The following is a 72,089-nucleotide window of genomic DNA, read 5'->3' as shown; positions in this document are numbered from 1 at the left end:
CTTTTCTTTTCTTCTTTTTGACCCTTCTTTCTCTCTTCCCTTCCTCCCTCCCCGCCGCCGACACCCTCCCAGGCCCCAGACCCCATCCCCGTTGGGCCGGTCTCACATACCGCCGGCCCGGCACGACCCAGCCCCATCCCCGTCGGTCCCTCGGTAGCCCAAGAAAACACCAAAAAAAAAATTACCGCCCTGTTGGTCCCAGTCGCTGCCGTCTCGGCCCCATCCCCGCAAGCCCAGCTCGGCCCCACGGTGGCCCGAGAAAACACCACCAAAAAAAAAAACTTACCGCCAGCCTGGTCACAGTCTCCGCCGGCTTGGCCCAGCCCGACCCCATCCCCGCCGGCCCCCCGGTGGCCTGAGAAAACACCAAAAAAAAAACTTACTGTCAGGCCGGTCACAGTCGCCGTTGGCCTGGCCCCATCCCCTCTGGCCCCCCAGTGGCCCTAGAAAACACCAAAAAAAAAAAAGTACCGTCGGGCCGGTCATAGTCGCCGCCAGCCCAGCCCGGCCAAGCCCTATCCCCGCAGGCCCCCCGGTGGCCCGAGAAAACACCAAAAAAAAACAAAAAAAAATTACCATCGGGCCGGTCACAATTGCCGTCGGCCCGGCCCGGCCAGGCCCCATCCTCGTCGGCCCGGCCCCATCCCTGCCAGACCCCCGGTGGCCCGAGAAAACACCAAAAAAAAAAAAAACTTACCGACGGCGGACGGCAACGACGGCAATGGACGGCGACGGTGGATGGATGCAGTCGCAGACGGCGGCGGACGCGGTGGCGGGATGCATCGGCGGGGAGAGGGGGGGTGGGGGGATCGATTTCGCACGAAACGACGGGGGGGCGAGGGGAAGAAAATGGATTTCGGAATGGGACTTGATGGGACGCGAACTATTAGCGATGAAAATTTTCGTCACTAATAATTAATTTTCATCGCTAATAATTGTATAAAAAATATTATTTACGGTGAAATAAAAAATTTCATCGCTAATAAGCTTATTAACGACGGAAAAAATTTTCGTCGCTAATAGTTTCCACAAAAAAAAAATATTTCCCTCTAAAATATTTTTCCCACAAAAAAGAAATTTATTTGCGACAAAAAATTTTGCGTTGTTAATTAGATTATTTGCGACCAAAAAATATTTTCGTTGCGAATAATTTTTAAAAAAAGAAATTATCTTAATTTTTCAAAAAATTTGGATGAAAATAAAATATTTCATCATTAATTATCTTATTAGCAATAAAAATTAATTTTTGTCGTTAATTTTTTTCATGAAAAAAATTGAAATAGATATTATTTTACTATATATATATATATATATATATATATATATATATATATATATATATATATATATATATATATATATTCTAAAATTTTTCTTCAGCAACTTGATGGTCTTTAAGGCTTCAATATTATTTTTTGAAGATAGGTTAAGGATAGGGATCTTAGTCTAAAGATAAATAGGATTCTTATGAGGGACGATTTGGGTGTTTCAAGCTTTGCTTCTCATGACTCCTAATTTTTTATATTTCAAACACCACCAGCACGTCCCTCGTCAATGGTGCACCCTTCGGGCATAAGCAACAGCAGGGTGGTGGTATGTATTATTTTCATGTAACAGCTTTAAGAAATATGAGCCATGTGATGCAACTTAACCCAAACGTATGGGTATCTTCCCATGGCTTGCGTTTAGGCCACGTTTTTCATCAAATGCCAGCGGAAATTTCTTGTGCACATTATAAAAGTTTCACGTATTGTGGAGACCAAAAGGAAGGTGCCGGTCATTCACAAAGAAGTAATTGGTTACTACATATTGATGCAGATGAGTGCACCATTAGTGGATCAAAATCACTCCATGAATGGGAATGGTGCCTCCGGGTTGGTGCTATTTTGTAACTTATAGGTTGTTTACTCTGTGGAAGTCAGCTTAGGACAATATGAAAGTATCGCACAAAGAGATTAGATATACAAACAAAGGGAACAGAGAGAAACAAAAATATAAAGATTCACGTAACTCGATCTGCAACGAGAGAAGATAGACCCAATATAGAAGCTCCCAAATTTCATTAGTGCTCGAATACCCAAAAGATATAAGTGCGGTCTCTAGGCAAATCATATCCGTGTATAGACACATTAAAAATCCAAGGCCAGGTCTTCCCCAAATTAAGGATAGCAATCAGGTTGGGTCAGTTTCGATCAGATGTATGATAGATAAAAAATCTGACGTATTGAATCCAACTTATTTATTAAATAAAAAAAAATTTAAATTCAAAGTTGACCATTGTATTAAATAGATAATCTAGATTCATCTACAATTGATTGAAATAAGTTATTAAATAGGTTAATTGGTCAAGCACTGCCATCCTTACCCCAATTTGGCCAATTAAGGCACAACATCAAATGTAGCGTACGTGGAGCCTCTTCTCCGGCCTCGACCAATGGGAACTTTCGATAATTCCTGCTGCGAGTCTCATCCCCCGGGTGAGGGTCCAAGTGCTGAGACTCTACCAACAGCCTATTCTATAAATACAAAACACATAACACAAAGAAAGATTTTTATTTTAAAAAAAAATATTGATTAAACATCCCTTTTATTTATGCTGCTTCTAGTCATGAGTATAATTCCAACCCATACTTCGATTCATTCTCTTGCTTGGCTGTCATTAAAGAAACAAGAAAAATATATATTATTTACGACATAATATTTTTGTCACAACTAATTTATTATTTTTAAATTTTTAAAAAAATTTTAAATATTAGCGACGCAAAATTTTCGTCGTAAAAATAGAGTATTAACGTCGGAATTCCTATTTTTCGTAGCAAATACATTACTTATTTACGACGAAAAATTTTTCATCTCAAACAGTCGAGTTTTTAAAATTTTAAAATTTTTTATTTTTTCATATATTAGCGACGAAAAGTATTCGTCGTAAATCATCAAGGATTTTGTGATGGAAAACAGAAATTCCATCGCAAATACAGGATTATTTACAACATAAATTTTTTATCGTAAATAATCTGTAATTTTTTAATTTTTATTTTTTTAATTTTTTTTAATTATTCATGATGAAAATTTTTCATCATAAAAATTTGAGTATTAGCGACGTAATACTATTTTTCATCATAAATACGTTAATTATTTATGATAAAAAAATTTTCATCGCTAATAGTCGAGTTTTTGAATTTTTAAATTTTCTTTTAATATATTAGTGATGAAAAGTATTCATCGTAAATCATCAAAGATTTTACGATGAAAAATAGAAATTCCATCACAAATATGTGATTATTTATGATGTAAATTTTTTATCATAAATAATCTATAATTTTTAAATTTTTAATTTTTTTAATTATTCACGATGAAAATTTTTTGCTTTAAATATTGAGTATTAGCGACGTAATACTATGTTTCATTGCAAATATGTTAATTATTTATGATAAAAAAAATTTCATCACTAATAGTCGAGTTTTTAAATTTTTAAAATTTTTTATTTTTTAAAATATTAGCGATGAAAAATATTCATCATAAATCATCAAGGATTTTATGATGGAAAACATAAATTATGTCGCAAATATGGGATTATTTACGATGTAAATTTTTCATCGCAAAAATTTGTAATTTTTAAATTTTTAGTTTTTTTAATTTTTTTAGTTATTTACGATGAAAACTTTTCATCGTAAAAATTTGAGTATTAGTGACGTAATACTATTTTTCGTCGTAAATATGTTAATTATTTACGATGAAAAATTTTTTGTTGTTAATAGTCGAGTTTTTGAATTTTTAATTTTTTTATTTTTTCACATATTAGAGATGAAAAATATTCACTGTAAATCATTAGTATTTTATGATAAAAAATATAAATTCCATCACAAATATTGAGTTATCTACGATGTAATTTTTTTCATCACCAATAATCTTTAATTTTTAAATTTTTAATTTTTTTAGTTTTTTTAAATATTATTGATGAAATTTTCATCATCAATAATTTTTATTTGCGACATAATATTCGATTTCGTCACAAATACAATAATTATTTACGATGAAAACTTACGTCGTAAATAATCTGTAATATTTAAAATTTTAAAATTTTTTATTTTTCTTCAAATATTAGTGATGAAAATTTTTAATCATAAATAACAAATATTTGTGATGGAAATGTTGTTTTCGTCGCAAAAACTTGTATTATTTACGATAAAAAGATTTTTATCGTGAATATTTAAAAATTTAAAATTAAAATAATATTTTATTATTTACGATGAAAATAATCATCGTAAATAATTTATATTTATGATGAAATTTTTTTTTCATCTTTAATATTTTTTATTTATGATAAAAAAATAATATCATTGTAAATATTTTTTTATTAGCGATGAAAAATGTGATACATCGTAAATAGTATTATTGGTGATGAAAAAATTTCCGTCGCAAAAAAATTCATCGCAAAAATTCTCTTTTCTTGCAGTGGACATTTATAAGTTGGTTTCATCCCATCAAGCACTTAAGCTTTTTGCTTGTTTCATTTTTCTTGTAATTTTAAGCATTAATTCTATCAAATGCTCTAGTAAGTTCACATCATGTGTAGCCATATATTTAGTCAATCATATAGAATCAGCGAATGAAGCATATAAAATTTAAATGGATATTGTTCTATTATAACTTTTAAATGTTACTGCCCTTGAATGCTAGTAACTTTAACCTTTTTTTAATTTTATTTTTGTATTTCATTTATAGTATTTATTTAGCATGCATGGTTGACCTGAGGTACCAAGTTGACTCATCGAAGTCAAAACAAGTACGGGTAGATAAGTACCGGGTCGCAAGTTTTCTAATTGCGTTCATATAACGGAGTAAAAAGTTTTTTTTAATTTTTTAATTTTCTTCCTTTGTTTTTTGCGGTTCTCATTAGACTACGGAACCTACGTGCATTGGATCTCTCGTATAACCAACTCAAAGGAAGTCTTCCTTTATCTCTAAAGAAACTAGTGTCTCTTAAATCTTTAGATCTTTCTTACAACCTATTTGATGGGCATTTCTCATTTTCCTCCTTTGCTAATCTTTCAAGGCTTGAATATGTGGACTTGTCAGACAATGAGGAATTATTTATACATCTCGACGGTGGAAAGTTTGTTCCGCCCTTTCCGCTGAGGTCCCTCATCTTGTCACAATGTATCCGAACCGCCTTCCAACACCAGCTTTTCTTGCTTCTCAATACAAGTTAGAAGCTCTCGATCTTTCTCACAATAACTTGATAGGAAATTTTCCCAATTGTTGTTTGAAAATCTGACTGCACTAACATTTCCCAACTTGAGAAATAGCTCAATAAAGGTGCATTTCAATTCCCGAATCATCTAAATTTAACGATGTTCTTTGTTGATCTCTCTATGAATTTCCTCAGTGGTTCCATTCCTACAGACATCGGCACAATATTTCCAAATATGATGGCATTGAATTTATCCTTAAATCATCTAACCGGAAATATCCCTTCATCATTGGGTAATATGAGTAATTTGCAATATATACTTGGATTTGTCAATAATCATTTATCTGGTGAAGTACCAAAACGCCTGATAATTGATTGCTTTAGACTGCAGGTCTTGAAGCTTTCCAACAACAAATTGCACGGCAATCTGCTTTGGTACAAATCATGGTCATCCTTCTCTTTCGGTTATTTTTCTGGATGGAAACAATTTTACTGGAACATTGTAGAGCTTTCTATCAGAACGACAGCAATTATGAATATTGGATGTCCGTAATAACCAATTATCGGGCATAATTCCAGAGAGTATAGGAGTTTTTTCCTCTCTGATAAGACTTAACCTCATAGGAAATCAATTTTATGGTCAAATACCACAACATATATGTAATTTAACACTCGCCATGTTAGACTTATCAGGTAATATCCTCTCCGGTTCATTACCTAATTGCTTCCAATCATCCGGACCTCAGCTTCTCAACCTTGCTGAGAATGTCATAACAGGCACAATTCCAACTAGTTATTTCAATACTTCATACTTTGCAACATTGGATGTCAGCAATAACCAGCTTTCAAGTAAACTGCCAAAACTGATAGGAGATCATGTGTCTTTGGAAATTCTTGTTCTCAGTGGAAATTCATTTGAAGGTCCAACACCAATTGAGTTATGTAAGCTACAGTCTTTACATATTCTGGACCTTTCGCAAAGCAATCTTTCAGGATCAATACCCTCTTGCCTTGGCAAAATGCACTTCAGGAAAGCTGATTCATCACATTTAGATCCCCTTTACTATATTTATTGGATGGATCCTCATCACCATGTGAGAGTGGAGGTTGACTTATATGCGATAACATTGGTAGACCTCATCACCAAGGGCAACTTATATACTTACGCAACAGATCATTTGCTTCTGATGTCTGCAATTGATTTTTCAGCAAATAAGGTGATAGGAAACATCCCGTTAGAAATTGGAAATCTGCATGAGTTTGTACAATTGAATCTATCACGCAATCAGCTAACAGGTCCAATTCCTTAAACTATCTCAAAACTCAATCAGATTGAGAGCTTGGACATATCACACAATCAGCTGAGTGGTGTGATACCCGGGCAATTGACTCAGCTAACGTCCTTGGAGTCCTTCTCTGTTGCTTACAATAACTTATCTGGATGCACACCAGAATTCAAAAACCAATTCGCTACATTTAATGTGAGTAGCTACGAGGGTAATATTGGATTACATGGGCCACCACTGGAGAAGACTTGCACCTCTGACTCTAGTCCAACAATTGAAGTCAAAGAACACCAAGATGATAGCAGTGTGGATGATGCCATCTTCTTTGCAATAGTTGCCGCTACATTCGTGGCTGGCTTATGGGGTTGTATTGCTTTCTTGTCATTTCATCACATTGGACAACACATTCGCATTATATTGGATGGTTATGTGGACTCCTTGACTTGAAAAGATCTTAATGGCAGCACATAAGTGGACTTGCATGCAACAGAATCGCAAGATAAATAGTACCTTGTGCATTTCAGAGAAGCCTTTTTCAGCACTCTGTAATAAAGCAAAACAAGCTTTTGTTCAATGCAGTATTTTGAAATCTTCGATGAAATCAAGCTGGATATAGTTTTTCATTTCTCCTTCCCTAATTGTTCAATGCAGCATTTTTTTTTTTTGTAATGATTATATCACTTATATGCTCTTCAGCAGTCAATTGTAGGTTGTGATGAAGTTGTTTATATCCAATTCTGTTCTATTGTCTCCGATAATTCCAGATCTATGACACTGTATGGCTGTGTAGCTTTTAGAAACTTTCTATCAGACTCTTGTGATCAATGATTATGAACCTCGAGTTTCTGTGATAAACCTATCACCCAAAATGCCTATGTCATCTCCATGGTGGGAGCAATTAAAATTGACCCTTGACCATGAGAGTACCACATTGTTGTGTCTTGTGTAAATTTTGTGCTCGCACAACTACAAGTTGGGAAGGAATTGAAAATAAACCTGAATTTAAAAAATTTCTTCAAAATGGGAATTACTATACTACCATTGACAAATTTTTGGGTTCGAGGTATAATTCATCACCGAAGGAAATTTAATTTTTACCTATAAAGGTGATGTATTGCATTTGATGATTTTCTTCAGTGTTTTTCTTTTTTCCTTCCTTTTTTCTGTCCAAAAAAATATTGAGCTATTAGCAAACCACTCATAATCAGCTTGCTTGATCAACTGACCAAACTATTATACATTTGGATCAGTTAAGAAACCTCAACATGCAATTGATTGAACATAAGCTATTGTTCTTTAAAACAGTATATTTGGATAGATCAGATTTTAGGGATTTATCTTTCGCTCGTCTTGTTAGGAACAGTACTTGATACTAATTACTATCTGTTATCTGCTGTTATCTCCTGTTTCATAGTCTAAAACCACCTCTATCCCTAATATATCTATGAGAAAAATAATTAAAAATATCTATTGAACTAAATTTTGGTTATTGGTACTAATTCTTGTTTGGTACATTTCATGTCTTTGTTGGGTCCAAAATATAGGTTTGCTAACGACCAACTTCAAGGACACATGACCAACTGATGCCAGGCAAGTCAAAAGGGATTGGAGCATTCCATGTGAATAAAGTCAAAAGGGACTAGAACATTAAAGAAGAGGGGATAAATAGGCCGACTGATGTAGGGCTAGAGCTATCAAAATGGGCCGGTCTGGCCCGTGGAGGGCCGGCCCTTCACAAACCGGGCTCATTAGGACCGGGCCAAAAAAGCCCTTTTGATAAATGGGCCATCGAATAGGCGGCCCAGCCCTAGCCCTTATAAGTGAAGGGCCTAAATGGGCCGGTCCTTATAGCTCACCAAAAAAATAAAAATAATTATAAAAATTATAAAAATTAAAAAATTATAATAAATTAAAAAACTCTCAAAAATAATACTTCATCAAATAAATAAATAAAATCAATCCCTATATCAAATTTTAAAACACCAAAAATAAACATGAAAAAACTCCAAAATTTTTGTAATAATATCATAATCTCCATTCTCCATAAGAAAAAACACCGCAGACTAATTAAATTTTACAAAATCAAACAAACCAAGAAGTAATAAATATTGTTCCAATAACATTGAGTCCAACTATTGAAATTCAGTCCCTGTTCTTAAGATTTTTGCCAACATTTCATTAATCAATAATCATCCTCATCTTCGTCAATTATAACATTAGAAACTTGACAATCTTGTTTTGGTAAATTTGCATCAACTTTTGTAGTTGAATCATCATCTTCATCTGCAATCCATAAGTAACAAATAATGAGGCATAGAAATGAGAAAAAGGATATTTCAGAAATAATTGGTTATTTACTGATTACTTTAAGTGGTTAAATTATTTTAAAATAATTTTTTTTAAAAAAACGGACTGGCCCGCGGGCTAGACGGGCCAGCCCTTCATGGGCCGGGCCATAAACGGGTTGGGCTAAAAAGTCCTTTTGTTAAACGGGCTGCTAAAACACTGACCCAACCCTACTATTTTAAGGGCCTAAACGGGCCGGCCCGCGGGCCAAGGCCCGTTTTGACGGCTCTATGCAGGGCAAGTCAACTTTAAGGGCAGGACGTCGGCCGGATGGCTGCCTAACTCTAGAGATTTTGAGCCTCTAATAATTGATTTAAGTGCTTTGTACAACATTATTAATATACTATATTAGTATATTGTCCTTTGCAAATAAATCTTTGCCATCTAATGACATCAAACAAGCCACCTCTTAGATCACAGCTGGTCCTCTGTCAGGGTCCTACACCTAAAAGAGTATGTTTTAAAGTCGGTCATGTGTCCTTGAAGTTAGTCGTCGGCAAATCTATATTTTGGACCCAACATAGACATGAAATATACCAAAACAAGAATTAGTACCAATAACCAAAATTTAGTTCAACAAATATTTTTAATTATTTTTATCATAGATATATTAGGGATACAGATAGGTTTTAGACAATGAAACAGGAGATAAAACAAGCCTGCTAAATGGAACAAACAATCAGATCATTCTCCATGGACGATAATGGCAAAGTCTAAGGGAATACAATCAGACGAAGTCATCACACTACCTGGCACCTAACCAGCATCAAAATTGGCAAGCCAATCTGCAACCTAATCATGAATTCCCTTCCTATGGGTATAATAATTCTCACTTGCAGCGCACCTTGCAACACCTGTCACCAGCCAGCCACCCAGTAATTAACAGTTAATGAGTCTCCTTCATCTAAGGTGGTCTTGGTCTGTCAAAATGATTTTCCATTGCAAATTGCTCATAGTTCTGCTGAGGGAACAGTAATTTCATAAAAGGTTATTGCTTATAGTCCCCCAGATTAGATCACCTATACTCTATGATCACTTATTAAGAAACCAGATCCTGCTTTGTCATTTTCCTCTTTTAAGATTGAGGTATTAATTGAGGACTGTTGGCAATGCAATTTCCCATGCATTTACGAAACAAGGTTGAGCCATGAGAGAGGATTTATTGCTTCGCCTCCTAGACCGGCTGCTCTTCTTCTTCTTCTTGTTTTTTTGATAGGAAAAGTATAAACAAAGAGAATGACGCTCAATCTATGGTCATGGTACCTCTCATGTTTTATTGCTTTACCTTGTAGACTAGTTCTTCCTTCTTTTTTTTTTTTTTTTTCTAGTAGAAAAGTGAAAAAGGGAAATGGCACTTTGTGGTCGTGGTCCAGCATTGGAGCGTCATGTTTTATTGCTTTATCTTTTAGACTAGTTCTTCCTCTCTTTTTTTTCCCTAGTAAACTAGGTAAAAAAAAGTGAATGGCACTTTGTGGTCAAGGTCCAGCACTCGAGCGTCATATATTTTATTGCTTTACCTTTTAGACTAGTTCTTCCTTCTTTTTTTTTTTTTCTAGTAGAAAAGCGAAAAAGGGAAATGGCACTTTGTGGTCGTGGTCCAGCACTGGAGCGTCATGTTTTATTGCTTTATCTTTTAGACTAGTTCTTCCTCTCTTTTTTTTCCCTAGTAAACTAGGTAAAAAAAAGTGAATGGCACTTTGTGGTCAAGGTCCAGCACTCGAGCATCATGTTTTATTGCTTTACCTTTTAGACTAGTTCTTCTCTTTTTTTTTTTTTCCCAGTAAACTAGGTTAAAAAAAAAAAAAGTGAATGGCACTTTGTGGTCAAGGTCCAGCACTGGAGCGTCATGTTTTATTGCTTTACCTTTTAGACTACTTCTTCCTTTTTATTTTTTATTTTCCTAGTAAACTAGGTAAAAAAAAAAAAGTGAATGGCACTTTGTGGAGCGTCATGTTTTATTGCTTTACCTTTTAGACCAGTTCTTTCTTTTTTTTTTTTTTTTTTCCTAGTAAACTGGGTAAAAAAAAAAAGTGAATGGCACTTTGTGGTCATGGTCCAGCATTGGAGCGAAATGGTTGATGTCACGTCTATCTCTAAAGATTTATTGCTTCACCTTCTAGACCAGCTCTTTCTTTTTTTTCAAAAAAAAAAAAAAGAATGATGCTCAATGTGGGTCATGGTCTAGCTCTATTTTTATTTTTTTAAAAAAGATGAAAAAGAATGGCACTTAATGTGTGGTCATGGTCTAGCAGCTAAATGATTAAATGTGAAATCCTACCTCTCATAATTTATTGTTTTATGTTTTACACTAGCTCTTTTTTTTTCTAAAAAAAAAAGAACAAAGAATGGCACTCAATGTGTAGTCATGGTCTAGCACCAGAGCTAAACGGTAGATGGTTATTACTTCACCTTTTTGGCTGCTCTATTTTTTCAGAAAAAAGAGAATGGCATTCAATGTTTGGTCATGGTTTAGCACTAGAGCTAAATGATAGATGTCACATAATACGTCGTATAATTTGTTGCTTCACTTTTTAGACCAGCTTTTCTTTTTTTATTAAAAATATAAAAAATAAAAAAATAACGCTCAATGTGTGGTCATGGTCCACGGCTAAAAGCTAAATGGTAGGTGCCACTCCCACCTCTCATGATTAAGACTAGAATTGAACTGAGTTAGGTTAGATCATATCTCTATTTGAGCCTAATCTGAAATAATTTTTCAGACTTTAGGCCAAACTTATCCTAGTTTTTTTTTTTTTTTTTTAAAGAAAGCTTGGCCCAAGCTCAGTCTATGCCTGATTGGGCCAGCTCTATTGGGCTATGCTCATTTAAATGCCTTTGCATGTACTAACTATAGTTCATCATATAAAACTCACTAATCCCTAATGACTACATGATTATGGAAAAAGGAAAAAGGAAAAAGGAAATCCTATATAGGAAATGGAACTAAGGAATCTCTATAGCAGAAGGCAAAGCAACAGAAGGGGAATTTAGAGGGAGGTGTGCACCAATTAAATATCAAGAGAGAATCTGCATTACTAGATAGCTGCTCTCCCTTTCTATATTTCAGACATCTTTGGCAGTTCAAATTTTCATCCAGAGTTCGCTTCTTTAATCAACACACATTATTGCCTTCTTTTGCATCAATTTAGACCAAAAAAAATGGCAAAAGCAAAAAGATATAGTGATCAAATAACATTTGGACATCGATGAATTATATTTTTAGTTAACTAAACAATGAAGCAACTCAGCAATAAATTCTTTGGGAGAGAATCAAGTCCAATCTAATGTATTAGATGATTTAGATCACGCCTAACAGCTAAAACTGAATCACATCGAGGAAACAAAATTGTGGAAGCGAAAAACATAAGCTAGGGCTAAACTGTGAAAGAGAGAGGCCATGATACCTTTAGGAAACTATTAATGGAGGTGACTGACGAATGGCAATGATGATTGATGACCCTGGAGTACCAATTGGTGAATGGGGATGAGGGACCACTAGATTGGACCTTAGAGTGGCCGAATAGCGGTGGAGGTAGAGAGAACTTTAAAACCCTAGAGAGAACGAGAGGAATAGGAAACTAGGAATTCTATGGTTCTATTGGACTCTTAAGTCCATCCAAAATCGATTAAGCCCCAAATACTTAAGTCTCTAACTAGCTAGGTTATGATCCTAATCGAATCTTATATCTGATATTTTCGAGCTATTAAACAGGCTTGAATATAGGCTTGAGCTGGGGCTTGACCAGTACCAGGCCAAATGTAAACTCGAGCCTGACCTAAAAGACAATCATGCCCCTATAATTGAACCCAAATTTAATTTGAACTGTGTCAGATCTAGTTTGAAATCGGTCTAATCTGAGCTCAATTCTATCTCTGCTCATAATTTATTGCTTTATCTTTTAGACTAACTCTTTTTTTTTTTTTTTTAAAAATGGCACATAGTCTAGCCGTAGAGCCAAATAGTAGATGTCACATCTATGTCGCATGATTTATTGCTTCACCTTTCAGACTAGCTATTTTCTTTTATAAAAAAAAAACTAAAAAGGGAATGGCACCGAATGACTCATCATGGTCTAGCATTAGAGAAATGGTAGATGTCACATCCTACCTCTAATTATTTATTGCTTCACTTTTTAGACTAGCCCTTTTTTTTTAAGAATAAATAAAAGAATTTTGCTAACCAGTGCCCTGGTCAAGGAACATTTGGTGGGTATCTTGAATATATTGTGTTCATGTTGATTTTACCCAGAAACTTTTGAATTGGTTTTTTTTTTTTTTTTGCAAAATAGGTTTGGTGGTATTTATGAAGAAAATTATGCATTAATGATATTTAGAAAGATAATGTAATGAGTATTTTTGTCTTTTAAAAAAAATAAAGCTCACATTAATGAGAAATGAGATGTTGACTCATGTGATGGATATAATCCTCGTTTCTGATGTCTTGAATAAAGATTTTACTGGTTTTTAAGAAATATTAAATATTTCTTAATCAGTGTCCTTAGAGCACTGGTTAAGAAACATTAGTGGATATCTTGAATATATTGTGTTTATGTTCATTTTGCTTAGAAACTTTTGAACTGGTATTTTTTTTTTGAAAAGCAGATTTGATGGTACTTATGAAGAAGAATGTGTATTAATGCTAGTCGGAAAGATAATGTACCTATGATGGTTAATGTTCCTTGACCAGTGTCGTAAGGGCATTGGTTAGCAAAATCCTATAAGCTAAGGGCACTCCTTAGCAAAACCCCATAAACATTGGAGTGGGGGTTATTAAAAAATTATAAGAATGAGGGTTATTAAAAAATTATAAGAATGACTATTTAAGAGTTATAACATCGTAATTAATAATCTATTAGAATTTGACGTCTCAAGATTCGATCCACACTGAGCTCACAACGAGATCTACAACGATGAACGGAGTCCAATGAGCTCAAGATCAGTCCAAATGGAGTTCAGATGGAGAAGATACGCTCGAAAAAAATCTGGAGTAGGTGGTATGGCCCACAAGGTGGCAGGGGTTGGCGGCAGGCTGGTGGAGGCCACGACAGAGCAAGCACGTGCGGCAGAAGGTGGCCCAGGCCATATTTTCCTCTTTCGATTCATGGTGGACAGGCTCCTATTATCATGGACCATGGCAGGCCTATGGACCCTTAAGGGTCCATAAGGAAAAATCGTGGCTCACAGAGAACATTGTTCATATGACTAGTGTTCCAATGCTGAGGCTATAGTGGCGGGTGCATGGATGCGGGTTTGGGCAACATGCGGATCCAGTAAAGAGGTTCCTAAGGGTGTTGGGAGTTGGATTTTTATCAGGATTCAGATACTATTTTTCACCCGAATTGAGCTCCATTTTTAATGCTATATTCACGCAGTTTTGGACCCTTTAAATATGGACCCTGGGTACTGTTGAATAGAGCTGCAAAAAAATAAGAATGGCTTGGTGAGTTCGGGGGAACCTGAGCAGCAACTACGAGCAAAGGTAGTAGCAGACCCTAGAAAGGTGCTGATAGAAAGTAGAAGTAGGGGCTTCAGACAGATTGTCAAATAGCAGGTAGTGGTCGCTTCAGGATTCAGGGGGGTCTTCTTAGAAAGAGAGTTTTTATGAGGGAGAGCTTCTTATGCAGGAGAGATTGGATGTACGTAGGTTAAGGGTATGATCTCCTCTTGTAATTTTTTTTTCTCACAGTGAAGCTTGCATGCCTCGTGGAGGTAAGCCTTTTTTGGCTGATCCATGTATTTGATTATTTCTATTTTATTTTTTATTTTTTTTATTGCGATGTGCGGTATCAAAAAGATCCTGTAGAGGTGATGTCCTGATCAGACATCTCCATCAAGTGGTATCAGAGTGAGGCGGTACCAAAATACAGATCGCGATAGTGGTGAGCAAGATTGAAGATGGAGAAGATAGGATCAATCAAGATGGAGATCAATAGGTTTGATAGAAAGAGCAATTTCTCCTTGTGGCCGGCAAGGGTGAAGAACGTGCTCATCCAGCAAGGATTGATCAATGCTCTCTTTACGAGGAGGAGCTGACTACTATGGAGGTACAGGATTGGAGGTGGCTCCAAATTCAGGCAGTGAGTACGATCTACTTGTATCTAGTGGATAAGGTGGTGATTCATGTGCTTAGTGAAATTTCTCCGACGATGCTGTGGTTGAAGCTCGAAGAGTTGTATATGGTGAAGTCTCTCACCAACACTCTCTTCTTTAGAGGCAGTTCTACCAGCTATGGATGATTGAGGGACAGAGCATGCAGGAGCATCTCAGTCACTTTCAGAAATCCTTACCAATCTCCTCAATGTTGGTGAGAAAGTTGAGGAGAAGATCAGAGCACTGATCCTACTAGTGTCACTTCTCTCTTCGTATGAGTCCTTGGTGATTGCTCTTCTAGTAGAAAAGAGTACCATCAAGATGGATGAGGTCACCATGGTGATTCTTCAAAATGAGGTTCTGAGGAGAGAGAATCCAGCTTCGAGCTTAGGTGACAGCTCAGCTTTGGTGGTTTCTAAAGGAGTAGAAGGCAGTAGATGGAGGGACAGAAGATCATGATAAGGACGATTCAAGTCCAGGATGAGAGATTTGAGCAAGATCAAATGTTATCGATGTCACGAGTTGGAGCATCTAGCTAGAGATTGCTCTCAACTCAGAGATCTGATGAGGGCTACTGCAGTGACGGCTAGTAGCAAGTCAGAGGGTGATGTCCTGGAGATATTTGATGATGTATCTATTTTTTTCAGTAGTAAATTTTAGATTCTGTATGCACCTATCATGTATGTTGCAGAGAGGAGCAGTTTGACTCCCTAAAGAGTAGTGAGGGCACTGTTTATCTGTCAGATGGATCGGACTATGCGATCAGAGGCATCAGGATGATCAACTAGAGGATACATGATGGTGCAATGAGGAGATTGAGGGAGATCCAATACATATCCAATTTCAGACAGAATATTATCTCACTGAGCAGATTGGTTTTGAGAGGCTACAGAATGGTAGCTGATGGAGGAATCCTGAAGGTGTTACATGGCGATAGAATTATTCTGGAGGAGAAGAAGAGAATGAGAAGATATTACTACCTGACGGAAAGTCCAGTGCAAGATGGAGCTTCAGGAGCCAGGAGGAACTCAAAGCGAGGTGGAGCTCTAGGTGGAGGTGGATCGAGCATGAGATGCGAGACTTGGGAGGATGAGAGGTGATATCGTAGGATGAGATTCTTATTGCCATAGGATGATACCCCGAGCTGGTCTCAGGTCAGGAGAAGCACAGTATATGATGGAGATGAAATCGAGCGATCTAGCTTGACTCCAATGTCTGTCCATCCATGATCAACAGGCGATTGCCCCAGAGCATGGGGGCAAGGAGATCTAGAAGCTCTTAGAGTTAGAAGCAGGTCGAATGTCGAGTTGAGATGAAGATTGTTAGATTTTGATGTCTCGAGATTTAATCTATACTGAGCCCATAGCGAGGTCCGTGACAACAAACGGAGTCCAACGAGCCCAAGATCAACTCAAATGGAGTTCAGATGGAGAAGATACTCTCGAGAAAAGTCTGAAGCAGATGGCACGACCCACGAGGTGGTGGGGGCCGGCAGAGGCCATGATGGAGCAAGCGCGTGCGGTAGAAGGTGGCCCAGGCCATTTTTTCCTTTTTTGGTCCATGGTGGACCGGCTCCTATTATCATGGACCATGGCAGGCCTATGGACCCTTAAGGGTCCATAAGGAAAAATTGCGGCTCACAGAGAACACTATTTATATGAATAGTATTCCAATGCTGAGGCTACAGTGGTGAGCACGTGGATGAGGGTTTGGGCAGCATGTGGATCCAGTAAAGAGGTTTACTAAGGGTGTTGGGAGTTGGACTTTTATCAAGATTCAGACATCATTTTTCACCCGAATTGAGCCCCATTTTCAATGCTGTATTCACGTAGTTTTGGGCCCTTTAAATATGGATACTGGGTGCTGTTGAATAGAGCTGTAGAAAAATGAGAGTGGCTTGGTGAGTTTGGTGGAACCTGAACAACAACCGCAAGCAGAGGCAGCATAGACCCTAGAAAGGTGCTGACAAAGAGCAGGAGCAGGAGCTTCAGACAGATTATCAGGCAGCGGACAGTGGTCGCTTCAAGGGGTTCAGAGAGGTCTTCTTAGAAAGAGAGCTTTTGTGAGGGAGAGTTTCTTGTAAGGGAGAGATTGAGTGTATGAAGGTTGAGGGTGTGATCTGTTCTTATAATTTTTCTCTTCTTATAGTAAAGCTTGCATGCCCCGTGGAAGCGAGTCTTTTTTGGCTAATCTATGTATTTGATTGTTTATGTTTTATTTCTTCTTTTTTTGTGCTGCGACATACGGTATCAAAAAGATCCTGTGAAGGTGGTGTCCTGGCCAGACATCCCCAACATAACCTTGGTTATTATCTTTCATATGGACCGTACTTTGCCATGTGAATACTTTCACCCAACTAGTGTATGTAATCCTACTAGGGCAAAACTAACGGGACCCATGTATTCTCCTGACTACTTATCGAGCTGGCTGTCCATTATATTTACCAGTCTCATGGATTCAAAATAAAAATCTTATTGGAACATTCTATGTTATATATACAATAATATATGAAAAAATAGCTACCATTATAGTGCATATATGATTTATATTTATAATAATTTATTTATATAAATAAAACTCATTACTATTTACTTGTACCTTTCATAAATAAAATATTAATTTTTAAAGTTCAATTTTTATATTAAATTTTTTTCTGAAAGTTATTGTGTGCTTTAGAAATAATATTTTGTATTTGATAGCAAGTGAAGGAAAAGATAAAGTGTTTTTTCCCATTATCCCATTCTCCCTTTTTCTTTTGTTGACGTGCCCCTTGTCAGCCATTATCCTTGCTTGTTAGATCATTTTTATTTCTCCTTCTTTATTTTGAGATAGAGGAAGGGAGTCTTGTTGTAGGAAAAGAAAAGGAATCTAGAAATCTAGATTTTTTTTTTTGCTTATAAAATTTCTGAAAGGCTGGATATCTTAAAAAATAATACTACTCAAGACCGAGTTTTGGTCATCAGTCAGTTTTGGAATCCTGAAAAACCAAAAGACCGAGACACGTGTAAGGGCTGAAAACTTTATTAAAAATTTGAAGAGGTCAAATTCGAAGTATGCATAGAGAGTAAAAACTTTCATCACAACCATCAATGCTTAACGTAGAAAATCTTCCATCATTCTAGATGAAGGTCCAATTTACAATGGTGTATGATCATAGATGAATGCTTACATGGTGGCCATCCAAACAATCTCTCATGATAATTTTTTCCCTGTGGTTTTTGTAGGGTTTAAGAGATTTCGAACCTAACATAGTATTAAAAAAAAAAAAATAGAGAGAGGCAAAGTTCTTTGATGAAACAATTCATGAATATCAAGTGAAATATTAGATTGAATGACCATTCCTTTCAGCTAACTTAGAGCCTCTAGAGTTTGTCTGAGAGCCATTAATCATGATTAAGTAGTCCTACTTAAAATCCAATTTTGGTCACCTAATATTTTTTCCCTACCTATGGATATAAAAGAAGAACATAATTAATAAATAAAATGCCTAACTACACTATTATATCGGGTAATGCGACAATTTACTTTAGGGTCACATTAGTATCTTCCATAACTTAGCATACAAAGCTAGTAATTAGACAACAATTTTGGTTTAAGCTCTAGAGTAACTACCTTTCACATTGGTCTTCAGCGCAGCATGAGAAATATTTTTAAAAATAGGGATGGCTGTTATCTTCATGGCATAATGAACCCTCATGATACTGAATATCATGTTGTAATAATTATTTGCTCTATTATTATATATATATAACATAACCCCAGCTTGAGAAATATGGTTATTTACTAAATATCAAATAGGCACCATAGACTTCACGGTAGCTTGGGAGGGAGACCAGCAATGTGTTGGGGCCTAAGTACTTGGGTTCCTAGCCATGTTTAGGGTGTAGCTTCTTTAGCCCAAAGATGAGCTGCAAGTTTGAGATTCAACAGCCCCTATCCAAACTCACTCGGATGATCCCGAAGCAAAGCGCCTCCATGAAGCTTCCCCTAGTTTGTAGGTCCATTGGGAGGGAGGTAGAGGAGCAACCTGGTCTTCCTCGGATGTCCATCTTGGAGAGGCTAAGCGAAAAGGGTAAGATCTCCAATATTGATGCTAAAACTAACTAATAGACCTTTAAAAGAGTTAAGCGTAACTTGAAGAGGTTTTGAGCTGAGGAAGAGTATATGCTTGATTCATGCCTAATTAATATCCATGAAATCAAGTGCAATAAATAATAGATTTGCCAACAGATTTCTAGCTATCTCTTCATTGATCCTCACATGGTACATTCAAATATTACTCCTCTTGAATAGTAGTTAAAGATAGACTATATGGTGGTCTACAGAAGTCAATTGCTCTGTGGAAAGGCTTTTGGTCAAGAGTTAGTGGAAAAGCTCTCGATAGCTTTCCTATAAAAGAGAAGTCCCATACAAATCATGACGATTTACTTTTCTTCCATATAGACTTGGACTTGCTAGTCTATACATTTTTTTGGTACATGTGGAAAGATTAAAATTTTTATTTAGAAGTCCTATATTTGGGTGATGTGACAATTTACTTTAGAGTCACATTAGTATCTTCAATAACTTAGCATAGAAGACTAGTTATTAGATAGCATTTTCGGTTTATGGTCCAGAGGTACCACCTTGAGTTGGTCCTCAATGCTGCATGAGAATTACTTTTAAAAATAGGGATGGCTGTTATCTTCATGGTATAATGAACCCTCATAATACTAAAAAGTGAAGGAAAAAGATAATTTTGTTAGTTTCTTATTATATTTCACTATAACACTGTTATAGTGACTATAATTATTATTTAAATATTAAAAATATGAAATGTTACTATTTGAGGTAAATAACCATTATGACGATCTTACACTAGTCGATAAGTATTAAGATGAGGGTCCTTTCTAATGCTATAATGCGTAGTTTTTGGGGTTAATATTGGCCATGCTATAATGAGGGTCCTTTCTTATTGAGTCAGTGCACGTGGAACAATTGAAGACTTTATCGAGAAGTCTTAGTTTGTAGGAAAAGTTTCTACCACTAAATCTTCTTAAGTTCTTAATGAGTGGATTCTAGATCTTACAAGAAATTATTCCCTATATCTTCCTATGACTCTTTTTTACCTTTTGTGAGCTGCACGCTTGTCTTTAATTTTTTTTATTTTTTTTTACTAATTTCTTCCATTTGGTGAATTACACTTCACTCACTTTCAATTCTAATAATTATTCTCAGGCTGGGTCCACCCCCAATCTTTTTTTCCAAAAAAAATCTTACCATTGAGGGATTGAACATGACGTTATTGGAAGCCATGCAGTCAACCTAGCAATATGTTGACTTGGCTATAGACTCAAATCTCCAAACCTCCATGCTTTTATATGACTAGTACAAGGATGAGATGAGAAGCAAATACGTATCAGATAATTATCTTACAACAGTTACCCCATTATGAGGAATTGCTACTACTTTGTCACCTACTCAAGGCTAGCAATTTTGTTATGGACTTCATTGATTGTAGTCCTATGCAACTGCAGCTCTAGCTTCGGATGTCCTTCAGAGGAGTACGAAGCTCTATTAGAGCTTAGATCTTCTCTCCTTCACAACGACTATACTTCACCACCCACATGGGGAAGAGGGAGAGACTGCTGCCTTTGGAAGAGAGTAATCTGCAGCAATAGCACAAAACAAGTTTCAAAGCTCATGCTTTCATGGCTCGTGGAATATGATCAATTTAAGCAATGGCGATTGGATTTCAATATTTTTTCTTCCTTTCACGAGCTCCGACAACTTAACTTATCTGGCAATCAAATAGTAGGATCGTTATCACAGATGGGTCAGCTAGCCTTTCTCTCATCCAACTTATTTCTCTAATTTCATTCTATTCTATTCTTTTATTGTAAATAGTACTTTTGATTTAGATTCTTTTTTTTGGGAAATTGTATATTTGACATATATATCAGGATTGAGAAAGTTGGAAATTCTTGATCTAAGCATTAACATGCTCACCGAAACTATTCCGTTATCTCTCAAAAATTTATCTTCACTTAATGTCCTGAATCTAAGAGCCAACCAGCTGAATGGCACACTTAACGGGGAAGGTAATTACTTACAGAGTCATTTGCAGCTTTTTTCACTATTAACACATGGAGTATAATAGTTTATATTGTCTTATTGCATTATGTTAGCCTTTTTTTCACTATTAACACATGGAGTATAATGGTTTATATTGTCTTATTGCATTATGTTAGCCTTTTCTTCAAATTTGTATGTGCAATTTCGTTCTATTCATATTTTCTGGTCTCTTGTTATAACTATTTTTAATTTTAATTCTTTTTTTTGGGAACTTTGTATTTTTTTTTTGATAGAAATTTACAATGGGGTTCGATCACAGATGAATGCTTATTGGGTGGCCTTCCAAACATTCTCATGATGACTTTTTCTAGGTGGTTTTTTAAAGAGTTTAAGAGATTTCTAACCTAACATGGTATTAAAAAAAAAAAAAAAGAGAGCAGGTGTCCCTTTCTACTAACCTGGGCCCTATATAGGCTGTCTCAGAGCCATTAATGATAATCAAGTATTCCTTCTTAGAAGTTAATTTTGGTCTCTTAATTTTTTCCCTACCTGTGGACATAAAAGAAAAACATAATTAATAAATATAATTTGTCTAACTCCTCTAGCTATCATGATTGGCTAATGTAACTATTTACTTTAGGGGTCAGGTTATTTAGTCTTCCACAACTTAGCATGGAAGGCTAGTAATTAGATAGCTTTTTTGTTTGGCTTAAGATCTAGAGGTACTACTTTGAGTCGGACTTCAAGCAGCATGAGAAATATCTGAAAAAATAGGGATGATTTGTATAATGAATGCTTATAATACTAAATATCATGTTATAATGATTATTTTCTCTGTTATTATATATATAACAAAACCCTAGGGAGGGGGCTATTAAAAAAACTGTTAGAATGACTATTTAATAGTTATAACACCTTATTTTTTATCCTTGGTTATTATCTCTCATATGGACCGTAATTTGCCATTTGAATATTTTACCCAACCGCTTGGTGTAGTCCTTTTAGAATACAACTAACCGGACCCATATGTTCTCCGGAAGTCTTGCCGAGCTGACCGTCCATTGTATTGACCGGTCTTATGGATTCAAGATAAAAGTCTTGTTGGAACACTTAATGTAATATACATAACAATATGTAGAAAAATAACTATCATTATAGTGCATATGTGATTTATATTTATAATCATCTATTTATATAAATAATGCTCATTACTATTTACTTGTACCTTCCATAAATAAAATATTAATTTTTAAAGTTAAATTTCTAATATTAAGATTTTCTCTAAATGCTACCGTATGCTTTAGAAATATTTTGTGTTTAATAAAAAGTGAAGAGAAAAGTAATGTTATTATTTTCCCATTATTTTTCATTATAACATTGTTTCAAAAACTACAGTTGTTATTCAAATATAAAAAATATGAAATGTTATTATTTGAGGTAAATAACTATCCTAATGACCTTATAATACTAGTTAATAACGATTTTGATGTGGGCCCATTCTGATGCTATGAAAGCCAATGACGGAGGAGCGTCTTGTGAGAGAGCACTTTATTAGGCATAGATATAGAAATTAGAAAAAAATTATTTTATTTAGAAAATGAATAATTTTATTTTTATTTAGACTATAGGAATAAAGTTTTACAAGTATTTAAATATTTTATTTTAATATAAATTCCTATTAATTTTTTGAGTATATATATATATATCTGTATATCCACTATTATGTAATTGAGAACACAAGTCTGTATTATTGAGATTCAAATATTGAGTTCGTATTATCATGGATTTAAATCTATTGAAATCCAATAAGTATTATAAATTCAATTACAAGCACTATGATTAGCATATAGTCAGTCCAAATGTGTCTGTACTGCAGTGCCCCCTAATTTATATGAGCTATAGGTTACTTCCATTTTAATACCATTTGCAATAATTTAAAATCTTACTCAAAAAAAATAGTTAGATGGTATTATTTGAATTTTTTGACCCTCTAGGTATCTAATTAAAATTTATATAATGCATAGTTGCTACGGGACTATATACATGCATGTATAGATCCTTCCATAGCTATACATATGTCAGCTTGAGTGGAAGTTTTGTACGTGTACTCAAAGCAAGTCAATTGGTTTTTCCAGCAACCAACAATTTAGCTAAGTACAAAATGTCCATCATGGGCTTCAACTGACCCAACTACTAAATTTAACATTACTCTCAAAGTCATTAGTAACTCCAAGTTGGTCATCAGTCAGTTTTGGAATCCTGAAAAACCAAGGGCACCTTATTCTTTGGCTGAAAACCTTATTAAAAGTTTGAAGAGGTCAAATTCAAAGCATGCGCGGACAGTAAAAAACAAGTTAGCATAAACTTGGGCTATGTCATTGAAAAGTCTCAACCATAATTTCTTGAAAGACGTCATAACACCACACGGGGCCAAGAAGAAGCTGCATGGTGGTGACCACTTTGGCTCAACAAAATTCCAATGGGAAGCTTCTGGTTGCATGTGAATTGTTGCCATGCGACCATGTTTATTCAATCACAACCACCATACTTATCGTAGAAAAACTTCCATCATTCTAGATAAAGGTCAAATTTATGCTGGTGTAAAGGTCAAATTTATGCTGGTGTATGATCACAGATGAATGCTTACATGGTGGCCATCCAAACAATCTTGTGATAATTTTTTTTATATGGTTTTTTCTTAGGATTTAAGAGATTTCAAACCTAAAATAGTATTAAAGAAAAAAAAAAGAGAGAGAGAGAGAGATAGAGGTAGAATTCAATGATGAAATAATTCATGAATATCAAATGAAATTAGATTCAAATGGTCATTGCTTTCAGCTAACCGAGAGCCTCTAGAGTTTGTCTCAAAGCCATAAATCATGATTAAGTATTCCTTCTTAGAATCCAATTTTGGTCACCTAAGTTTCCCTTTACCTATGGATTTAGAAAAAAGAAGATAATTAATAAATAAAGTGTCTAACTAACACTACTATATTTGGGTGATGTGACAATTTACTTTAGGGTCACATTAGTATCTTCAATAACTTAGTATAGAAGACTAGTAATTAGATAGCATTTTTGGTTTATGGTCCAGAGGTACCACCTTGAGTTGGTCCTCAATGCAGCATGAGAATTACTTTTAAAAATAGGGATGGCTGTTATCTTCATGGTATAATGAACCCTCATGATACTAAAAAGTGAAGGGAAAGATAATTTTGTTTGTTTCTTATTATATTTCACTATAACGCTGTTATAGTGACTATAATTATTATTTAAATATTAAAAAATTTAAATGTTACTATTTGAGGTAAATAACCATTATGATGATCTTACACTAGTTGATAAGTATTAAGATGAGGGTTTTTCTAATGCTATAATGCGCTGTTTTTGGGGTTAATATTGGCCATGCATCATTGCTTGCTAGATTTTTTTTTTCTTTTGTCCATTTTTGAGATAGGGGAGAGAAATCTTACTATCGGAGAAGAGAAGGTACCTAGAATTCCAGGATTTTTTACTTAAAGATTTCTAAAGTAATGTCCTAAAAAATAATACTACACAAGTCCAAATCATTTTGACCCCTCCCTTCCAAACAAGAAGGTACAACCACTGAGCTCAAGCTCAAATCACTTGCTAGATGTTTTAAAATGATTAGATTAATTGCCACAATTCATGCATGACATTCTGATATGATAGTGTCATAGGTTATGGCAACCGATATTAAGCTCATGCACACTCATTCTCATGTGAGTTAGGTAATTGGTTAATGTTGGATGGGTCAAATCAAAAAGCCATCAATTTTAGGTCATTTGTTAATTTGGGGTTGGGTTGGGTCAAAACATGGAAGATGCCCATGTGATCTTCATTGATCATCATACCTATAATTTGACCCAAGCTGGACTAATGTTTCATAAAAATCAGGTGTTAATCAATGTTGAGATTTGTCAGGTCGGACAGGTTGGAGAGCAATGCAACCAAGGTTAGGCCATATAATAATTAGATTCCATTGAATTAAAATAAGAAAGATCCGAGTGAAATTCCAAACAATCATGAAGCCTAGAAATTGGCCCATCCTGACCCAATACTTCATACAAGTTGTTCAAGGCTCAATCCATTTACAGCAGCAATGTTGATTTCCAGTCAAAATAATCCATTGTCATTTTGGCATCATGCTTTGTAGTTTACTTATGTTTATTTCGCCAACATTCTTAACTATAACTCTTATGTGCGTTACGTGGAGATCTTTAATCTACTCCGAGAATTCCTAGTGACTATCCATCCATGAGCCTTGTCTAAATTTGTGTTAATAAAAAAGATTATGTATATTGAGATGAGAAAGCTGTGAATCAGCTAAGACTCAAATAAACCTTATCGCAAGGCTTACTATCGACCAAGTATTGTCGCTTCTCTAATTAACAACAAATGTATGTTTCACCGGCACACAAGAAAACTCTTTCAAGGTTTATTAATGGAAGCAACAAACATGTTAATTACATGCAACATAGAGTCTGAAAGATGAAGATTTATCAAAGGTCCAAGGCCATGTCAAAGGCATCTTATGTTTTGGCTGAACACTTGATTAAAAAAATAAAAAGTCTGAAGAGGTCGTCGAGGCACCCTAGCTGGAAATGGAAGAGGCAAAGCCTCTGTCTTTGGAATGGGGTTGGAAACTCGGAGCAAAGAAAGTGTTTGGAATAGGAAAAATGAAATCCAGTGAATTCTTGTAAAATTTCAGGCTAGTACATACATATGTCGGTAACTGCTGCAGCTAGTACATACATACTCAGCTATGTCGGTAACTGCTGTAGCTCCGATTTCGTGGCCTTCGGTAGTAGCCAACTCTATTCCAACCGACTCTGGTGCAGCTTTCTTTGTAGCTGAGGCCGACTCTATTGTCGTCGGTGCAACTTCTTCAGTCGGGGCTGTTGTATCATCGGTTGGATTCTCTCCCAACACACCGATGGGGACGATTATGTTACTTAGATCTAAGTCAGGATAAAGTTTTCTGATCGTGTCTCTCCCATCCTCGTAACCGACCCAGTAAGATATGTTAACACCCTCGAGGATTTTAGTCTTGAAATCCTCAGATACTTTATAATCATCAATGGCCTGCTCCTGTGCCCGACTAAGTGCTCCTGAGCTGACTTCACTTCCTCTTTGATGGAAGCCGATTCTATATCGGCCAGTGCCAACATCTCCTCGGTGGCCCCAACACCATCCCTGTTCATTCTCCAGCTCCTCAATATAGCCATCACGTTCCCTCCAGAGCCAGTTGATCGTGTGCTTCTTGCTCTTAATCCAAAATTCTAGGGACTTGATGTTTTGTTGAGCCGACCCCAATTCGGCTCTGGTCGACTCCAACTCAACCTTAGTATAGGAAATTTCTTCTTGAAGCTCTTTCTCTCACTCAACTGCTACCCTCTCCCATTCAATCACCACCTGGAGCTGTTCAATGGTAGCAGCTTTCTCGGCATTCATAGCCGAAATCATATCGCTCTACATTTGGTGGAAGTTTGCAATCTTCTGATAGCCACTCTCCAGTGCCAACATGTCATGCGCCAACTGAAAAGAAGAGGAAACAATTAGGAAAACAAGTTAAAAGACAATTGAAAAGTAAAATATCAACTTACACTGAGGATCGTCGGGTAGAAGGATGAGAACATCTCGAACACCGTCTAATTCTTTCTGCTCTCTCTATCGGTTGGAAGAAGTGCAGCCTCAATGAGTCGCTTGGACAACTTTTGGTTTGCCAAAGTCGACTAATCGATGAAAATTCGGATGTTGAAAAGCTCTGTGAAGTCCGTTGACGATCCATCGTCGATCGAAGTTCCCAACGCTTTCTCTTGCTCTCCATTAGGCATCCGATCACTTGATCGTGCCATCCATTTGGCTATTGAAGGTGTCCGAGATAGTGTCAGTCCCATCTCAATCGGTCTTGGTTTAGGAACAACCATCAGCTTTGTATTGGCCGATGTAGTTCTGGTCAATGGTTCTTCGACGACTATAGCATCGTCAGGATCATCCAGCTCCTCAGACATCGAAGGTGGTTCAACCGACAGAAGCACCGTCAGAGTTGACAGTGCAATAACTAGCTCAGTATTGAGAACCGCTACCGACAGAATGTCGATCTCTCTCATTGGTACCAACTCCAAACCGATCCGACTCTTCTTCATTATCGTTCGAGATGGTCCAACGTCAGTCACTACTCTCTTCTTAGTAACATGCTAGTGAACATCGATCATCGAGATTTGCACCATCGAATGCATAACTTTAATCAAAAAGCAAAAGGATTCAGTTATAGAGTTCCAAGATAAATGAAGAACAAAATGAGTGATTGACTAAGCTATATCTAAGGAGGTCATCGAACTAAGTCCAACGTCATAGAGAGCTTGCTCTGTCAGTAGCTCTCACTGTGCGGGGACTTTCATATCTTTCAATCGGAGAAAGTCCTCCCGATCGATAACATCGATCTGACTATTTTCGTTGGGACTTATTTTTGGATCTCTCTAAGATGAAAAAAAGTCCCAGGATGAAGAAGAAGAAGAAACAAAGAAAAATTAATTTTTCTACCCATGAATGGACGAAGGAGGACCAGAAATGAAAGATAGACTCCTCCTCAAGTTGAAGAACTACCAATCCTTAGCTTTTGGATGGGGATGAAGACAAAAAAAGCATGAAAAAGTGAAGGCCGAGGGTTGGTCAGGATCAAACGACACAACAAAGCAAAACTAATGATCGATCGAATGAAATTCAGAGCCAATTGAGTAGGATAGAGACAATAATAATAAAAGAGATTCTGGATAAATTTTGAAATCGAAAAATGAAAACCAGCCTGAAGGTCCTCTATATAAATTGCTACCTAATTTGGAGGAGAAAAACTCATCCGACCATCTGAATCAGGTGCAACGAGCTGAAATTGCTCTGAAATATGATATTGTTCTCGGAGCTAATCGACATTGGATTTGGACAAGGAAAAAACTTCTATGTCTAGACCCGAAAGAAAATCATCAACTGGATTTTTTGATCGACTATCTCGAGAAGTTTCATCTATTCTAACCTTCCCCTTATCTTTCCTACTCCTACTAGCCATTGAAAAGGATGGGAAAAGAAACCTAGAGGAAGAAGAAAAGAGGAAGGAAAACTTGACCTAGAATTAGGGGACGATGTGGAGACCATGGAAATACAAAAAGGAGGACTTCAAGAACCTTGAAGCTCTCGACACCCAAGACGAAATCCTTAGTTGCAGGGGAAGATAACAAATACAGAAATAGAAAATCCAAATAAAAAATGACATCGTATATATAGGGCCCATCAATGGTCAGGATAAAATTGTTTAAATCAAAACTGCTCTAGATTTCGACACGTGACTATATCAAAACCGACCATCGATCGGACAGTTCGATGCATCTACCACCAGATCATGCCATCTTATCTCTATCCGCATGAACGGCTTAGAACCAATGACACCCGAACATATGGTCGAAATCGACTAGTCAGAATCAAATCGATCAAAATCTCCGAACACCAAATCATCTTCTAGAATTGACATCTTAACGATGATCTCATGGTTATTGAAGCGACAAAATGGTTGGAGACTCTTCATTTTTTGAAGAAATCATTAATGTCTGTAGTCGAATCAGAGCTCGAGATAACACGTGACAACTCCCTTCGTCTAGCATGTCAAGCCACGTGCCAATCTACATGTCAGACCACTTTAGACTTGGGAGTGGGGGGCAACTGTTGAGATAATTCAATCTACTTTTCCAATTCACAGTCAGTCAATCGGATATCTATCGGTTATGGATGACAAACCATCTAAACTACATCACAGAACAAGTTCCGCCTCAATTATAATACATCATCCGACTTTCAATTGGTCTGATTGGCACAGACCATCAACTATCAATCAGTAGGCCGACCAACAGTCGGCTATTCTCAACTTACTTCTCTGGCAAATAGATTCAACCATGGAAACTTAATCAACTTCATGATCGATGACCATCGACATAATAGAATTGTTGAACGATAGTCATTCAGATTTCTACAATTGCCGACATACAGTCGATACACTCAAACTACTGACGTATAGTCGATATATCGAAAATCACCAGTACAGAAAGTACATAATGGCCACATACCATGATCAATAGTGGATATAACCATCCATCCCACGACCATATAGTACTGAAATAAGTGGAATCCACATGCCTAACCATTACAAATGGTTACCAATAACTCATTTATAAAAGGAGGTAAATGAACGGTATTGGGTATAAAATACCCCCCAGCCGAAGTTCGTGATAGGAGTGACCCTCCGGGGATCCTACCGACTTTCGACCTCCGACGACATCTCTCCGAGCCTCTCTGGCGGTCGAGCCTCCACAACGCTCCCAAGTTTTGCCGACGGACAAGCCCCCGCCAGCATCGACGGGATTCTTCACGACGTCCGGACTTCATCCTCAACTCCGGCTGCAGGAAGACTTCGTCCGGACTCCTACGGGAGCCGGACCCCGCCCACGACTTCACTTACAGGTAGACTTCGTCTGGACAACTACGGGAGCCAGACTTCGCCCCCAACTTCAATTGCAGGTAGACTTCGCCCGGACTCCTACAGGAGCCGGATCTCGTCCCTGACTTCGGCCGCAAGAAGACTTCGTCCGGACTCTTACGGGAGCTGGACTTCACCCCCGACTTCAATTGCAGGTGGACTTCGTCTGGACTCCTGTGGGAGTCAGACTTCGCCCCCGACTCCGGCCGCAGGTAGACCTCGTCCGGACTCCTACGGGAGCCGGACTTCACCCCCAACTTCAATTGTAGGTAGACTTCGCCCGGACTCCTACGGGAGCCGGATCTCATCCCCGACTCCGACCGCAGGTAGACCTCGTCCGGACTCCTACGGGAGCCGGACTTCGCCCCTGACTTTAATTGCAGGTAGACTTCGCCCGGACTCCCATGGGAGCCAGACCTCACCCCCGACTCCGGCCGCAGGAGGACCTCGTCCGGACTCCTACGGGAGCCAGACTTCATCCTCGACTTCAACTGCTGGTAGACGATGCCCGGACTCCTACGGGAGCCAGACTTCATCCCCGACTTCAACTGCTGGAAGACTTCGCCCGGACTCCCACGGGAGTCGGACCTCATCCCCAACTCCAGCTGCAGGAAGACTTCGTCCGGACTCCTACGGGAGCCGGACCCCGCCCATGACTTCACCTGCAGGCAGACTTCGTTCAGACTTCTACGGGAGCCAGACCTCGCCCCGACTTCACTTACAGGTAGACTTCGTCCGGACTCCTACGGGAGCTAGACTTCACCCCCAACTTCAATTGCAGGTAGACTTTGCCCAGACTCCTACGGGAGCCAGATCTCGTCCCCGACTCCGGCCGCAGGTAGACCTCATCCGGACTCCTACGGGAGCCGGACTTCGCCCCTGACTTCAACTGCTGGAAGACTTCGCCCGAACTCCCACAGGAGCCAGACCTCATCCCCGACTCCAGCCGCAGGAAGACTTCGTCCGGACTCTTACGGGAGCCAGACTTCGCCCCTGACTTCAATTGCAGGTGGACTTCGTCCGGACTCCTACGGGAGCCGAACTTCGCCCCCGACTCCGATCGTAGGTAGACCTCGTCAGGACTCCTTTGGGAGCCGGACTTCGCCCCTGACTTCAATTGCATGGTAAACTTCGTCCGGACTCCTACGGGAGCCAGACTTCGTCCCTGACTTTAATTACAGGAAGACTTCGCCTGGACTCCCACGGGAGTCAGACCTCATCCCTGACTCCGACCGCAGGAGGACTTCGTCCGGACTCCTACGAGAGCCGGACTTCACCTCCGACTTCAATTGTAGGTAGACTTCACCCGAACTCCCAAGGAAGCCGGACTTCATCCCTGACTTCGACCACAGGAAGACTTCGTCTAGACTCCCACGGGAGCCGAACTCTGAGCTCCTACTGCAAGCGACCCACTCTGAGTTTTCGCTGCAAACGACCTACTTCAAATTTCTACCATGAGCGATCCATGCCGAATTCCCATCGTAAGCCTTCGCTTAAGCTTCCATTATGGATGAATTCCTTTCGGATTTCTGTTGCAGATAGGCCTTGGCCGAGCCTCCTCAACAAATGATCCCCGTCCGGGCTTCTACGGAGATCGGACTCCAATCGAGACCTGGACCCCCTGGCAGGCCGCAGTAACGGCCATGACTCTGCTCCACTTCCTTCAACAGATTCCATGCGGCTCCATCACTCCCTGGCAGACTGCAGTAACGGCCACGACTCTGCTCCACTTCCTGCGATGGATTCTGTACGGCTCCATCACTCCCTGACAGGCCACAGTAATGGCCACGATCCTGCTCCACTTCCTACGACGGATACCGCGCGGTTCCTCCACCCTCTGGCAAGTCACGACAACGAACGCCGCTCCACTCCCCGCAACAGACTCCACGTGGCATGTCCCGGTGATGGCCACGATTCCACTCCATTACTCTTCGCAACAAACTCCTCCTGACCCTGGGCAGCCCACTGCCAGACGGTTACAAACATCGCTATCAGTCTGTTGCCCCCTCCTCCTATAAAAGGTGGACCCCAGATACGTTATTCTCTAAGCTCTATTTTCTATCCCAAAACTCTGCTAAAATTTTCGTTCGAGCACTCCATTCTTGTTGAGGCAGAGAACTGACTTGAGCGTTGGAGGGTCTTGCCGGAGCAACCCCAACTCCGGTTTAGACTTCTTTTGTAGGTCCCGATGGCGACCGTGACTCCCTCAACTCCAGCTTCTCCGGTGCAGGCGGATTTTTGCACCAACATGATTGGCGCTAGAGGAAGGGCCTGTGTCTTCACCATACCCTTGTTCTTAAAGGAGCGCTCAACGGGACCGCCTCCGGTCATCTTCTCTGACATCCACTCCTCCTTCCTCCACTAGGTCTTCGCCAAATGCCTTCCCGCAAAGCATCCACATGGCGATCCACGGCCCCCGCGGCCAGATCTCAGGCTCCGACCTCACCTCCAGTCTCCCAGCCTCTACACCCTCCTCAGGCAACGACGGTTGGCGCAGAGCAATTCAACCTACTGGTGCAGCAGGTCAGAGGCCTCACTGAAGCTGTGCAGGCCATGCAACAGCAGCAGCAGCCGCAGGCATCAGTGCGACCAGAAAGAGCGTCGCCAGAACTCCAAAATTCGGCGGTGGGATGGGTCACTTGGGCCAGCCGCCCAGTCTTTCCCGAAAAAATGAATCCAAGGGTGGAAAGCCTCCAATCAGACCACGATTCCACCCTTGGAAGATCTCTACCTCCATCCTGCCAGAAGACCCTCGAGACTCGTAGTCGAGAGGATTTTCTGGACCGGAGGCTTCAGGAGATGAATCGGCAGATCGAGGAACTCTGCCATGCTCCCCCCGCTTATGGTGAGGATATTTGTATGGACCCTCCCTTTTCTCAAATGATCATGCAGGAACCGATCCTGCCAAACTTCAAGCTCTCTCAATTTGAAAGCTACGAAGGGACTTCGGATCCAGTGGACCACCTGGAGGCCTTCCGGACAATGATGCTGCTTCATGGCACGCCCGATACCATTCTATGCCGAGCCTTCCCATCCACCTTGAAGGGAGTGGCGAGAAATTGATACTCGATGCTGAAGCCAGGTACCATCTTTTCCTTCGATCAGATGAGCCACCAGTTTGTGGCTCATTTTGTTAGCAGCCAGCATCCCCGAAAGGGTTTGGAGTCCCTCATCAACATCAAGCAGAGGGAAGGGGAGTCCATTCGGGCCTACATCAACCGTTTCAATGTCACCGCATTGGAGGTCCGAAACTTGGACCAATAGATAGCGATGGCCGCTCTGAAAGGCGGCCTTCAAAAGAACGACCTTTTATTCTCCCTGGAAAAGAAGTACCCCAGGGATTTTGCTGACCTGTTGGCTCAGACCGAAGGGTACACCCGAGCGGAAGAAGCCTTCAAAATGAAGGACGAGGAGACCGCGAGAGAGTGGCAGGCGGGAGACTCGAGTAAGCCCGCAGTCGAAAAAGAGCCGAGAGAAACTCGGCCATGTTCTCGAACTCCTCTCGGGTACAAGCACATCCAGACCCCTCCTCGAGCATGCAGGCAGGGAAGCCTGGATCGCCAGGCTCGGTGGAGCTCTCCCCCAGGAAGATTCTGCAACTATGCCCCCCTCAACGCATCGAAAACCCAGGTGCTGATAGAGGTCAGGGAGCAGCTCCCTAGGCCAGAGAGGATGCGCACGCACCCCGGAAAGCATAATCCTAACAAGTTCTGCCTCTACCATCGTGATCACGGTCACGACACGGAGGAATGCATCCAGCTCCGAGATGAGATTGAGGAGCTCATCCGACGAGGTCGACTTGATAGGTTCATTCGGCGCCGGCCTAAGGGTAGAGAAGATCGACCAAGGGCCCTGCCGCAGCCTGAGCCGCCAAGGAGGGAAGAGCAGCCCGGAGATCGGCCCCCGATCGGGATCATCAACTCCGTCTCTAGAGGACCTCGATAGGAAGCAGACCTTCCACGGCACTAGGGTTTGAAAACTTGTAAATGTATAACGAACGACTCTACTTTAAATCAAGATTTCTTTCAGATCTGCACATCTTTTCTTTTTTGGCATGGACTTGTGACGACAGGGGATGACCCCTTCGGACAACAAAAACAAACCCTAATGTGGACAAAGTCAAAGGCCCGGTTCCTCTTAGACCGGATGGGGGGAGAGGCCCTGCAACGCCCACATGCGCCCCCACAGCCATGTTAGGGACAGGAGGAGAACCTCGTCCTAATATGAGCAAAGTCGAAGGCCCGATTCCTCTTAGACCGAATGGGGGGAGAGGCCCCGCAACATTTACATGTGCCCCCACAGTCATGTTAGGGACAGGAGGAGAACCTCGCCCTAACATGAGCAAAGTCGAAGGCCCGGTTCCTCTTAGACCGGATGGGGGGAGAGGCTAAACAGCGCCCACATGCGCCCCCACAGCCATGTTAAGGATAGGAGGAGAACCTCGCCCTAATATGAGCAAAGTTGAAGGCCCGGTTCTCCTTAGACCGGATGGGGGGAGAGGCCCTGCAATGCCCACATATGCCCCGGCAGCCATGTTAGGGATAGGAGGAGAACCTCGCCCTAACATGAGCAAAGTCGAAGGTCCGGTTACACTCAGACCGGATGGGGGGAGAGGCCCCGTAGTGCCCATATGCGCCCCCATAGCCCTGTTAGCGACAAGAGGGGGACCTCATCCTAACCTGAGCTGAAATTGACTATGTCGGAAATAGGGGAAGAATCCTGTCCTAACGCCAGTCGAGATCTGATCGTTTAAGACCAGATAGGAAAAAGGAAACCTTCCCAGCGACCCCTTCACGCTCCCGCAACCCCACCAAGAGCAGAGGGAAAACCCTCACTCGAAAAAAGAAAAGAAAAAAGGGGAGGGGAGTTAAGAAGGAAAGCGACGGACTGCATCAACGATGAATGAGAAATAAATTGCATCAAAGATGCAAGGAACCTCGTCTCAGCAAGGATTGGGGTTCTTATCGAAATTTCTGACCTTCAAGAAAGCTCCCAACATGAGCCAGAGATAAGGCGGCTTCCTCAGGGCGACGATAAGCCCAGACCTCCCAGCTTGAACTCTAAAAGGAGGTGTCAAACCCGAGTGGTCCCGGACAAATTAGTGGCCATAAACAGAAGGATGGGTCAATGCGACGGCGGTCGGGTACTCCCGAATGGCATCGATGTCGGACAATGAAAAAATCGAAGGAAGCTCGGCAAATAACAATTCGACACATGAGTAAAAGAGGTAATAAAAACCTTTTCATTTTATTGGCAAAATGTGCATTACAGAGCCTTTGAGGCTAAAGAAGAAAGATGACAAGAAAAGCAAGCCGATGCGGTGACGCCCAAGAACCCCCAGACGACATCGGCGTCAAAAAGAAAAAGAAAAGCTACAACACCAACAAACAAACAAGCGGCAAAAGGAGACATAAAAGAGCCCTAAGGGGGCCCGACTTCCTCCGACCTCGAACTTTCGGCTTCGACCCTCATCAGGGAACGCCTTAAACTTTCGACTTTTGCTTCCAATTCCCTCTCTCTCATTGAAATCACTGGCTTTCATTCTCTGCCTCTCGACACCTTTTTCTCATGACCTCGAATTCTGCCTCCGCATCCTTGACGGCCTGCTGCTCGCATACCAACTGGATCTTCAATTGCTGTAGCTCGACCTTCCCCTCCCCAAGGATGACAGATAGCTCTTCTACGGTTCTTCTCAGGGATTGGAGTTCGCCGGAATCCAGAGCGGGAGCAAACTGAGCTCCTTCAACTAGCTGCCTTTGAAGGCGGGCAACCTCGTCGGTCGCCATCCTAAGCCTCCCCTTGTATTCGTCCACCTGCTTGCGTCAGCCGGCCCGGTACGCGTCATAGCTCGCCTTGGCATCCTAGAGCTGTTGCTGAAGGTCGGAGACCTTCTTCGACCATTCTCGGTCGCTGTCAGCCCGAGTCAAAAGCCGGGATGAGTTTCCTTCCAACTGGCTAATCCTCTCCTGCGCAGCTGATAGCTCCATTCTGAGAGAACTGATTTTGGCAGCTTGAGCTCAAGATCGATCACTGGCGCGCTTCTTGTATTCCTCGAGCTCCTTCTCGAAGTTCACCTTTCTCTGACTGTACTCCATGATCCCCTTCACGTGGAGGTTCCGAAAGTGGGTGGCCTCCACGGTGGCTTCAGAGTGGCTCTCCCTCAACCTGCGAAGCTCACCATCCATCTTCTTCGATCTTTTTGTTAGATGAAGAACTTCCTTCTTCAGATGCTGGATCATGGACTTTAGCGAAATCTCCTGTGGCAAGGGAAGCGCTTCGGCAGGACACTGCCATCGGGAGACAAAAACGTCAAGGCGCGTCCCATTGCAGAAAGAAAAACAAAAAGAAGGAAGGAAGAGTGGAGAAGCCCTCCATAAGGGGAAATTTAACTTTATTGATTGAATATCTCTTAAAGACAAGAAGGAAAAGAAAAAAAATTATAATAAAGGAAAAATACAAGGTCAGAGGTCTCAGACCTCTGAGGTCGGGGTTGGAGAGCTCGAAGTTCCTGAAAGGGGGGCTGCGGTGGCGGTAGCAGTGGGAGAGGGACCGGCCTCATCTCCAGACTCCTCACCCAAGAAGTTGAGATCGAGCTCGAGAAATTTTCTGACCACCTTCTCCTGGCAGAGCTCGAATCCTTTGATGAATGCTTCTTGGCCGAACTTGATGTTCAAGTCCCTCATCTCCGCAGAGGCATTGAACTCCTCCATCGCAAGAACCCTGGCTTCCGAGACCAGGATCGGGATCTGCTCCACCAAATTTACAACCTCGGCCTCCGCCTTCCTCACCATCTCCTCCAAGGTTTGCTTTTCTTTCTCCAGAGCCTGCTTTTCTCTCTCTAGGGCCTCTTGGAGGGTGACTACCTTGGCTGCCTTCTCTTTGAGGTGGACAGCTTCGGCCCGACGACTCTCCTTTGCTTGGATGGCATCCCTCCTCGCTCGATTCGTCGTCTCGATATTGGCAAGGAGCTGGTGCCCGATCTGCAAGGGCGGCTAGGAGATCAGAACGAAGGTCGAGAAGCTAATTAAACGAAGGAGCGAGGAGAAGGGAGAAGGTGAATCTGCTTACCTCGAGAAAGGACCCAAGGGAGTCCCAAACCCGCTGTTCGGGATCGGCGCGATCAATCCTCTGGACGACCTCGGGCAGGATGCAGCCATCAATCTGCCACTTTATTAAGTCCCTGTCGTTGAAAGGATTCTCCCCTGGCTCTTCTTTGGAACCGTGGGACTCTTCGATGGCGGCCGAGTGGCTACTCACCCTGCGAGCCACCGACTTCCTTCTCCTCCCCCTCTCGGCCCCAGACACCACCTCGATGCGGTCCCCTGAGGTGGGAACCTCAGCGGGAGAGCTCCTTGAAGAAGCCCGGGGAGCCGGAGGTTCGACGTCCGAAGGAACGTCGATCGTGGGGGCCGCCTGGACAGGCACGACCGAGCTCGTCTCCTCCACTCTGGCCTTCTTTGCTAATCCGGAGGATGTGGTGCCTTTTCTTTTGTGGGCTTTGAGGCCCCTGACGAGCATCCGTGCTGCTTCGACGTCCATTCCTAAAAAGAAAAAAAAAAAAGAGAGAAAAAAAAAATCAGTGATGGGGTGAAAAAGGAAGAAGCGACACGCAAAAAAAAAAAAAGGAGGAGAAAAAGAGAGAAAGAAGAAGAGCGGGAGAAAAGAAAAGGAAAGAAAAGATGGGATACTCGCGGGATCCTGGGGACTCAAGCCGATGTTGAACAAAAACTGCTCCTTCAGAAGGTTGGGAAGGGAAGGAGCCGAATAACCAAGAAGCTTCCGGGCGGCCTGAAGGTCGTCCTCCCCCAGGCTAGGAGCCCAGCGGACAGAGTCTCTTAGGGAGCCCCAAGGGGGCAATCCCAACCTCAAGGTCGGGCAATGAACAAAGAGGTACTTCCCCTTTCAGTTATGGATTGAAGAAGGAGCACCTTTCAGCAACCCCTTCTTGCCAAACTGGGGGGAGAAATACCACCAGTCCTTTGCGAGGGGTGACGCTTGAAGGTGTAGAAGTGCCTAAACAAATAAAGAGATGGCTGAACTTCGACTACATGACAAAGAGAGAGGAACCCTATCAAAAACCTAAAGAAATTCGGCGCTACTGAAGCTAAAGAAATATCCAAGAAACGAAAAAGGGCGACGACGAAGGGCGGAAGCGGAAGCCGGAGTCCGGCACGGAAGGCCTCCTGATACAAGTAGAAACGATCGGGTGGGGGGGTGCTAGCCAGGTCGGAGGGATCAGGAAGCTCCAGATCATACTCCGACGGAACTCCATACTGAACCCTTATCAGTAGGAGTTCGTCCGGAGTCAGAGAACAAGGAATGACATCCGGTGCAAAAATCGGACAAGGACTAGCCCCAGATGTGGGTTCGTCTACAGTGTGGAGATTCTGGGGGGCTGAGGTGGATGAACTCCTGAAACCACTAGAGGCGGAGGTGCCGGAAGATATTTCAAATAAGGGCCCAAAAGATCCTGGAGAAATCAGGTGGGACAAGGGGCAAAAGGTTTGCGGGGGACCAAACCGGAAGAATGTGACAGAAGAAAAATAGAGGAGAAATGGCCTCTAAATGCCAAAAAGAGGAACGAAAGTTCCGAGACTAACCTAGATCGCTCCGAAGGATACAGAGAGACGAGGACAGGGATGACTTGAAGAACGCTTAGGGCCAAGGTGGACGCCAAAGAGGGTCAGTGCTCTCAGAGGGAAGGCAGATATGGAACTCTCAGGCAGAATGAAACTCCTGAAGGTGGAAAGGTGGGTTTAAATAGACCCTGGGATCCGGTGCTATAATGATTGCGGATCTTCCCAGGCCGACCCACACTCGCCACGTGTCCCACTTGCCACTGTGGGCGGCTAAAAGTGGCTGACAGCTGACAGAGCCATTACTGCACCATGCCTGGGCCAACGTACCAGCGAGAATTCTGAAAGGTCTCTTCGGATCGTCCCGATTTGAAAAGACTCCAGCACGTGTGCATTTAATGCCAGAATATCTCAGGACGATCGTGCACAGGATTCAAGGGGACAACTTCGGCTGTGAAAACTTCTCTGTACTTCCTTTATTCGAAACTCGAATTCGAAAGTAAGGGGACTAGTGTTGGGTATAAAATACCCTCCAACCGAAGTTCGTGACAGGAGTGACCCTCCGGGGATCCTACCGACTTCCGACCTCCGACAACATCTCTCCGAGCCTTTCTGACAGTCGAGCCTCCGCAACGCTCCCAAGTTTTGCCGACGGATAAGCTCCCACCAGCGTCGATCGGATTCTTCACGACGTTCGGACTCCTACGGGAGTCGGACTTCATCCTCAACTCTGGCTGCAGGAAGACTTCGTCCGAACTCCTACGGGAGCCGGACCCCGCCCACGACTTCACTTACAGGTAGACTTCGTCCGGACTCCTACGGAAGCCAGACTTCGCCCCCAACTTCAATTGCAGGTAGACTTCGCCTGGACTCCTACGGGAGCCAGACCTCATCCCTGACTCCGACAGCAGGAAGACTTCGTCCGGACTCTTACGGGAGCCGGACTTCGCCCCCGACTTCAATTGCAGGTGGACTTCGTCCAGACTCCTACTGGAGCCGGACTTCACCCCTGACTCCGACCATAGGTAGACCTCATCCGGACTCCTACGGGAGTCGGACTTCACCCCCAACTTCAATTGCAGGTAGACTTCGCCCGAACTCCTACGGGAGCCGGATCTCATCCCCGACTCCGGCCGCAGGTAGACCTCGTCCGGACTCCTACGGGAGCCGGACTTCGCCCCTGACTTTAATTGCAGGTAGACTTCGCCCAGACTCCCACGGGAGCCAGACCTCGTCCCCGACTCCAGCCGCAAGAGGACCTCGTCCGGACTCCTACGGGAGCTGGACTTCATCCCCGACTTCAACTGCTGGTAGACTACGCCCGGACTCTTATGGGAGCCGGACTTTATCCCCGACTTCAACTGCTGGAAGACTTCGCTCGGACTCCCACGGGAGCCGGACCTCGTCCCCAACTCTGGCTGTAGGAAGACTTCGTCCGGACTCCTACGGGAGCCGGACCCTGCCCACGACTTCACCTGCAGGTAGACTTCGTCCGGACTCCTACGGGAGCCGGACCTCGCCCCGACTTCACTTATAGGTAGACTTCATCTGAACTCCTACGGGAGCCGGACTTCGCCCCCAACTTCAATTGCAGGTAGACTTCGCCCGGACTCCTACGAGAGCCGGATCTCGTCCCCGACTCCGGCCGCAGGTAGACCTCATCCGGACTCCTACGGGAGCCAGACTTCGCCCCTGACTTCAACTGCTGGAAGACTTTGCCCGGACTCCCACGGGAGCCGGACCTCGTCCCCGACTCCGGCCGCAGGAAGACTTCGTCCGGACTCTTACGGGAGCCGGACTTCGCCCCCGACTTCAATTGCAGGTGGACTTCGTCCGAACTCCTACGGGAGCCGGACTTCACCCCCGACTCCGACCGCAGGTAGACCTCGTCCGGACTCCTACGGGAGCTGGACTTCGCCCCTGACTTCAATTGCATGGTAAACTTCGTCCAGACTCCTACGGGAGCCGGACTTCGCCCCTGACTTTAATTACAAGAAGACTTCGCCCGGACTCCCACGGGAGCCGGATCTCATCCCCGACTCCGACCGCAGGAGGACTTCGTCCGAACTCCTACGAGAGCCAGACTTCGTCCCCGACTTCAATTGCAGGTAGACTTCGCCCGGACTCCCAAGGAAGCCGGACTTCATCCCTGACTTCGACCACAGGAAGACTTCATCCGGACTCCCACGGGAGCCGAACTCCGAGCTCCTACTGCAAGCGACCCACTCTGAGTTTCCTCTGCAAATGACCTACTTCAAATTTCTACCACGAGCGATCCATGCCGAATTCCCACCGTAAGCCTTCGCTCAAGCTTCCATTATGGATGAATTCCTTTCGGATTTCTGTTGCAGACAGGCCTTGGCCGAGCCTCCTCAACAAATGATCCCCGTCCGGGCTTCTACGGAGATCGGACTCCAACCGAGACCTGGACCCCCTGGCAGGCCGCAGTAACGGCCATGACTCTGCTCCACTTCCTGCGATGAATTTCATGCGGCTCCATCACTCCCTGGCAAGCCGCAGTAACTGCCACGATCCTGCTCCACTTCCTGTGATGGATACCGTGCGGTTCCTCCACCCTCTGGCAAGTCACGACAACAGACGCCACTCCACTCCCCGCAACAGACTCCACGTGGCATGTCCCAGTGATGGCCACGATTCCACTCCATTACTCTTCGCAACAAACTCCTCCTGACCCTAGGCAGCCCACTGCCAGATGGTTACAAACATCGCTATCAGTCTGTTGCCCCCTCCGCCTATAAAAGGGGGACCCCAGATACGTTATTCTCTAAGCTCTATTTTCTATCCCAAAACTCTACTAAAATTTTCGTTCGAGCACTCCATTCTTATTGAGGCAGAGAACTGACTTGAGCATCGGAGGGTCTTGCCGGAGTAACCCCAACTCCGATTTAGACTTCTTTTGCAGGTCCCGACGACGACCACGATTCCCTCGACTCCAGCTTCTCCGGCGCAGGCGGATTTTTGCACCAACAAACAGTATTGATAAGATATTTCTAGGCTAAGACTCTATCTCTCTGAAAATTTTAACTGTTGTTCATCACTCTCCACTGACTTAAGCATTGGAGGGTCTCCACCAGACACAATTTCGATCAGTGCAGACTTCTTTTGTAGGTGTTCTTCTTCGGCAAAGAGCACAACAGGGGATTGACCGCAACAACCATAGGAATAGAATTTTATAAGTATTTAAATAGTTTATTTTTATGTAAATTCTTATTAATTTTTTGGGTGTATATATATATATATGTATGTATGTATGTATGTATGTATGTATGTATATGTATGTATGTATGTATGTATGTATATCCACTGGAATGTAATTGAGGACACAAGTTTGTATTATTGAGATTCAAATATTAAGTTCATATTATTATAGATTTAAATCTATTCAAACCTAATAAGTATTATAAATTCAATTACAAGCACTATGATTAGCATATAGTCAGCCCAAATGTGTTTATACTATAGTGCCCCCTAATTTACATGAGCTATAGGTTTCTTCTACATTAATACCATTTGCAATAATTTAGGATCTTACTCCAAAAAATTTGTTAGATGGTATTATTTAAATTTTTTGACCCTCTATAGGTACTTAATTAAAATCTATATAGTGCATAGTTGATGTGGGACTATATATATGTCTGTATAGTTGAGTGGAAGTTTTGCACGTGTACTCAAAGCAAGTCAATTGGTTTTTCCGGCAACCAACAATTTGGCTAAGTACAAAATGTCCATCATGGGCTTCAACTGACCCAACAACTAAATATAATATTACTATCAAAGTCATTGGTGACTCCAAGTTGGTCAACAGTCAGTTTTGGAATCCTGAAAAACTGAAGGACTGAGACCATGTCAAAGGCACCTTATTCTTTGGCTAAAAACCTTATTAAAAGTTTGAAGAGGTCAAATTGAAAGCATGCGTGGAGAGTAAAAAACAAGTTAGCATGAACTTTGGCTACGTTATTGAAAAGTCTGAACCATAATTTCTTGAAAGACGTCACAACACCACACAGGGCCAAGAAGAAGCTGCACGGTGGTGACCACTTTGGCTCAATAAAATTCCAACGGAAAGCTTCTGGTTGCATGTGAATTGTTGCCATATGACCATGTTTATTCAATCACAACCACCATACTTATCGTAGAAAAACTTCCTTCATTTTAGATAAAGGTCAAATTTATGCTGGTGTATGATCACAGATGAATGCTTACATGGTGGCCATCCAAACAATCTCGTGATAATTTTTTCTATATGGTTTTTTCTTAGGGTTTAAGAGATTTCAAACCTAAAATAGTATTAGAGAAAAAAAAAAAAAGAGAGAGATAGAGGTAGAATTCAATGATGAAATGATTCATGAATATCAAATGAATTGTTAGATTCAAATGGCCATTGCTTTCAGCTAACCGAGAGCCTCTAGAGTTTGTCTCAAAGCCATAAATCATGATTAAGTATTCCTTCTTAGAATCCAATTTTGGTCACCTAAGTTTCTCTCTACCTATGGATTTAAACAAAGGAAGATAATTAATAAATAAAATGTCTAACTAACACTACTATAGTTGGGTGATGTGACAATTTACTTTAGGGTCACATTAGTATCTTCAATAACCTAGCATAGAAGACTAGTAATTATATAGCATTTTCGGTTTATGGTCTAGAGGTACTACCTTGAGTTGGTCCTCAATGCAGCATGAGAATTACTTTTAAAAATAGGGATGGCTATTATCTTCATGGTACAACGGACCCTCATAATACCAAAAAGTGAAGGGAAAGATAATTTTGTTAGTTTCTTATTATATTTCACTAACTAATAGGCTTTAAAAGAGTTCATCACAATTTAAAGTGTTGTTGAAATAATGAAGGCATACAATGCCTAATTAACATCCATGAAATTAAGTACAACAAAGAATGGATTTACCAACAGATTTCCATCTCTTCACTGATCTTCACATGGTACATTCAAATATTACTCCTCTTGAATAGTAGTTAAAGATAAACTATTTGGTCTATGGATATCTAGAGTCCACATTCATGGAGCCTTTGTTGTTCGAGACTCAAATCTTCTTTGGAAAAACTTTTGGTCAAGAGTGGAAAAGCTCCCAACAGTTTTTCTCCAACAAGGAAGTCCTACATGGATCATGATGCATGCTTTTCTTCCATATAGACTTGGACTTGCTAGTTTGAGCATTTAATTAGTGCATATGCAAAAATTGAAGATTTTATAGAGAAGTCCAAGTTTGTAGAAAAAGTTCCTACCACTAAATCTTCTTAAGTTCTTAATGAGTGGATTTTAGATCTTACAAGAAATTGTTCCTCATCTTTTCCTATTGCTTTCTTTTACCTTTTGTGAGCTGCTTACTTGTCTTTGATTTTTTTACTTTTTTTTTTACTAGTTTCTTCCATTCGACGAATTACACTTCACTCACGTTCAATTTTAATAATTATTCTCAGACTGGGGTCCACTCCCAATCTCCTTTCCCAAAAGAAAAATCTTAGCATTGAGGGATTGAACATGACGTTATTGGAAGCCATGCAGTCAACCAAGAAATATATTGACTTGGCCGTAGACTCAAATTTCCAAACCTCCATGCTTTTATGGATGAGATGAGAAGCAAATATGCATCAGATAATTACCTTACAACGTTCACCCATTATGAAGAATTGCCACCACTTTGTCACCTACTCAAGGCTAGCAATTTTGTTATGGACTTCGCTGATTGTAGTCCTATGCAACTGCAGCTCTAGCTTAGGGTGTCCTTTGGAGGAGTATGAAGCTCCATTAAAGCTTAGATCTTCTCTCCTTCACAACAACTATATTTCACTACCCACATGGGGAAGAGGGAGAGTCTGCTGTCTTTGGAAGAGAGTGATCTGTAGCGACAATACAAAACAAGTATCGAAGTTTATGCTTTCGAGCCTTGTACAATATGATCAACTTAAGCAATGGTGATTGAATTTCAGTATTTTTTCTTCCTTTCACGAGCTCCGGCAACTTAACTTATTCGATAATCAAATTGTAGGATCATTATCACAGATGGATCAGCTAGCTTTTCTCTCATCCAACTTGTTTTTTTGATTTCATTCTATTCATATTTTCTATCCTTTTATTGCAAATAGTGCTTTTGATATAGATTCTCTTTCTTTGGTAACTTTTTATTTGATAGATATATCGAGACTGAGAATGTTAGAAACTATTGATCTCAGCTATAACATACTCACTGGAACTATTCCATTATCTCTTAAAAATTTGTCTTCACTTAATATCCTAAATCTAGGATTCAACATGCTGAATGGCACACTTAATGGGGAAGGTAGTAACTTATAAAGTCATCTATAGCTGTTTCCCTAGCACAAGACTATTAACACATTGAGTATAATGGTTTATATTATCTTATTGCTTTATGTTAGCCTCTTACTCATCAAACTTGTTTCTACACTTTCATTCTATTCATATTTTCTAGCCTCTTGTCGTAACTATTTTTAATTTTAATTCTCTTTCATTGGAAACTTTATATTTGACAGACATATCAGGATTGAGAAAATTGGAAGTCCTTGATCTCAGCTATAATAGGCTTATTGGAACTTTTCCATTATCTCTCAAAAATCTATCTTCACTCAATGTCCTCAATCTAAGCTTCAACAAGCTGAACAGCAAACTTAATGGGGAAGGTAAAAACTTATCTGAGTCATCTGCAACTATTTTTATATTGCAAGACTATTAATGCATTAAGTATAATGGTTCGTATTGTCTTATTGGTTTATGCTAGTCTCTCCTCATGCAACTTGTTTTTGCCATTCATTCTATTCATATTTTCTAGCCTCTTGTCATAACTATTTTTTATTTTAATTCTCTTCTTTTGGGATCTTTGTATTTAACAAACATATCAGGATTCAAAACATTAGAAATCCTTGATGTCAACTATAACATAGTCTAGTATATCTCACTATTACTCGACCAAATAACTTGTATGCTGTTCATATAGTGAATTAGTTTATGGGTGCACCTCACTCTACACACTTTGCAGCTATCCTTCACATTTTGAGATATGTTAAAGGAATATTATTTTATGGTCTGCATATATCATCTAAGTCATCCTTGGAGCTTCATGCATACTCCGATGCTGATTGGGCTGGTGATCCCATAGATAGATGACCAACTATTGGCTATTGTCTCTTACTCAGAGATTCTCTTATTTCTTGGTGTAGTAAAAAACAAACTATTGTTGCTCGATCAAGTACTGAAACAAAATATCACGCCTTAGCTGATACGACATCAAAACTTCTTTGGCTGAGGTGGTTACTAGAGAATATAAGTGTTTCGCATCCTGCTGCCACACCATTATATTGTGATAACCAAAGTGCAATTCAGATTACTCATAATGATGTTTTTCATGAATATACTAAATATATTGAGATTGATTGCCCTTTTATTTGACAGCATTTACTTCATGGGATATTGCACCTATGTTCTATTTCTTCAATCGATTAGCTTGTAGATATCTTTACAAAAACTCATCCACCTATACATTTTCATGATCTACTTTCCAAACTCAAGTTGACGTTTACACTACCATCTTGATTTTGAGAGGAAATGTTAGTTATGATTCTCTGGATGATTTTAGAAATCATTTTGTATCATATTAGGATTGATTGTAATACTGTATTACCATGTTAGGCCATATCAAATTAGGATTGATTGTAATATTGTATTACCATATTAGGCTTGATTCTCAGATGATTCTAGAAATCATTTTGATATGTATTAGATGATTTTTTTACTATTAGATATAGAGCCATGGCTATAAATAGCCCCATATGTACCATTGAGAAATATGAAATACTAATGCAAATACAAATACAAATACAAATATGAAATACAAATACCGTTTCTCCTTATTCTCTTTCAATTTTCATTACTAAAAGGAGGAGAGCAATTAGAGATCTAATTGTGGATGCAACCTACAACCTTATCTTTATTCAAGAGGCAAATGTGCTGCACCTACCTTCAACTTTCTAAGATCCATGGGAGGTTCAAAGATTGATGAATGGGTTGTTTGGATGCTAATAGGATGGCTATCGACTTATTTATTGGATGGAACTTATGAAAATTCTCCCTCAAAATACCATCAAAATGTCTTTCTCTCTGTCTATGGAGTTGTGTCGCCATTATTTGGACAAGAATGTTTATTGTTCTTCTATCTATGAGCCTTGCGAAAGAGAGATTTGTAAAGCTTTCTTCTATGGGCTCTCAAGCCATGAAAGGACCATGGTTGTTGGGGGGGGGGAGGGGGGGCAAGATTTTAGCATCACCAGTGATGCAGAAGATAGAAGAGGAAATCTACAATATTTACAAGATAGCTTGATGTTCATGGACTTTTCCTCATAGCTGAACTTAATGAATCTAGATCTTAAAGGCTGAGAATTTACTAGGAGCAATAGAAGAGAACATCCATCCTTGGTGCACTTAGATCGCTTTCTTCTCTCTTCTAAGTGGAAAGACATCTTTCATATATCGACACAAAAAGCACTCACTAGCCTAGCTTCAAATCATATGCAATTGCATTAAAATATAATGCAAAATTTTCAAGTTTAAAAATCTTTATATTTGAATCATGGTAGTTGGAAGAACCTAAATTAGAGGATATTGTGGTTGGTGCTTGAACGAGTATCAATGCTCTGAATAGATCATCAGACTTGATGTGGACTACTTTGGCTATAATGGATATTCAAGAGGATTACCAAACTTAATGTAGTTACTTTGGTCATTATAGATATCCAAAAAGATCACCAAATGTGATATGGACCACCTTTACTGCATGAGTATCTAGAAAGATTATCAGACTCGATGTAGATTACTTGGGCCAAAATGGATATCTAAGAGGATCATCAAATCTGATATAGACCACTTTAGCTACTACGAGTAGGGTTGGATAAGGTTTAGGTGCAAAATCCACCATATTAGGAAGCCGAATTGCCAAACTTTAGGAGACCATAACTAGATCATACGATGTTTGATTGAGATGATCTTATCTTTTGAAATTGGATATTTTTTTGAGATTTATAATTTTTTGCCAAACCCTAGGTGGTTAAATTAGACAAAATTTTATCATTTATGCTTTGAAACAAACTAGTCAAATTAAAACTTTTTTTTGGAAAAGATTTTGACCGGATGTTATCTTTTAATTCATAAAGAATTAAGTGGGCAGTACAAGATAAAGTTGATGTAGAAATTGAGATCTATCTCTTATAAAATTTTAGTTGTTTTATGACTCCTTATATTAGTCACATTCTTTTAGAGAGCTAGTTAAATTCAAACTAGAAAGAAGAATTCGATCCAAATTATTCAACAATGGATGCCCTTCTAGAAATTAAAAAAAAAAAATTTGACCCCAATTATGAAAGGATAGACTTCACTATTATATATACGGCCTATGTACCTTAGTTTATGTGGAGTGGAGAAGGAACTAAAGAAAAAAAAGGGATTTAAGCCTTACTTTCAATTTTTTTTCTTCTTCTAGTTGTTTTTGGTGAGATCCAAGTTGAGTGGATTGAGAAAATTCTTTCTTCTCCCTGATCAAATCAAGTTGATATCAGAGCCAAGTTTCTCCACATCTATAGGGACAATTTGATATCAGAGCTTAAGTTCTTTACATCTATGCGAGTCTTAATTTGTGATTCAAATGTACATGCCATACAAGCGGATAGGAGAAAGGCTATCCATGTTTGAACTATGTTGATGGACAAAGGCAAGCATAATTTCTAGATCTGCCTCCATGGGTGATGAGATGAAGGTATGCCTTGGACAATTAAAAGAGAAGGTAGCCCAATTCATCGAAATCATGTCTCGATTGATAGCACCTTCAAAACAAGCATTAGTAACTCTTGTAGCCAAGCTATCTCACATGTTTGGAGAGGAGGACCTACCATCTAGCAAAGAAGATCAAGGCTAGAAACCATATCCAAGCAAAGCTAAATGATTTAGTCACAAAAATTTAAAATTTAAAATTTTCTATGCACAAAAATTAAATTTAGTAGACTAATTTGAGCAAGGGCTATGTAGTACAACATAAGTATGAAAAATGTAAACAATGAGTAATGAAAAGAAGAGACAAGGCATAAGCAAACATATGGATTTTATAGTGATTTGATGCCAAACTCAGCATCTACATCTACTCCCTAAACTATCCTTAAAATTTTCACTATAATCTTTTCTTAGATTATAATTTGATTATTTTTTGAACTCACAATCAAAATTCAGTTAATTTTCTTAGTAAAAATTAACCAAAACCACTCCTTGAAAGCACTCCTAGGCTTAGAAAATAATCACACTTCAATTGAAGGCTTGGATAGGCCTATCCCCAAGTTTCAATTCCAATTGAAACTTATTTACAATAGAAAATTAGAAGAACAATATAAAATACAATAAAAAGCTCCTAAAAGAGCAAAAGAATGATATCTCTGAAAACCACGTGAATGTTTCAAGATTTTTAGTGATTGGAAGCTTGTAACTCTTCAGTGAATGCTCAATTGATGTTCTTAGATTTTTTCCTTTTTTACACTTTTTCTCTTAGTTCTTCTCTTTGTTTGGTAGCCATTGAAACTTATTAAATATCCAAAGAGCCATTTCTAGCTATTAAAGATCAAAAACTAATCGTTATAGTCATTCTGTACAATTTGAAAAGTTCTACAATACTAGCCATGGAAGCTGTCAGTCATAGTCCAATCAACTCAAATCAAATGAAGGTCGACTTGAGGTGACTATGAGTTGGCTCGATAGATGTAGGAATTGACTCAAGGTCTAACTGGAAAATATACCTCTCTGTTTGCCTAAGAGAGTCAACTCGACAAAATTAGGGGTCGACTTACAGATTATGCCATTCGATATTTTCTTGTCAGAGTCAACTTTTTGAAGCTTAGAGTCAGCTCTTAATTTCTTTCACTTAATTTTTCATGGTGTGGCTTCTTCAATTTACTTTCTTTGGCTTCTTATTTTAGCATTCATAAAAGACTTCCTTAGAGTGACTCTAGGCTCTGAAAAGTTTCTTAACATAAACTTCAACAATTCATTAATATCAAAATATATATTAAAATATTTTGTATTCATCAAAATCAATCTTTAGATCTACAAATAGAAACTTTCTTTTTCAAAAAAAAACTTTATCAGATGTTATCTTTCAATACATGAAGAATTAGATAGAGCGATAGAAAAAAAGGTTGAAGTAAAAATTGAGATCTATCTCCTATAGATTTTTAATATTTTTTTTATGATTTTATATATTCTTCATATTTTTTGGAGACCTAGATACATTTGAGCTTAAAGGAGTCTAACCCAAATTGTTCAAGGATGAACATCCTTCAGGAACCTTGAAAGAGGAATCTGACCTAAAGTGTGCAAAGATGGATCTCGCAAATAGAAATAGGGGCTATGTAGGTCAATGAATATGGTGTGGAGAATGAATGAAAGAAATAAAAGAGGTTCAAGCTCTACTTTTGAAATTCTATTTTTTTCTTCTAGTTTTCTTTGTAGGATTCAAGTTGAGCAAGTTGAGAAAAATCTTCATTCTCCCTGATCGAATCAATTAGGGGTAGTTGAAACTATATAGAGGCATGGGAGAAGAATCAGAAGAATGCTCATGCTGTTATTGAATCTTGGATCTTCAATAAGAGAATTGTGAATAGAGAGTTGAAGAAGAAGATTTTGCAAGATATAAAAATTTTGGATAAGAGAGGGGAGAAAATAGACCTTTTATTATTGAAATTTTTCACTTGAAGAATTTTGGGAAAGTCTTTAAAGGAGTTGTACAAAAAGGAGGAACTATACTAGAAACAAAAAGCAAAGTCACTTGGCTCAAGGAAGGAGATAGAAATACGGCTTTTTTTCACAAAGTTACTTTTGGTCCAAAAAGGAGGAATCATATGGCTACTTTGATGGAGGGAGGTAAAAATTCAATAATCACGGAGAAAATTACAATAAAGCTTCAATCTTTCTTCAAACATCTCTTCAGCCGATAATTTTTGCCCAAGATTTCCATCAACTAGGATCTGATTTTGTAAGCCTTCTATCAACTTATCGGATGACAAGCAGGTTTTCACCTTTGATGAGATCAAAGAGACAGTATTCTCTTTTGATGGTAGTAGAGCACTCGGTCTCAATGGGTTTACCTTCTCCTTCTTTCAAAATTTTGGAACATCATTAGCGATGACTTGATATGGTACTTATTGAAAACTTTTGTAAGGTGTTCTTGACTTGGAATGGCTTAATTTCGCCTATAGTTCTCTAATTCCTAAGAAGGAGTGTATGCTTTTGGCCAAGGACCTTTGGTCTACCAGTCTATTGAATAACCTTTACTAGATTATCATAAAGATTCTTTCTAGAAAGCTTACCAAATTTCCCCCAACTCTACTTGAAGACTCTCAATCGGCCATTATGAGAGGTCAAAGCATCATAGAATGCTTAGTGCCCATGGAATGCTAACTTATTGTAAGAGATCAGGCGAGAAAGGTATCCTTCGTAAAATAGGCTGTGAAAAATCATTTGATAGGTTAAATTGGGATTTCTTCGTTGAGATTCTTAGATCAAGGAGCTTTTTAAGTAGATGGATTCGATGGTTCCGTAGTTTATTGTCTTTGGCTTCTATTGTTCTTCTTTTGAATGGTGCCCCCAAAGATGGATGAAATGTAAGCAAGGTTTAACGTTGGACAACCACCTTATCTCCATCACTTTTCATCTTAGCAATGGATGTCCTCTCTCAACTACTCAAGCAAGCATGTACTCTTGGTTTGTTTGAGGGTATTGGGGATCAGAAAGAATTAGGTGGTATCTTGAGCCTGCAATTACGTATGATACTTTTTTATTTTGTGTAGATAAAAAAGATAATATGTTGGTGGCTAAGTTAATTCTGTTAGCTTTTGAAGATATGTTAGGGTTAACAATCACTTTTTACAAAAGCTCTATTCTTTGTTTGAATATGAATGAGAGTAACTCATCTCGGTTTGCATCTTGAATGAATTGTAAGTAAGGTGCTTTATCTTTTTTATACTTGGGCCTACCACTACATCATAAGAAGCTGCCTAAGTAATGTTGCCTAGCTTTAACTGAAAAGATGAACTCAAGGCTAGCATCTTGAAAAAGGAAGTTTCTTTCATGGGGAAAGAGATTAGTATTAATCAACTTTGTGCTGACAACGCTTCCATTTTACTACATGTCTATTTATAAATTGCTGAAATAGTTCATTAATAGAATTGATAGAAGGAGGAGCATTTCTATTGAAGGGTACCGATTGTATTTGTGGATTTCATTGCCTAGTAAATTGAGATATTGTTTGTAAGACAAAGAAGCAAAGTTGCTTAGGTGTAAAGAATTTATCTCAAATGAACCAGTCACTTTTGCTAAATGGGCCTGCAATTTCTTCATGCATCGCCCAAGCCTTGGTGTTCTTAGATTAGATGGGCCTATTACTCATGGAGGAAGTTGGGCATGAGCATAAGGAAAAGGACTTTGGGTTTATCTCCTATCTAGAAAGATGTTTGCTTGAAAAATTTTATATTTTAGAATTGGGTGGTGTTCAAGGTTGGAAATAGAGAGTCCAATCGGTTATAGGAAGATGTTTAGATTGATGAGATTCCTCTTTGCTCTCATTTTGAGGAGCTCTATACTCGAGCCTTGAAGCCAAATCTGGCCATTGATCTATTCTTATTTGAGTTGAAGGAATTTGAATTGGTACGCTAATATGCGAGGGCCTTAGACTAGACTTGGGATGAGTTAGTTGGATTTATTGCTCCAGTTAGACCATCTTGCATCATGAACTTGCCAGTTTGGAAGCCTTTTCAAAATAGTTTGTTCACTATAAACTCTTATTATAAGTTCCCTAACTTAAGCAGCCTAAGATGTGCATACTCAAAAATCCTTTGGAAGGCAACAACCCTGGAAAAGATGAAAATTCCATACTTACAAATCCTTTGAAAGGCACCAAAGATGAAAGATTTCTTACGGTTAGCAAAAAGTAACAAGCTCGAATTTGAAGTCGGTCAACCATCTATTCTTTAGATGTCCCTTTGCTAAGAGTTTGGGACCACCATCAAGTTGCAATTGCATTTAAGAGGGAGACCATCAACATTCCATGACCGTTCTGCGGACCACCATCAAGTTGGGCTGGGACCAGTTTATTGGAACGGTGTGTTGAGAGAATTGGAGGGGAAAGAACTATCCATCTATTTTTGAGCAAGAAAGGATCGATTTACTCTATCATGAAGAAGATTCTTCAGTCATTCCAGAGTTGGGACCATATTTGTTCTTTGAAGAATGAAGCTGAGTATTAGAACCTTTTGAATCCTTGGCGCCTCCCGACAGTAGCTGATTATTGATTTTGCTTTTTGTACTCCGTAACAATCCTATAAACTCATCGTCTTCTCTATAATTCTATGCACTATTTTAATTATTAAACGGGAGTAGTACCCAATCATGTCCTATTTCTATTACGAGAGAGACCATGTCAAAGGCGTGTTGTGTTTTTGCTGAACGCTTGATAAAAAAATGAGTTTGAAGAGGTCAAATTCGAGTATATGTTGGTGGTGGCCACTTTGGCAACGTATCTTTTTGCATGTGAATCATTGCCACGTGACACTTGTTTGCTTTTTTTTTTTTTTATGCTTTTGGTAGGAAATCCATATTTTGTTTTTTTTTTTTTTGGGGGTGAAGAAACCATTGTCTGTTCAATCATAGCCATCAATGCATGTCCTTGCACGATTCCAGGTTGTTGGTGCATACAAACCGACCTTATCATCAAGCCACGTGATGACATCAAAATTATCTAAATTATACTTCCAAGTCAGGTCGGCTATTTACTGATCTACATTAACCTTCAGCTCAACTCTATGGCGATCTAAACATATCAGAGTTAGCTCCTGATGAAACATGATCAGCTCGATTGTTTATCGATCTATCATATGGGATATCATACCAAAGCCGACGTGACCAATATGACTCTAACATATAGATGGTTACCTTATAGCTGTCGACCAACTCAATAGCAGTTGTCTTTCAATCATACTACAGTTAATCTCCACATGGATAAAGCAACCCATGATCTCTATATTGCTAGCCATTCTGTTATAACAAATTAATGACTTAACAAATTCTTCTAATAGCCTAACCACCTATGAAAGTCCCTTCTATGTAAAGAGGAGCAGGGTATCCTCCACAAAATATGTCAAAATTGACGGTGTTGAGACTCTGATGAATTTCTTTTAGCTCTTCCACTAAAGAAAACAAGAGTCCTTACTTTACTCATTCAGGATCTCCTCTCTTGCCTTCTAGTTTTGTCATCTCTACTGCTGATTCTCAAGGCTCCAGCTAATTTATTCATCAGAGGGTTCTAATCCAGAAGATACCCCACCGGATCTAAGACTTCTTTTGCAGAATTTTCAATGGACTTCCTCAAATTTTACTTAAGAGTACTTCAACTCGATCCAGAACTGACCTCGCCATCTATCCTTCAAAGCCTTGCGACATCACATATAAATGTCAAATTTATGATCAGGTTCGATCACAGATGAAGGCCTATCGGGTGACCTTCCAAGCACTCTCGTGATGACTTTTGCTAGGTGATCTTTGAAAGAGTTCAAGAGGTTTCTAACCTAACATAGTCCTAAAAAAATTTAAAAAAAAAAAAGAAGAGCAGGTATCCCTTTCTACTAGCCTGGGGCCTCTGCAAGCTGTCTGAGAGCCATTAATCATAATCAGGTATTCCTTCTTAGAAGTCAATTTGGTCACTTAATTTTTTACTCTACCTTTGGACAAAAAAGAAGAACATAATTAATAAATAGAATTTGTTTAACTCCTCAAGCTATCATGATTGACTTATGTGACTATTTATTTTAGGGTCAGATTATTTAAAATTCCACGACTTAGCATGGAAGGCTAGTAATTAGATAGCTTTTTTGGCTTAAGATCTAGAGGTACTACCTTGAGTCGGTCTTCAAGCAGCATCAGAAATGTCAGAAAAAGCTGGGATGGTTGTTAGTTTCATGGTATAATGAACCCTTATAAAACTAAATATCATGTTGTAATAATTATTTTCTCTATTATTATATATTTAACAAAACTGTGGGGGTGGGGGATATTAAAAAATTTGTTAGAATGACTAGTTAACAGTTATAACACGGTAATTTTGAGCCATGGTTATTATCTCTCATGTGGACCGTAATTTGGCAAGTGAATACTTTACCCAACTGCTTTATGTAGTACTATTAGAATACAACTGGATCCATATGTTCTCCTGAAGACTTGTCGAGCTGACCGTCCATTGTATTGCCCGGTCTCATGGATTCAAGATAAAAGTCTTATTAGAACACTTAATGTAATATACATAACAATATGTAGAAAAATAACTACCATTATAGTGCATATGTGATTTATATTTATAATCATCTATTTATATAAATAATGCTCATTACTATTTACTTGTACCTTCCATAAATAAAATATTAATTTTTAAAGTTAAATTTCTAATATTAAGATTTTCTCTAAATGTTATTGTATGCTCTAGAAATAATATTTTGTGTTTAATAAAAAGTGAAGGGAAAAGTAATGTTATTATATTTTCATTATTTTTCATTATAACATTATTATAAAGACTATAGCTATTATTTAAATATTAAAAATATGAAATGTTACTATTTGAGGTAAATAACCATCCTGATGACCTTATGATATTGGTTAATAATGATTTTGATGTGGGCCCATTCTGATGCTATGAAAGCCATTGACGGAGGACTGTCTTGTGAGAGAGCACTTTGTTAGGCACAGATATAGAAATTAAAAAAAAATTATTTTATTTAGAAAATGAATCATTTTATTTTTATTTAGGCTATAGGAAGAGAATTTTACAAGTATTTAAATATTTTATTTTTATGTAAATTCTTATTAATTTTTTGGGTCCATATATATATATATATATATATATATATATATATATATATATATATATATATATATATATATATATATATATATATATATATATATATATATCCACTGCTATGTAATTGAGAACACAAGTTTATATTATTGAGATTCAAATATTGAGTTCGTATATTATGGATTTAAATATATTCAAATCCAATAAGTATTATAAATTCAATTACAAGCACTATGATTAGCATATAGTCAACCCAAATGTGTTTGTACTACAGTGCTCCCTAATTTACATGAGCTATAGGTTACTTCCATTTTAATACCATTTGCAATAATTTAGGATCTTACTCAAAAAAATTAGTTAGGCGGTATTATTTGAATTTCTTGGCCCTCTATAGGTATCTAATTAAAATCTTTATAGTGCATAATTGATATGGGACTATATACATGTATGTATAGATCCTTCCATGGCTATAAACATCAGCTTGAGTGGAAGTTTTGTATGTGTACTCAAAGCAAGACAATTGGTTTTTCCAGCAACCAACAATTTGGCTAAGTACAAAATGTCCATCATGGGCTTTAACTGACCCAACAACTAAATATAACATTACTATCAAAGTCATTGGTGACTCCAAGTTGGTCATCAGTCAGTTTTGGAATCCTGAAAAACCAAAGGACCGAGAACATCTCAAAGGCACCTTATTCTTTGGCTAAAAACCTTATTAAAAGTTTGAAGAGGTCAAAGTCAAAGGATGCGCGAAGAGTTAAAAACAAGTTAGCATGAACTTTGGCTACGTCTTTGAAAAGTCTCGGCCATAATTTCTTGAAAGATGTCATAACCCCACACAGGGCCAAGAAGAAGCTGCACGGTGGTGACCACTTTGGCTCAATAAAATTCCAACGGGAAGCTTCTGGTTGCATGTGAATTGTTGCCATGCGACCATGTTTATTCAATCACAGCCACCATACTTATCGTGGAAAAACTTCATTCTAGATAAAGGCCAAATTTATACCGGTGTATGATCACAGATGAATGCTTTCATGGTGGCCATCCAAACAATCTCGTGATAATTTTTTCTATATGGTTTTTTCTTAGGGTTTAAGAGATTTCAAACCTAAAATAGTATGAAAGAAAAAAGAGAGAGAGAGAGATAGAGGTAGAATTCAATGATGAAATAATTTATGAATCTCAAATGAAACATTAGATCCAAATGGTCATTGCTTTCAGCTAACCTAGAGCCTCTAGAGTTTGTCTCAGAGCCATAAATCATGATTATGTATTCCTTCTTAGAATCCAATTTTGGTCACCTAAATTCATGATTAGATTGATTGCCACAATTCATGCATGACATCCTGATATGATAGTGTCATAGGTTGGTTATGGCAACCGATATTAAGTTCACGCACACTCGTCCATGTTTGTTAGGTTGGTTAATGTTGGATGGGTCAATCAAAGAGCCATCAATTTCAGGTCATTTGTTAATTTGGGGTGGGGTTGGGTCAAAACATGGAAGATGCACAAATGATCTTCATTGATCATCATGTCTATAATTTGACCCAAGCTGAACTAATATTTCATAAATATCAGGTGTGAATCAATGTTGAGATTTGTTAGGTCTGATAGAATTCCTTAGCGACCATCCATCCAAGAGCCATGTCTTAATTTCTACATTGAGATGAGAAAGCTGGGAATCAGCTAAGACTCAAATAAACCTTATTGCAAGGCTTACAATGGACCAAGTATTTTTGCTTCTCTAATTAACAACAAATGTATGTTTCACCGGCACACAAGAAAACTCTTTCGAGATTTATTCATGGAAGCTGCAAACATGTTAATTACATGCAACATAGAGTCTAAAAGACGAAGATTTATCAAAGGATCAAGACCATGTCAAAGGCATCTAATGTTAGGCTAGTGAAGTGGGCCAGGGCCGGTTCATTTTGGGCTATTATCTACAGCCTCTATCAGAATTTACTTGGACAGTCCCGAAGCAAAGTGCCTCAATGAGCTTTCCTTGATTTCTAGAATTGAGAAAGTTGGAAATCTTTGATCTCAATAATAATTGGCTCAATGAAAACATTCCATTATATCTCAAGAACCTATCTTCCCTCCATGCTCTATATCTACGAGACAACATGCTAAATGGCACACTTGGTATAGAAGGTAATAACTTGCAAGTCATCTACAACTATTTCTCTATCATGAGACCATTAACACACAGAATATAATGGTTTGCATATTTTCTTAGTTTAAATTAGCCTCTCCCTCATCTAATTTGCTTCTCTAGTTTTTTTAGTCTTTTCATATTTTCTATCCTCTTGGTATAAATATTTTTTATTTAGACTCACTTTCTTTGGAAACTTTGTATTTAACAGATATATCGGGATTCAAAAAGTTGGAAATCCTTGATCTCAGCTATAACCAGCTCACTGGAACTATTCCATCATCTTTTAAAAATCAATCTTCACTCAAGGTTCTATATCTGCAAGGCAACCATCTAAATGGCACACTTGATGTGAAAGGTAATAACTTAAAGACTCTTATGCAATTATTTCTCTATTACAAAACCATTAATACATTGAGTATGGTAGGTTATATATTGCCTTCTTGATCTACGTTAGCCTCTTCTTTATCCAATGTGCTTCTCTAATTTTTCAGTCTATTCATATTTTCAATCCTCTTGCTATAAATAGTTTTGATTTGGATTCATTTTCTTTGGGAACTATGTATTTGACAGACATAACAGGATTCAAAAAGTTAAAAATCCTTTATCTCAGGTATAACAGGCTTATAACTAGAACTACTCTATTGTCGTTTAGAAATCAATTTTCACTTGATGCCTTATATCTAGGGGACAACATGCTAAATGGCATACTTGGTGTACAAGATAATAATTTAAAGGCTCTTATTTAATTCTTTTTCTATTAGAGACCATTAACACATTGAGTATATATATTGTCTTCTTGGTTTATGTAAGCTTCTCCCTCATCCAACTTGTTTCATTAATTTTTTCAATCTACCCATATGTTCCATTATTTTATTGTAGATATTTTTTATTTAGATTCATTTTTTTTAGAAACTTTGTATTTGACAGATATACTAGGATTCAAAAAGTTGAAAAATCTTTGATCTCCGTTATAACAGGCTCATTGGAACACAAGTTTGTATTATTGAGATTCGAGAATATTGAGATCGTAATATTATAGATTCAAATCTATTCAAATCCAGTAAGTATTATAAATTTCATTATAAGCATTATGATTAGCATATAGTCAGCCCAAATGTGTATGTACTGTAGTATCCCCTAATTTACATGAGCTGTAGGTTGCTTCCACTTTCATACCATTACAATAACTTAGGATCTTATTTAAAAAAACTTAGTTAGAAAATATTATTTAAATTTTTTGACCTTTTATTGGTACTTAATTAAAATCTATATAGTGCACAATTGATATGGCACTATATACATGTCTGTATAGATCCTTCCATAGCTATACACATGTCAGCTTGAGTGGAAGTTTTGTACCTGTACTCAAAGCAAGTCAATTGGTTTTTCCGGCAACCAACAATTTGGCTAAGTACAAAATGTCCATCTTGGGCTTTAACTGACCCAACAACTAAATATAATATTACTATCGAAGTCATTGGTGACTCCAAGTCGGTCATCAGTCAGTTTTGGAATCCTGAAAAACCAAAGGACTGAGACCATGTCAAAGGCACCTTATTCTTTGGCTGAAAACCCTTTTAAAAGTTTGAAGAGGTCAAATTCAAAGCATGCGAAGAGAGTAAAAAACAACTTAGCATGAACTTTGGCTGCATCATTGAAAAGTCTCAACCATAATTTCTTGAAAGACGTCACAACACCACACAGGGCCAAGAAGAAGCTGCACGGTGGTGACCACTTTGGCTCAATAAAATTCCAAGGGGAGTTGCATGTGAATTGTTGCCATGCGACCATGTTTATTCAATCACAACCACCATACTTATCGTAGAAAAACTTCCATCATTCTAGATAAAGGTCAAATTTATGCCAGTGTATGATCATAGATGAATGCTTACATGGTGGCTATCCAAACAATCTCGTGATAATTTTTTCTATATGGCTTTTTCTTAGGGTTTAAGAGATTTCAAACCTAAAATAGTATTAAAGAAAAAAAAAGAGAGAGATAGAGGTAGAATTCAATGATGAAACAATTCATGAATATCAAATGAAATATTAGATTCAAATGGTCATTACTTTCAGCTAACCTAGAGCCTCTAGAGTTTGTCTCAAAGCCATAAATCATGATTAAGTATTCCTTCTTAGAATCCAATTGTGGTCACCTAAGTTTCTCTTTACCTATGGATTTAAAAAAAAGAAGATAATTAATAAATAAAATGTCTAACTAACAATACTATAGTTGGGTGATGTGACAATTTACTTTAGGGTCACATTAGTATCTTCACTAACTTAGCATAGAAGACTAGTAATTAGATAGCATTTTTGGTTTATGGTCCAGAGGAACTACCTTGAGTTGGTCCTCAATGCAGCATGAAAATTACTTTTAAAAATAGGGATGGCTGTTATCTTCACGGTATAATGGACCCTCCAAATACTAAAAAGTGAAGGGAAAGATAATTTTGTTAGTTTCTTATTGTATTTCACTATAACATTGTTATAATGACTATAATTATTATTTAAATATTAAAAATATGAAATGTTACTATTTGAGGTAAATAACCATTATGGCGATCTTACACTAGTCAATAACTGTTAAGGTGAGGGTCCTTTTCTAATATATAATGTGTTGCTTTTGGGGTTAATACTGGCCATGCATAATTGCTTACTAGAATATATATATTTTTTTTTCTTTTGTCTATTTTTGAGATAGGGGAAAGAAGTCTTACTATTGGAGAAGAGAAGGTACCTAGAATTTTAGGATTTTTTACTTAAAAATTTCTAAAATAATGTCCTAAAAAATAATACTACACAAGTCCAAATTATTTTGACCCCTCACTTCCAAACAAGAGGGTGGAACCACTGAGCTCAAGCTCAAATCACTTGCTAGATGTTTTAAAGTGATTAGATTGATTGCCACAATTTATACATGACATTCTGATATGATAGTATCATAGGTTATGGCAACCGATATTAAGCTTATGCACACTCATGCCCATGTGAGTCAGGATGGTTAATGTTGGACGGGTCAAATCAAAGAGCCATCAATTTCAGGTCACTTGTTAATTGGGGTTGGGTTGGATCAAAATGTGAAAGATGCAAATATGATCTTCATTGATCATCATATCTATAATGTGACCCAAGCTGGACTAATATTTCATAAAAATCAAGTGTTAATCAATGTTGAGATTTGTTAGGTCAGGCAGGTTGGAGAGCAATGCAACCAAGGTTAGGCCATGCAATAATTAGATTCGATTGAAAAAGTTTCTACCACTAAATCTTCTTAAGTTCTTCATGAGTGGATTTTAGATCTTACAAGAAATTGTTCCTCATGTATTCCTTTTGCTTTCTTTTACCTTTTGTGAGCTGCTTGCTTGTCTTTGAATTTTTTATTTTTTTATTTTTTACTAGTTTCTTCCATTTGGTGAATTACACTTCACTCACTTTCAATTCTAATAATTATTCTTTGGTTGGGGTCCACTCCCAATCACCTTTCCCAAAACAAAATCTTAGCATTAAGGGATTGAATATGATATTATTGGAAGCCATGCAGTCAACCTAGCAATATGTTACTTGGCCATAGACTCAAATTTTCAAACCCCCATGCCTTTATATGATAGGTGCAAGGATGAGATGAGAAGCAAATACGCATCAGATAATTACCTTATAATATTCACCCTATTATGAAGAATTGCTACTATTTTATCATCTACTCAAGGCTAGCAATTTTGTTATGGACTTCATTGATTGTAGTCCTATGCAAAGCAGCTCTAGCTTGGGATGTCCTTTGGAGGAATATGAAGCTCTATTAGAGTTTATCATTGTTTTATAAACTTCTAGCAATCTTGATGAGTTATTTGCTTCAGCAAAATGTGTTGTACAAAAGCATAAACACACTTAAGGTTGAGTATACTCTACTGTTGAGTTAGCAATTAGCAAGCCTCTCGCTGCACTAGGGTTGCTTGACTTCTCCCAAGAGATGTCATGTCGGCCAATAGGTAGTTCCTTTGCTCTCTTTACGAGCGGAGAAAGCTCTATTTCCATATAGGAAGAAAGGATCTTCTCTCCTTCACAACAACTACACTTCACCACCCACATGGGAAAGAGGGAGAGACTGCTGCCTCTGGAAGAGAGTGACTTGTAGCAACAATACAAAACAAGAATCGAAGCTTATGCTTTCGAGCCTTGTAGAATATGATCAACTTAAGCAATGGCAATTGAATTTTAGTATTTTTTCTTCCTTTCATGAGCTCCGACTACTTAACTTATCTGACAATCAAATTATAGGATCGTGATCGCAGATGAGTCAGCTAGCTTTTCTCTCATCCAACTTATTTCTTTAATTTATTCTATTCATATTATCTATCCTTTTGTTGCAAATAGTGCTTTTGATATAGATTCTTTTTCTTTGGAAACTTTTATTTGACAGATATATCGAGATTGAGAAAATTGGAAATTATTGATCTTAGCAATAACATACTGGAGCTATTCCATTATCTCTAAATTTATCTTCACTTAATGTCTTAAATTTAAGATTCCACATGCTGAATGGCACACTTCATGGGGAAGGTTGTAACTTACAAAGTCACTTGCATCTATTTCCCTAACACGAAACTATTAATGCATCGAGTATGATGGTTTATATTATCTTATTACTTTATGTTAGCCTCTTCCTCATCAAACTTGTTTCTATAATTTCACTCTATTCATATTTTATAGCAGCTTATCATAAATATTTTTGGTTTTAATTCTCTTTCTTTGGAAACTTTGTATTTGATAGGCATATTAAGATTGAGAAAATTGAAAATCCTTGATCTCAGCTATAACAGGCTCATTGGAACTTTTCCATTAACTCTCAAAAATCTATCTTCACTCAATATCCTCAATCTAGGATCCAACAAGCTGAACGGCACACTTAATAGGGAAGGTAATAACTTATCTGAGTCATCTACAACTATTTTTGTATTACAAGACTATTAAAACATTGAATATAGTGGTTTATGTTGTCTTATTGGTTTATGTTACTCTCTCCTCATCCAACTTGTTTTTGCAATTCATTCTATTCTAGCCTCTTGTCATAACTATTTTTTATTTTAATTCTCTTCTTTTGGGATCTTTGTATTTGACAAATATATCAAGATTCAAAAAGTTAGAAATCCTTGATCTTAGATATAACAGGCTCACTAGAAATATTCCGTTATCTTTAAAAATTAATCTTTACTTAGTGCCCTCTATTTACAAGGAAACTATCTAAGTGGCACATTTGATGTCCAAGGTAATAACTTAAAAGCTCGTTTATAATTATTTCTTTTTTACGACATCATTAGCACATTGAGTATGATGAGTTATATATTGTCTTCTTGGTTTAAGTCAACATCTGTCTCATCCAACTTATTTCTCCAATTTTTTTAAGTGTATACATATTTACTATCATCTTATTTTAATGTGCAAGGTAATAACTTAAAGGCTTGTTTGTAATTATTTCTTTATTATGAGATCATTAACATATTGAGTATAATGGTTTATATTGTCTTATTGCTTTATGTCAGCCACTTTCTCATCAAGCTTGTTTTTGCAATTCTATTTTTATTGTAGATATTTTTCATTTAGATTCACTTTTTTTTTGAAAACTTTGTATTTGACAGACATACCAGGATTCAAAAAGTTGAAAAATCTTTGATCTCCGTTATAACAGGCTCATTGGAACACAAGTTTGTATTATTGAGATTCGAGAATATTGAGTTCGTAATATTATGGATTCAAATCTATTCAAATCCAATAAATATTGTAAATTCTATTATAAGCATTATGATTAGCATATAGTCAGCCCAAATGAGCTACAGGTTGCTTCCACTTTCATACCATTTGCAATAATTTAGGATCTTACTCAAAAAAAATTAATTAAAAAATATTATTTAAATTTTTTGATCCTCTAATAGTATCTAATTAAAATCTCTATAGTGCACAATTGATGTGGCACTATATACATGTCTATATAGATCCTTCCATAGCTATACACATGCCAGCTTGAGCGGAAGTTTTGTACGTGTACTCAAAGCAAGTCAATTGATTTTTTCGGCAACCAACAATTTAGAATCCTGAATATTTCACTATTATAATACCATTAACACATTGAGTATGATGACTTTAATATTGCCTTCTAACTTTATGTTAGCCTACCCTCATCCAACATGCTTCTTTAATTTTTTCAATCTATTCATATTTTCCATCATCTTTCTATAAATATTTTTGATTTAGATTCACTTTTTTTAGAAACTTTGTATTTCACAGATATATCAGGATTCAAAATATTGGAAATCCTTGATCTCAGTGATAACATGCTCACTGGAACTATTCCAATATCATTTAAAAATCTATCTTCACTCAGTACCTTATATTTAGGGGACAACATGCTAAATGGCACACTTCATATGCAAGGTAATAACTTAAAGTCTCCTGTGCAATTATTTTTTGTTATGAGACATTAGCATATTAAGTATAATGGGTTATATATTATTTTCTTGGTTTGTGTCAACCTCTCCCTCATCCAGCTTGTTTCTCTAATTTTTCAGTCTATTCATATTTTTCATCCTCTTGTTATAAATACTTTTTATTTAGATTTATTTTTCTAAGAAACTTGATATTTGACTGATATATCAGGCTTCAATAAGTTGGAAATACTTGATCTAGACTATAAAAGCCTTATTGGAACTATTCCATTATATCTCAAGAATCTATCTTCACTCAGTGCCCTATATCTAAGGGGCAACATGTTAAATGGCACACTTGACATACAAGGTAATAATTTAAAAGCTCTTATGCAATTGTTTCTCTGTTATGAGACCATTAACACATTAAGTATAATGGATTATATATTATCTTCTTAGTTTATGTCAGCCTCTCCCTTATCCAACTTGTTTCTTCAATTTTTTTGGTCTATATATATGTTCCGTTCTCTTGTTGTAAATATTTTTTTATTTAGATTTATTTTCTTAGAAAATTTATGTTTGACAGATATATCAGGTTTCAAAAAGTTGGAAATCCTTGATCTTAGCGATAACAGCCTCAGTGGAACTATTCCATTATACCTCCAAAATTTATCTTCACTCAGTGCCTTATATCTATCGGGCAACATGTTAAATGGCACACTTGACATGCAAGGTAATAATTTAAAGGCTCTTATGCAATTGTTTCTCTGTTATGAGACCATTAACACATTAAGTATAATGGATTATATATTATCTTCTTAATTTATGTCAGCCTCTTCCTTATCCAACTTGTTTCTTCAATTTTTTTGGTCTATACATATGTTCCGTTCTCTTGTTGTAAATATTTTTTTATTTAGATTTATTTTCTTAGAAAATTTATGTTTGACAGATATATCATGTTTCAAAAAGCTGAAAATCCTTGATCTTAGCTCAAACAGCCTCAGTGGAACTATTCCATTATACCTCAAAATTTTATCTTCGCTCAGTGCCTTATATCTATCGAGCAACATGTTAAATGGCACACTTGACATGCAAAGTAATAATTTAAACGCTCCTATGCAATTATTTCTCTATTATGAAAATATTAACATATTAAGTATAATAGGTTATAGTTTATGTTAGCCTTTTCCTTATCCAACTTGTTTCTTCAATTTTTTTAGTCTATACATATGTTTCATTCTCTTATTGTAAATCTTTTTTATTTAGATTTATTTTCTTGAAAAATTTATGTTTGACAGATATATCAGGCTTCAAAAAGCTGAAAATCCTTGATCTTAGCTCTAACAGCCTCAGTGGAACTATTCCATTATACCTCAAAAATTTATCTTCACTCAGTGTCTTATATCTATCGGGCAACATGTTAAATGGCACACTTGACATGCAAGGTAATAATTTAAACGCTCCTATGCAATTATTTCTCTATTATGAAAATATTAACATATTAAGTATAATGGATTATATATTATCTTCTTAGTTTATGTCAGCCTCTCCCTTATCCAACTTGTTTCTTCATTTTTTTTGGTCTATACATATGTTCCGTTCTCTTGTTGTAAATATTTTTTTATTTAGATTTATTTTCTTAAAAATTTATGTTTGACAGATATATCAGGTTTCAAAAAGTTGGAAATCCTTGATCTTAGCTATAACAGCCTCAGTGGAACTATTCCATTATACCTCAAAAATTTATCTTCACTCAGTGCCTTATATCTATCGGGCAACATGTTAAATGGCACACTTGACATGCAAGGTAATAATTTAAACGCTCCTATGCAATTATTTCTCTATTATGAAAATATTAACATATTAAGTATAACGGGTTATATATTGTCTTCTTGGTTTATATCAGTCTCTCCCTCATCCAACTTGTTTCTTCAATTTTTTTAGTCCATACATATGTTCCATTCTCTTGTTGTAAATATTTTTTATTTAAAATTAGATTCTTAGAAACTTTGTATTTGACAGATATATCAAGATTCAGAAAGTTGAAAGTCCTGTATCTCAGCGATAACAACCTCACTAGAATAATTCCACCATCTTTCAAAAATCTATCTTCACTCAGTGCCTTATATCTATCGAGCAACATGCTAAATAGCACACTTGATTTGCAAGGTAATAACTTAAAGACTCCTATGCAATTATTTCTCTATCATGAGACTATTAATATATTAAGTGTAATGGGTTATATATTGTCTTCTTGGTTTATGTCAACCTCTACCTTATCCAAGTTGTTTCTTCAATTTTTTTAATATATACACATGTTCCATCCTCTTGTTGTAAATATTTTTTATTTAGATTCATTTTATTGGGGAACTTTATAATTGATAAATATATCAAGATTTAGAAAGTTGGAAATCCTTGATCTTACCTATAACAGTCTCATTGGAATGATTCCATTATCTCTCAAAATCTGTGTTCACTTAGTGTCCTGAATCTTAAAACAAAATTAGCTAAATGGCGCACTTAATATGGAAGGTAATTACTTATAGGGTCATTAATTTGCAATTATTTCTCTATCATGAGATCATTAATACATTGAGTGTAATGCTTTATATCATCTTCTTTGTTTATATCCATGGCTATATACTTCAGGCCTTCTAGAAATGTAGAAGCTTAGAGTGGTTGATCTTGGACAAAATCAGCTCACAAGAGGGATACCCATAGCTTTTGAAAATTTATCTTCGCTTAATTCCTTAGATTTGGATCAAAACAATTTAACAAGTTCAATGCCTTCACAAGGTATAATGTTGATTCCTTTAACTATAAATTTCACATATTTGTTCGTTGAGCTCACAAAGTACCCCATATTGAAAGGTTTTTGGCCAAGCTGAATCATTTTTTTTCATTCTAGTTGGTGAAAATTCATATCAATTGCAAAGCTTTAGAGCAGGATTATGACTAAATCAGGTTTGGCCTGTGTCTATCCTGAGTTAGTTAACTCGACCAAATTAGAAAACTCACCAAACTTATGTTCCCCAATTTTAATAAAATGATATTTCTATGTTGGCTTCATCATATCAAGCATTTAAGCATGCATTTTGCTTGTGTCATTTTCTTGTAATTTTAAACATTAATTCTATCAAATACTCCAGTAAGCTCACATCATGTGTTCTATATTTAGTCGGTTATCTAGAACCAACGAATGAAGCTTATAAAATTTAAATGGATAATGTTTCATCATAATTTTTAAATTTTACTTTCCTTGAATACTGGGTAGGTTTCACCTTTTTTTGATTTTATTCTATTTTTGTATTTCTTTTATGGTATTTATTTAGCATCCAGGATCGACCTAAGTTACCAAGTTGAGTGACGGAAGTCCAAAAAATTATGAGCTGGCAAGTAGTGGGTCACAAGTTTTCTAACCTTATTCATATTATGGAGCAAAAAATTTTATTTTTTATTTTCTTCCTTTTTTTTTTGCAGCGCTTAATCGACTGCAGAACCTACGTGAGTTGGATCTTTCTTCCAACCTATTTGATGGGCATTTCTCATTTTCCTCCTTTGCTAATCTTTCAAAGCTGGAAATTATCGACTTGTCAAACAATGAGGAATTATTTATACATCTGGATGGTGGAAAGTTTGTTCCGTCCTTTCAGCTACGGTTCCTCATCTTATCACATTGTAACCTTGATGGGAACTCCCTTGCAAAACCAACTTTTCTTGCTTCCCAATACAAGTTAGAAGGTCTTGATCTTTCTCACAATAACTTGAAAGGAAAATTTCCCAGCTGGTTGTTCAAAAATCTTACCAGACTAACATATGTCAACTTGAGAAATACCTCAATAACGGGTGCATTTCAGTTCCCGAATCATCCGAATGCAGTCATGTCCATAGTTGATCTCTCTATGAATTTCCTCGATGGATCGATTCCGACAGACATCGGCACGGTATTTCCAAATATGACGGCCCTGAATTTATCCTCGAATCATCTAACTGGAAATATCCCTTCATCATTGGGTAACATGAGTAATTTGCAATTATTGGATTTGTCCAATAATAATTTATCCGGTGAAGTACCAAATAGCCTTATGCTCGATTGCACTGAATTGTCGCTTCTGAAGCTTTCCAACAACAACTTGCATGGGAATCTGCTTGGTACAAATCATAGTCATACTTTTCTTTCCGCTATTTTTCTGGATGGAAACAATTTTACTGGAACATATTGTGGAGCTTTCTGTCACAACAACAGCAATTATCTGTATTGGATGTCCACAATAACCAATTATCGGGCATAATTCCAGAGAGTATAGGAAATGTTTCTGATCTGATGACCCTTAATCTCGCAGAAAATCATTTTCATGGTCAAATACCACATCATTTATGTAATCTCACAGTTCTTCGGGGTTAGACTTATCAAGTAATATGCTCTCCGGGTCATTACCTCGTTGCTTCCAATCATCCGAACTAGTGCTTCTCAATTTTGCTGGGAATTTTTTAACAGGCACAATTCCAAGTGGTTATTTCAATAATTCATCCCTTGCAGCATTGGATGTCAGCAACAACCAGCTTTCAGGTAAACTGCCAAGACAGATAGGAGATCATATGTCTTTGGATATTCTTGTTCTCAGTGGAAATTCACTTGAAGGCCCAATACCAATTGAGTTATGCAAGCTGCAGTCTTTACATGTTCTGGACCTTTCGCAAAACAATCTTTCAGGATCAATACCCTCTTGCTTTGGCAAAATGCATTTCGGAACCTAATTTAGCATATTTAGATATCGTTGACATTGGTGGTTACTTGTGGGTCCTAGTCCATTGCCAGTCGATATGGATGTGGTGGTTGTCTTATATGCGATAATATTGGTAGACCTCGTCACAAAGGGCAACTTATATGCCTACGCAACAGATCATTTGCTTCATATGTCCGCAATGGATTTGTCAGCAAACAAGTTGACAGGAAACATCCCGCCAGAAATTGGAAATCTGCATGAGCTTGTACAATTGAATCTATCACACAATCAGCTAACAGGTCCAATTCCTGAAACTTTCTCAAAACTCAATCAGATTGAGAGCTTGGATATATCACACAATCAGTTGAGTGGTGTGATACCCTGGCAATTGGCTCAACTACATTTCTTGGAGGTCTTCTTAGTTGCTTATAATAACTTATCCGGATGTACACCGGATTTCAAAGGCCAATTTGCCACATTTGATGTGAGAAGCTACGAGGGTAATATTGGATTACATGGGCCGCCATTGGATCAAACCTGCACTTCTGACTCAAATCCAACAGTTGAAGTAGAAGAAAACCAAGATAATAGCAATGTGGAGGATGATATCATCTTCTTTGCAATATTTGCAGCTTCATTCGTGACTGGCTTTTGGGGTTGTATTGCTTTTTTGTTGTGTCATCACATCGGGCAGCACATTCATAGTATTTTGGATGATTTTGTGCATTCCTTGACTGTAAGGATCTTAATGGCAGCACACAAGCAGACTTGCGTGCAGCGGAATCGCAAGTGAGATAAACAATATCTTATGCATTTCAGAAGCCCTTTCTTTTGGCACTTTGTAATAAAGCAAAGCAAACTTCTGTTCAATCCAGTAATTTGAAATCTTTGATGCAATCAAGCTTGATATAGTTTTTATTTTTTGCAGCCCAATCAAAAATCAACTCATTGCCCATTGGTCACACACTATTCCTTTCAAATTGAAATGCAAAAGATAGTTTTTTAATATAAAAATTCAAAGCAAGAAAGCAATTTTATAAAAATCAAAAAATATAATTCCTCTCTTAGTCCTTGTGACTATGTAAGGCCATGATGAGGCCCATGATTAGGATTGGAACCAAATCTAGCCCAATGATGTGAGACAAAATCATATTTAGCCATAGAATAGATATCCCAAAGAAACTTGTTGCTGAACACATGCTTCACTAGCGACCACCTCTGCCAATGGGGTCTGAATTGTTGTCAAAGTAGAAAGTAAGATCCAATATTTTTTCCACACCAACACCAAAATCAATTTTTAGCCATACATATATTATTATATTTCCAAATACTCATAAGCTTTCAAACATATTTCTATGATGATAAACCAATCAAAAAGGTTTTCTTGATATATTTCCATCTTGATAAATTAGACTAACATGTACAGCTAAAAAAATTATATGCTTAATCAATATTTAAAACTCATTACTTTATGTAAGATAAATCAAGCATAATATTTATTTCTTAGTCTTGGAATTTCTAAGAAATAACCAATTAAATTGAATTTCAAAATCAATTTCTCTTTCATTTACAAACTATATATTTGAAACTAAGCAAGTAAAGATGATGGTTTCAATAAGAGTCATGATGAATATTCAATCATTAATTTTCTAATACAATATATAAATGCCTTTATACAATGTTATAATGAGGAAAGTACTTGTTTCATCCGAAGAGTAATTGAAAAAGATCCTTTCACCAAGAAAATATCGTTGCACATCACAGTCCTTGGTAATACAAACAACTATTTAATTAGCTAGAATCATAAGGCATTAAATTCAGGGCTCAAATTTGTAAGAGCACCATTAGATGGCATCCTTGAAAGAAGGCAACTGTTACAAATTACTCTAGTACCGAAATATGAGCCTCTATATTTTCCCCTAATCAAATACAATAAGATCTTAATTAATTTTGTTTAGTTAGAAAATTTGATCAACTATGCATGAAAAGTTGCTTACAATAGATATACAAAACATTAACCTTTACCTATCAATATGGATTTTTTAAACATATAGCATTCTATTGCAACATACGTAATAGGATAATTAATTCAAATAAAAATGCTAATAATTCTATAAGCAAATCTTCAGGACTTCCATCCTCCTCTTCTGTTTTTATAAAAGAGCCCCTAGCTGCTTCTCCAAATTAAGGAAGAAAAGAGCCAAGAGTTAGACTTAAACATAAAAACGTTGTTGGAGAAGAGAAATGACTAGATCAAATTAATTTTGGAGAGAAACAAATAGAGAAGAAAGTTTACCATATGCAAGAGAAAGAAAGTAGGAGATGGAAAAGTAAAGACAGTGTCAGAGAGTAGGAGAGCGAGCTCAATCCAAGCGGGGGAGTAGAGGATAGAGAGAGGTATGTCAAGATAGAGAAGGCAATGAAGGAAAGGTGTAAGAGGAACGGGGCCATGGAGGGGGGGAGAAAGAGGCTATGGGTGGTATTATCTCACTGGTTTAAATGGGGCAGCCAACCAAGAAAATCCAGAGTCTTTCCACAAGAGTAGACTTTCTTCGAATTTTTGATTTGTTGAGCTCAAAGGCATCTGATAGAGTATGAATGAGTAAAAGCTTGAAGGGAATTTGAAGAAGAAGAAGAAAATGTAGCTCCATGCCTCTGCTCATCATCAGTATTCAATTTCAATTCTAGTGATAGCATGAGAAAAATTGACTTGCATAGTCATAGAAGCTTATGTTGGCTGCCAAGGAGCACACTAAGATTCTCTCCAACATAGTATTTACCATCATGAGCCGAATTAATCATAAGAGCAACAATCTTATTTGAGCCTAGTGCATTCATCCAACCCAAAGTAAATGTAAAGAGAAAACAAGAATTAAAAATAAAACCCTCAGGTGCACTTGGCCGACCGACATCACTAGGCAGTTAAAGATGCAAGTGGCCAACTGATCCTTTAAATGTATCCCGAACACAATATGGGCTTTTTATTGGTCATCAAAATTCCTAAGGAGGAGGGAATTGATGTAATAAGCTGACTTTGGCCCAATGATAATATACTGTCTTAGATGATGAGATCATCAGTAGATTAATTTGCATCATGTAACTTAATGTTTAGGATTCCACAGTCCAATAGATAAGGTGCCGATCTAGGAACCACAATTTTGGAGAATCTAGTAGAGTTGCATGTCTTAAAAGGTTAGATGTTGGGATGCATCGACCAACCATTTGATTAGACTTGGCTATTTTGTCTATCCTCTATTTTTTTTTCTCCTTTATCTTTAAAATTAAAATTTATATTTCTTTTAAGTTAGTGACACTCAAATCTATTTGGCAAGATAATTCTTATCTTTTTTGGATTATGGGGGGATAGAACTTAATAATTTTTAAATAATTTTAGCCAATGATGGTACTTGTAGTACCTCTAGCAGCTTTCATAGCTTTGCATATTCACGACTGGTTCATATTACAACCAAACACAAGTGCCCCCTTTAATCTTGTAAATATATGTACTTTAAAATTAAAAAAAACTTACTTAATTTCACCATCGGAAGAGTCTAGACTCTTTTTATGATGTACCTAATATCTCTGTACCTTTGCACATTTGCCATATCACAGCTCTCCACATGTACCTAATATTTTTGGATTGGAACCGAAAAAAAAAAATAGAGGCCAATCGGATGGCCCGATCAATTGATTCATGATATCAACATGACATAACAAAATATTATATATAATTTTTATAATAAAATAAATAAAAATTAA

The 72,089-nt window shown here is 38.1% G+C and overlaps 2 protein-coding genes and 1 pseudogene across 2 annotated transcripts in view; all 3 read left to right on the top strand.

The window, feature by feature from the left end:
• Positions 1–6,001, top strand: part of LOC140855803 (uncharacterized) — a 174,112-nt gene extending 168,111 nt beyond the window's left edge. Inside the window, exon 8 of the mRNA XM_073252680.1 lies at positions 5,586–6,001. Within this exon, the coding sequence (XP_073108781.1) occupies positions 5,586–5,767 (182 nt within the window). The 3' untranslated portion in view covers positions 5,768–6,001. The remainder of the gene's footprint in view (positions 1–5,585) is intronic.
• LOC140855802 (receptor-like protein 13) lies at positions 5,872–6,927 on the top strand. The gene is made up of 2 exons (XM_073252671.1): positions 5,872–6,411; positions 6,526–6,927. Exons 1-2 carry the CDS (start codon positions 5,872–5,874, stop codon positions 6,925–6,927), a joined length of 942 nt encoding a protein of 313 aa, XP_073108772.1.
• Positions 6,928–43,754: 36,827 nt separating this feature from the next.
• Positions 43,755–69,227, top strand: LOC114913651 (uncharacterized; annotated as a pseudogene).
• The last annotated feature ends 2,862 nt before the right edge of the window (positions 69,228–72,089 follow it).

Source organism: Elaeis guineensis, chromosome 1, assembly GCF_000442705.2.
Source record: "Elaeis guineensis isolate ETL-2024a chromosome 1, EG11, whole genome shotgun sequence".
Classification (NCBI taxonomy): domain Eukaryota; kingdom Viridiplantae; phylum Streptophyta; class Magnoliopsida; order Arecales; family Arecaceae; genus Elaeis; species Elaeis guineensis.
The sequence above is the reverse complement of the archived record's forward strand: the minus strand, read 5'-3'. Positions and strand labels throughout refer to the sequence as shown.

Excerpts from the sequence above, each read along its gene's own strand:
- LOC140855802 (XM_073252671.1), top strand. The coding sequence starts at position 5,872 with ATGTTAGACTTATCAGGTAATATCCTCTCCGGTTCATTACCTAATTGC. Across the intron at positions 6,412-6,525 it reads TTGATTTTTCAGCAAATAAG|ATTGAGAGCTTGGACATATC; the intron begins GTGATAGGAAAC and ends AAACTCAATCAG.